The 60,948-nt window shown below is 35.6% G+C and overlaps 3 protein-coding genes across 5 annotated transcripts; 1 reads left to right on the top strand and 2 right to left on the bottom strand.

Moving 5' to 3' along the window:
* The first annotated feature begins 435 nt into the window (after positions 1-435).
* On the top strand, positions 436-5,509 carry LOC110381071 (alpha-tocopherol transfer protein-like). Of its 2 annotated transcripts, none has more exons than XM_064040481.1 (7): positions 436-557; positions 635-806; positions 2,076-2,232; positions 2,726-2,843; positions 3,943-4,077; positions 4,669-4,882; positions 5,326-5,509. In XM_064040481.1, the coding sequence occupies exons 2-7, from the start codon at positions 650-652 to the stop codon at positions 5,478-5,480; spliced, it is 936 nt and encodes a 311-aa protein (XP_063896551.1). In that variant the 5' UTR covers positions 436-557; positions 635-649; the 3' UTR covers positions 5,481-5,509. The 2 variants fall into 2 exon arrangements, with proteins under 2 accessions (XP_063896551.1, XP_063896552.1); XM_064040482.1 differs by having other exon boundaries at positions 473-557; positions 620-806.
* Positions 5,510-6,142: 633 nt separating this feature from the next.
* Positions 6,143-10,290, bottom strand: LOC110381072 (alpha-tocopherol transfer protein-like). The gene is made up of 6 exons (XM_021341268.3): positions 9,893-10,290; positions 8,861-9,017; positions 7,949-8,066; positions 7,369-7,503; positions 6,716-6,929; positions 6,143-6,314 (listed from the first exon to the last, which is right to left on the bottom strand). The coding sequence occupies exons 1-6, from the start codon at positions 10,047-10,049 to the stop codon at positions 6,160-6,162; spliced, it is 936 nt and encodes a 311-aa protein (XP_021196943.3). The 5' UTR covers positions 10,050-10,290; the 3' UTR covers positions 6,143-6,159.
* A 10,345-nt stretch (positions 10,291-20,635) lies between these two features.
* Positions 20,636-33,614, bottom strand: LOC110381073 (uncharacterized). 2 transcript variants are annotated; one of them, XM_064040437.1, is made up of 7 exons: positions 33,498-33,570; positions 24,919-25,096; positions 24,217-24,370; positions 23,452-23,572; positions 22,954-23,085; positions 21,673-21,886; positions 20,636-20,846 (listed from the first exon to the last, which is right to left on the bottom strand). In XM_064040437.1, exons 2-7 carry the CDS (start codon positions 25,085-25,087, stop codon positions 20,692-20,694), a joined length of 945 nt encoding a protein of 314 aa, XP_063896507.1. In that variant the 5' UTR covers positions 25,088-25,096; positions 33,498-33,570; the 3' UTR covers positions 20,636-20,691. The 2 variants fall into 2 exon arrangements, with proteins under 2 accessions (XP_063896507.1, XP_063896506.1); XM_064040436.1 differs by having other exon boundaries at positions 20,638-20,846; positions 33,504-33,614.
* Positions 33,615-60,948: the final 27,334 nt, after the last annotated feature.

The following is a 60,948-nucleotide window of genomic DNA, read 5'->3' as shown; positions in this document are numbered from 1 at the left end:
AGCTGGATCCGCCCTTGGTTGATACCCCAAAATTGTAGAGGGAGATTAAAATCGTACTATAACTATAAAGTACTAGCCAATCTCTCGCTATCTTACCCGCGTAACGTGGGAAAATCTTCCTGTTATGGGGTAAAATATATAGCTTCTATTGTTCTAGGAAAGAGTCTAGATTTCTAACAGTCGAAGAATTTTTCAATTCCGCTCAGTAGTTGCGGAGGCTTCACAAACATGGAGTACAAACAAACAAAAAAAAGTTTCCTCTTTATTATATTAGCATGGAAGTTTATACATATAAAAAACTTTTTTCTATGTTGTTAATTTTATCATAATTATAACGTAAAGGTAGTTTATATTGAACCTACACCAAGTTATTAACACAACACCTCTTGACAAGACTGGTTGCCATATCAAACCAGTTTCTACGATTCATATCTAAACCTTTGAATAACGTAACAAAAAGTCAGTAATAAAATCATAATTTATTTCAAAACAAGTATTGCCTTACATGATCTCTAAAAACTATTCTCAAACCAGTTTTTTTAGCTTGCTACTTGAAGGTTTTTATTGAATAAACATAATATTAGATTGTTACACTCGGCTGTGTAAAGACTGTTCATAGTTTTAAATATTCTAGATTTAATTTTCAAAAATGAAGTTAGAGGACACGCCCCTTTTGAAGTTCCGGTCAGATACAGTAGTGGAAGTGAGGAAAGAACTTAATTTGGATCAAGATGCTATTGATAAGATGCTGCAGACTTTTGAAGACTGGATTGCGAAGCAAAATCATTTTACTAGGAAGGAATTTGGTAAGTCTTTGTTATGCTTTATGTTTGTATATTAATATCAGTGCTTTACAATTGTATTACGTTGTCAATTCTGTATTTTGGACTACGATTCAGTGTCAGTTATTTAGAAATACTATATTTTTATATTTTACCTTTGTTTATTTGTTTGTACCTATATTTCCTATTTGGATATTCCATTCTTGGCAGTTGTTATGGTTAGTCAGAAGCCAGTAAGTCTGACACCAGTCTAACCAAGGGGTATTGGGTTGCCCGGGTAACTGGGTTGAGGAGGTCAAATAGGGCAGTCGCTCTTTGTAAAGCACTGGTATTCAGCTACATCAGGTTAGACTGGAAGCCGACCCCAAGATAGTTGGGAAAAAGGCTCGGAGGATGATGATGAGGATGATGATATTAACCTATATAACAAAGGCAGTTTACAATATAAATAATTAGACTCCTGTGTTGCGCATTTTATCAACTTCACGAGCAATGATTAAAAGTAATTATAAAGAAAAACATGTTATTAAGTTGTTCTGAGAGTAATTCTTGACAAGAATTGCTCCTATTTAGATGATTATTATCGGGCGAGATAAGTATAACCTAGACAGTTTTATGCAAATTTTTTGCCGGGTACGTAAAGTACTGTGTTGAAGGCATGCCACATAAAACCAGTATTTATTACTTCTTTTTCTTCTTCCTCCTGCCCTGTTCCCAATTTAATTTGGGGTTGGCGCAATATGTCATCCTCTTCCATTTTTCCCTGTCACTCGTCATACTGACACTCATTCCCTTCCTATTCATATCATCTTTCAGGCAATCCATCCATCTACATTCATACTTATCACACAATTTGTTCCTCATAACATGCCCATACCATGACAATCTTCTACTTCTCATCTTTTCTGTAACTGGCACTTTCAGACTTCCTCTAATGTAATCATTCCTCACTTTATCCATTCTTGTAACACCACACACACCACACGTACTGGTGATACGTATCAATATACATACATAGAGGAAAATTGAATGTTAAAAGGTGAATAACCAAAAAGTAAAGGTCAGAAACACACTAAATCAAAGGCGTTTGGGCGTAATTTAATACTACCATGTGCATTGGCTTTGCATGATCGGGAATCTCGACCCAAGCCTTCATGAGCATACAAAGACATACACATACAAGAATAGCAGAACCGCTTTCATATGACATGACTAATGCAAGAGGTATAGGTGTCTACAAAAAAATATGATTATTTACAAAATACTCTAAAAATCTATTATTTTGAATTTCAGACAGACATTTCTTGGAAACATCCATAGTGCACGCGAAAGGGTCTCTAGAGAAAGCGAAACGCACTCTAGACAAACTATGTACTCTGAAGACATTGCTGCCAACGTATTTCAGCAAATGTGACGTTAAAAATGAATTCACTGACATTTCTGTATGTTTGTAAGTATCACATGTATCTGTATGTATGTATGTACATATGTATCTACCACATTATGATCAATGTTGATATTATTATACCTACTGACATTCAAGATTTATTTATATTTCTGAAAATGCCAAATATCAACAAAATAAAATAAAAAGGATTTTTAATTTAAACAAATATCAAGTTTTTATGACATGAACATTAAATTGCCTCATCTAAAAGGTTGTCTTTTAAGTTTATTAAATACTACACAAATACTGTGAGTTTCCGCTCTTTTTAATAAAAATAAAAACAAAATATCCAAAGAGTCCCAGACTTTAAACATCAAAATCGGTCTGTCCGTTTCAGCGTGAAGAACTAATAGACATACATCATCATCATCATCAGCCTATCGCAGTCCACTGCTGGACATAGGCCTCTCCAATTGCACGCCACTGAGATCGATAGACATACATACACATTCACAAATGGTTTGATATGTATACTTATGGGAATTATTTTTTTCAGCGTACACGGTACAATGCCAGACCTGACGAAAAGTAACTACCGGGTGTATATTGCCAAAATAGTTTCAACCAACATTGATTCAGAATTATTACTAGACTATAGTAGATTTGTTGTACTGGTAAGTTTTAATTCATCATCTGTCTAGCCTTTTCCCAACTATGTTGGTGACGGCTTCCAGTCTAACCAAATGCACCAGTACCAGTGTTTTACAAGGAACTGACCATCTGACTTCTCAACCCAATTACCCGGGCAACCTAATACCCCCAGGTTAGACTGGTTCTGACTACCCGTAACGACTGCCAAGGATGTTCAATGACAGCCAGGACCTACAGTTTAGCGTGCCATCCGAAACACAGTCATTGGTGCCCAAGATATACTTAGAAAGTGGGTTATGCTGCACTAAATAGGAAACATGAGGGTCTCGTGGCTAAATAATAGCCACAAGACATAAATAATAGTCAATTGACCATAAGGTTAAGCAACGGTTGGCGCGGTTGGTCCGTGGATGGGTGACTATCTTGTCATGACTGTGTATTAGAAGGCACGTTAAATTGGTGCGCCTCGACTGTCATTTGAACATCTTTGGCAGTCTTTACGGGTAGTCTGAAGCCAGATAGTCTGACAACCAGTCTTACCAAGGGTATCGGTAGGTCAAGTAACTGCCACTTCTTCCTCCCACTAAAAACACATAGGAAGTAGTGAATGAGAATGGGCGTTTTGGAGTCTGTTTTTTGTTCGAAAACTGCTGTTTTGCAGCCAGGTTTAAATAAACGATCTTTTTTATTTTGATTTTGTGTGAAGAGCTCGTGGCTAAGTCAAAGCCGCGCGGATCGATCGATCATAAGGTTAAGCAACGCTTGGCGCGGTCGGTCCGTGGATGGGTGACCATCTTGTCATACTGAGTTCTTCCGTGTTTCGGATGGCACGATAAACTGTAGGTCCCGGCTGCCATTTAAACATCTTTGGTAGTCGTTACGGGTAGTCAGAAGCCAGAAAGTCTGCCAACCAGTCTTACCAAGGGGTATCGGGTGAGGAGGTCAGATAGGCAGTCGCTCCTTGTAAAACCCTGGTACACAGCTGCATCCGGTTAGACTGGAAGCCGACCCCAACATAGTTGGGAAAAGGCTAGGCAGATGATGGCAGATGATTTTATTTTGATTTTGTGAAGGTCAGATAAACTTATCTAAGGCTTACATTAATTATTTTTACATTTCCAGATGAGTGAATACGCGAAAATATATGACTATTCATTCGGCTACACGTGTGTTGTGGATTGTAGAGATGTGAACATACTAGGCTTTGTTACTAAAGTCAACGTTATTGACCTTCGCAATGCCTTATCTGTGATGATGGTAAGTTAGCTAAAAAACTCAAAAAAACAAAATGTTTTCAGGGTATAATAACGAGTTTCTAATTAACGTTAGACTAAAGTACAGCAACAGGGTGGACGCACGACCTTGTAAAGGTCGCCGGATGACGTTAGATGCAGGTCGCCTCCAACAGGTATCTGTGGAGATCTAAGGGAGAGGCCTATGTTCAGCAGTGGACGTCCTATGGCTGAGATGATGATGATGAAAGTATCGCTTGACGGCCGTTTTGAGGGTCATACATAGTATTCACTTATACTCTCTTTGAGTATTCACTACAAAAGGTAAACAATCTGGATATAACATTTTGTATAAAAAGTCACCATAAAAACAAAAAGCGACTAAAATTCAATGTCAAAACAATAATGGTTACCACTTCATTAATTGAATTCTTGTTTTGAGTAGTAGTTTATTTTTTAAACATGTATTTCTGAAAAAAAAAAGCTTTTTAAGTGCCTGCTCAAAGGGAGGATAGCTAGCTTAGGTAACTTAATTTAAAGTAGCTACGTAGTTTGTTGTAGTCTTTTATAATAACAATATTTTGTTTTTACAAAATAATGTAAAATACTTTTTCAGGAAGGTTACGGGTTAAGAATAAACGCGATCTACGTAGTTTCAACATCAAAAGCAATTGACGCGTTTGTGACTCTACTGAAACAAGTTGTCAGTCACAAAGTGTCAGACAGGATCTATGTGCTCAAAACTGTTGAAGCTATACATGAGCATGTGCCTAAAGAGGTGCTGCCGAAGGACTATGGTGGGGATCAGATGACGCTAAAGGAAACTAATGGTATGTTTTTAGTTTTAGTAACAATAGTTTTTATTCTTAATGCCTTGAGACTTTTCGTACTTAGGGTGCGTTCTGCGTGGACGAATCAACACAAACGCAAATGTGAAGCGATCTGAAGCGAATTCAAAAATATACAGTGCGCCACGAACCCACCTTGTCAGGTTACGTAAGTCACATTAAAGTCGACTGTTTATTGTTTTTGCGTCGCATCGCACCGCTTGGCGTTCGCATCCAGATCACTCACATAGGACGAATTTTAATTTATAAAAGCAAGGTTTTGCTATAGTGTACGTTTGTAATTTTTTTGTATTCGGTTATGAGTCAGAGTAATATTACTAAGAATAAAATAAAAGTTACTTTTTATCCGAGTACAGGAAGAAGTTCCCTTTGGAATATGATAAAACAGATTGTGGATGCTAATAACAAATAATTTTATTTTTCAGAAAACTGGAATAGAGTTCTAAGCGAGAAGGAGAACGTGTCGTACTTCAGGAGTATGTTCGCAGCGAGAACTAACGAGAACTATCGACTGACTGCCGCTTACAACGACGAAGTGCTGGGCATGCCGGGCTCTTTTAGGACTCTGAATGTAGATTAGAATTATTATTGTTTGTAGTTTAATTGGAAAAGTGAAAAGTATGTAATAAAAACTTGATTATTGGCAGTCTTTTGATTTTTAGCTTATCCCGATTTGATACTGTTATCTTCAGATGCTGGTCTGATGTTTAGTCCATAGACAGATCATCAGTCATATAGCATATGGCCTTGACCTTATTGAAAATGGATTTCGATGAATCGAGGAGGAAGAGGAACTCATCGTATTGTGTGGTTATCAATAGTGATAGGTATTGCATAATTACGGAAGACTAATCAACGATATGTAGGTTATTGCTTGTTCACGTTTCGGAAAGTGAGTTCGCTGAGCTTTTCATTTTCATTGTATTACATACATGTACTCTCGTAGAAGCCAAAAAAATCTTATCTGGTAACTGGTTTGTATGAAACTGGATGCCAGAAATGTCCAAAAAATTAAAGCTAATTATAAAAATCATCGTAGCCCTCACGAAATGTCCTTTATTGCACTTTGCGTGTAAAACATAAAGATTCCATTTTCAATATAAAAAATGATTATAATAAGTGTAAATCTTTATCTCCTTTAAAATTTTAAATGGTGTGTAAAGAAAAGAAAAAATATTTTATTTATGTTTAACCGTTTTTATTATATTTCTTTTTACACGTTTTTTTTTTAATTTAACAACTTACAAAGAATAATATATCTAGTCGACATTCAAAGTCCTAAAAGAGCCCGGCATGCCCAGCACTTCGTCGTTGTAAGCGGCAGTCAGGCGATAGTTCTCGTTAGTTCTCGCTGCGAACATACTCCTGAAGTACGACACGTTCTCCTTCTCGCTTAGAACTCTCTTCCAGTTTTCTGAAAAAGAAAATTATTTATTATTATTATTGGGGCTGATATTTATCGTCATACGCACTGATGTGTTAATCTGGTTGAAATTTTAAAGTTGAATGTAAAAGTTATTTAAAAGACCTCAGTCAGCCAGATAGTATCAACTTATAGCAAAGATTTTTGAGAAGAGTTGGAGTCATTTTTGTCACAGTATCCTTGCCAACCAATCATAAGAGTATAAAACGTTTTTAAGTAATTTTGGCTGCCATTATGTTTGTATGAAAGTTAAAATTTAAATGAAAAATATTTTTTTTTACTTTTTAGTTGTAAAATCTGGTGACACTTCTATGATTCTTATCCATTGTTTTAACTTTCATAACTTCGGATGTATTCTAAATATAACAGTTTGTTAAAAACGACAAACATACCATCGGCCTCTTTCAGCGTCATCTGATCCCCACCATAGTCTTTGGGCAGCGCTTCTCTAGGAATATGCTCATGTATAGCTTCAACAGTTTTGAGCACATAGATCCTGTCTGACACTTTGTGACTGACAACTTGTTTCAGTAGAGTCACAAACGCGTCAATTGCTTTCGATGTTGAAACTACGTAGATCGCTTTTATTCTTAAGGCGTAACCTTCCTGAAAAGTTATAGAAAAAAAATTCAATAAAAAATATAAATATATTTTCTAAGAAAGATTTTTAAATTATGAAACACTTTTTTTTTGTGGTGTAACTTTATATTTTTAAAGAAATTATTTGTCACATATATAAAGGTTTATTTATATTTATTAAAGTTATCTAAGTATGAATAAAGTAAAGAGATATTATTGCATTGTCAAAAACAATAATATTATGTACAGTAGACTGCACATCAGTGGTAACTGTCATGCACCTTAACCTAATAGTAATAAGTACGATTTTCCTATAAAACTGTTACCACTGACCTGAAGTTGACTGTACCTATACAGTAGGTTGATATGTACCTAATAAAGTCATTTATAACGACTTATATAGAAATCTCATACCATTGAATATCATTTATTTCTGAGAAATAATAAAGAATACAGAATAACTTACTATCAAAACAGCCAAAGCACTACGGAGGTCCATAACGTTGATTTTCGTAACAAGGTTCAATATGTTCACATCTCGACAATCCACAACGCAGATAGACCCGAACGCATAGTCGTATCTTTTGAAATACTCACTCTTCTGAAATATTTAAAACCACTTAATGTAGATAATGCTATTAAAAAAACAAATTAAACCAACTTCAAGAAACGAGGAGGACCGTGTTTTGGACGGCACGAGAAACCGTAGGTCCCGGCTGTCATTGAGCATCTTTGGCAGTCGTTACGGGTAGTCAGAAGCCAAGTAAGTCTGACAACCAGTCTTACCGAAGTGTATTGGGTTGTCCAGGTGACTGGGTTGACGAGGTCCGATAGGCAGTCGCTCCTTGTAGTACACTGGTACTAAGCTGCATTCAGTTTGACTGGAAGCCGACCCCACCAAAGTTGGGGAGAAGGCTCGATAAATGTAAATGATAGATAGCTATATGGCCTATGAAGGCTTTTTATCCATATGCGTGGAGTAGATACACTGCAAAAGCTAATATATCATCAAACAATTTTGATTAACTTCCTTTTGAATAACTTACCAGTATAATAAATCTACAGTAGTCTAGTACTATTTGAGAATCAACATGAGTCGAAGTTATTTTGGCCACATACACCCGGTAGTTGGTATTTGTAAGCACAGGCATAGTTGCGTGCAATCTGAAAAAGAATCAAAATATTTATAACGTGCGTCAAACTGGTGGTACTGTCCTGTTGGGACTGAAGGATTAATCGAAAGAGTTAGAGAGGCCCTGGTACATAAAAAGTTCTCAGGTTCGATTCCCAGGTCGGGCCGAAATCGCTTTGTGGGTTTTAGAAACTTTTACAAAGCAGCCCGGAGCCTGTAAGTTGGTGATTGATACACCCGTGCATCGGAGAGCACGTAAATGTCGGTCCTGCGCCTGATTTCTCTCCAGTCGGGTCGGGTTAAAGTCCCATCGGGCTATGAGAGTGAAGGAATAGTGAGCGCGTCTATAACTGCGCAAATGCTTGTCCACTATAATATGTCCAGCTCAGTTGGCTGATCTCCGTACATGAGAACAGCCGCCAAAGCCGATAATCGGCTACGCGGACATATAATCACATAAATGTCTTAAGAAGGAACATGGTGAGTTTTCAGTAAGAGTCAGTAAGAGTCTGACACTCCCTCACGCTGCACCCACAGAGGGAGTAATTTGATAATTTCTCATTAAAAAGGGGTTCCGTACTATTCGTGTCTACGATGTTATTTTTAGCTTCCAGTATTAGATGTTACATAATTTTATTATGTTTAACAACATCCGTATTGCAGTTTTTTTAGTCTAGAATAATAATTAGTCTTAATTTTTTTATAATAATCTGCCTTTTGTTTTAAGACCTAATTATACTTATACCTAGATCAACAGTTTTGGATCGTATCATTTCTCACGTTTTTTTTATATGAATAATGATCATAATTACGTAATAATACTTACATACATACAGAAATGTCAGTGAATTCATTTTTAACGTCACATTTGCTGAAAAACGTTGGCAGCAATGTCTTCAGAGTACATAGTTTGTCTAGAGTGCGTTTCGCTTTCTCTAGAGACCCTTTCGCGTGCACTATGGATGTTTCCAAGAAATGCCTGTCTGGAATGAACAATAATATTATGATTTCTAAAAGAATTTTGAAAATTTTGTTAAAAATGGTAAAGATGCTTGTTAGTGCTGGCTGTCCTATTTTCCTTCGCAATACATACCTATAGAGAGTTGCTACCTAATCGCTACCAGCTGCCATTAGTCGCTACCAATAGCTACCTTCGTGGTCCCTTCAGATATCAAGACCGCTGGCAGTTTTTCTAGAGTAGTTTTTTTAGCTTAGAGTGGAAGATAACTATCTCTAAGTTTTTATTTATCTCCCACCTACAAACTAATTGTCCTCTAAATTGGTTTAATTCTTGTCTAGTTATGCTCTCTGAACAACATAGTAATATGACAATATTTACACAGTTATACCTCTAATTACTTAGTCACACCATTGCATGTGAATTGAATCAAACATGCAACGCAGAAAACAATTAATTACAGAAATGTTCCAATTAGTAAACAATTGTTTTGTCAACCACTAGCTGTTTTCCCACGGTTACACTCATGTCCCCGGAAAAAGACTCCCCGTACCCGGATAAAATAATAGCCTGTGTTACTCAAGGATGGTTTCGCTTACCAACAGAGAAAGATTTTTTCTAATCTGTTCAGTAATTTCAAAGCAAACATTTGTTAGTTGTTAACAAAAATATTTGCGTATATAAAAAAAGTTCGGTGTGAGATTTATTAAAAAAAATATTTATGAGATGTTAGAGTAATATTTTACCGTGTTTTTGTACCCTAAAGATTTAAAAAGTTCTTTCACTGTTAGGAAGCTAGACTATCCCCGAGAAATATAGGTTCCGCAAACAGGCAGTAGGTCTTAACAGACGCGGATGAAACCGCGGGAAAGAGCTATATAAAATTAAACAAAAACTTACCAAATTCCTTTCTAGTAAAATGGTTTTGCTTCGCAATCCAGTCTTCAAAAGTCTGCAGCATCCTATCAATATCATCTTGATCCAAATTAAGTTCTTTCCTCACTTCCACTACTGTGTCTGGTCTGAACTTCAAAAGGGGCGTGTCCTCTAACTTCATTTTTGAAAATTAAATCTAGAATATTTTTAACTTTGACTTTCTTTTCAGAACTTTGTAATTGAACAATTTTATATTGAGATTGTTCAATTAGAAAAAAAAATAACAGATTTTAATATATTTTTGTTGACTTTTAGAGAGATACTTTAGGGTACAACTTATTTTATTATTTAGCTTTATTCAAAGTGATGCGCAGGAGTCTATAGAACCTATTCGATAGAAACAACTGATCTCGTCAAGAGATATTATGTTATTAACCTAATGCCGGAAAATACAATGGATCAGCTAATAAATATGAATTCAAAGCACAAAAAAACTAGCTACTTTATATGTGTATCAACTCACATAATAAAGCTTAAGAGTTTGTATGTTTGGTTGGTTGAACGCGCTTATGTCAGGAACTGCTGGATCGATTTGCAAATAAATATTAATAAAAATAGAAAGACTACTTAGTTTCTGGTGGATGAGTTTAAAACCTGTAAGTATGATACTTTTGTATACAATAATGATTTTACAAGAGTACCTGAGCATGCATTATTTTTGAGCCATTTCTTACTTCCTCCAACTGTGAAGAAACCTTTGTCATATGAAATCTGTAGAAAGCACTTTATTAAACATTATTATAGACCAGAAAATCTCTAGGAATCTTACTCAGAATGACATACAGTTCTTACTAATAATTTGAACGCGAAAGTTTGAAGGAAAGTTCCTCTTTCACTCAAAACTATCTTCTAGAAGCAGGTAAAACCACAGACAGAAACTAGTAGTACTTAGTTCAGGCTTTGAAATAATAAAAATAATATATAAATAATTTAAATACGTTTTTTTTTTCAATTTACGCACACCAGTGACGTAAATACTAGAACATTTGACTCGAATTAAAATAGATATGCCATAATTTAACATATTCCAAGAGTTAAATCTAGAATATCTTAAAAACTGAGTATTCTTTACTGACTGAACTTTGTCAGAACTTTGTCTTATAAATATTATGTTTTTGTATTGGATTAATTTTTTAGGGTTCCGTACCCAAATGATAAAACGGGACCCTATTGTTTTCGCTCCTCTGTCCGTCCGTCCGTCTGTCACCAGGCTGTATCTCATGAACTGTGATAGTTAGAGAGTTGAAATTTTCACGGATGATGTATTTCTGTTGCCGCTATAACAACAAATACTGAAAACTAGAATAAAATAAATATTTTCCCATACAACAAACGTGATGTTTTTGTTCTTTTTTGCTAGATATCGAAACGGCAACAGGTCATCATCCTCCAATCCTTTTACCCAACTACGTTGGGGTCGACTTCCAGTCTAACCGGGTTTAGCTGAGTACCAGTGCTTTACAAGGAGTGACTGCCCTATCTGACCTCCTCAACCCAGCTACCCGGGCAACCTAATACGCCTTGGTTAGACTGGTTGTCAGACTTCCTGGCTTCTGACTACCCATAACGACTGTCACGGACGTTCAATGACAGCCGGGACCTATAGCTTAACGTGCCATCCGAAACACAGTACCTAATTGGTGTCTAGGTTATTCTAAGAAAGTACATACAAACTTAGAAAAGTTGCATTGATACTTGCCTGACCTGGAATCGAACTCACGCCCTCATACTTGAGAGGTTGGTTCTTTGCCCACTAGGCCTCCACGACATTTTCTCAAAATCAAAAAATGTAATAATAATTTTAAATACGTTTTTTTTTTATAATTTACGCACAACTGTGACGTCAAGACTTTGTCTAGTCTTTATTTATCTTTATTAGATTCCAATTAAAATAGATATTCCATAAATTACACTATAAATAATTCATATAATGACCATAGGATAAAAATATGTCAGATTTTGTATTTTTTTTAACCAATGAAAAACCTAACTACTGCAATGGTTCACACAATTTGTATGTACATAATGTATGTTTGTTCCTCTATTAAACAAAAACTGCTGGGGCCCGATTCTCCTAATTTTAGTTAAGCGGCATACGATTCACATTCGACTGCGATCCAATCACGACTCGATTACGTTTGTGCACGTTTCGTTTGTGGGCCTTTGTATACGCATTTATAATAGAATCCCAGTTCATTTGCTAGAACTAACGGACAGTTCTTTTAAAATCAAAATTAAGGATATTCTGATTAAAAAGGCGTATTATAACCAGGGACCATTTTGGTTACCCATTGAAAGGGTTTTTGATAGGGTTTTGACAAAGTGTTGTTTTAGAACCAATTTCATATTTGTTACACTTTTTTACGAAAACCCTTATCAATAGAAAACCTCTTTCAAACCCTTTCGATTTGATACCTGTGTATTCAAAAACCCATTCTTAATGGGTTACACTTTTTTGTCGTAGGACGTTTTGAACGGGTTACCCCTTCAACGACTGTAACAGAGTTACCCATTGGGACTACAAATATTGTAATTTTATATCTCGTGCCTTTACTTTAAAGTTCTAAACTACAATTGGCCGTTGTATCTTGGTGAGTCTGAACATAGGCTCTGCGAACTTTAGCGCATCAGATCGTCGCTTGAGCTGCTGAGGAGTCCGTCTGTCACACATCACCTGGCACTCCAGATAAAGAGATGCGTCCGAGATACCAGAGAGGAGGGCAGAGACGTGAAATTCTTCTGGCTGAGGGCCCACGTGGAAACTCCAGGGAATGAGAGAGCGGACCAGTTGGCCAAGGAGACCGCTCTGACAGAAAATACAGCGGAGTACAACAAAGTTCTCGTATCGTACGTGAGAAGGAAAATACGGGGACCATCAGAAAGTGGCAAGCGCGATATGAATCCTGCAGCACAGGAGCGGTCACAAAAGTGTTCTCTTCAAATGTCCTTGCGGCAAAAAGAAGAAACTTAAAGAGGCTTTGGAACGCTCTGCCTCACAGTATACGTGACAGCACATCGTTAGATGTCTTCAAGAGACGAATTAGGGAACATTTCCTGTCAACATGACCTTATTTGTATGTATGTATTTATTTATTTATTATATTTTATATTTTATTTATAGGTATATATTTTATGTTATGTAGTTTTATCTTTCTTTTGTTTAATGTTGTGCACTTTTTAATTTTCTCTTCCCTATCGCATCTCTCTATCGCTCTAAGGTTTGCTGTTAGAGAACCCAGTTCTGGGTTAAGCTCGCCTTTGTACATGTCTTCTCTGTGTTGTGTGTATTTTTATATGTTTTTTTGTGTACAATAAAGAATAAGAATAAGAAAAGCTGTCCTTACACCGACACACATCCAGATCCTAACCGGGCATGGAGGATTCTCAGCGTATCTCCACAGATTCCAACTCAAAAACAGTCCCTGGTGCGTCTGTGACCCCAGCTGCGATGAAACAGTCTGGCACCTGCTTTTCGAGTGTCCAAGGTTCTGCCACGACAGAATGGAACTGGAACACACGATCGAAACCGAGTCAGTCCACACTAAACACGATCATGGGGAAACCGGCTACTAGGAAACCATTTCTTGCTTTCGCGATCAAAGTAGCCATAGTCGCAGCTGCGGCCATCAAAACGGACCGTATTCCGCGAAATCAGAACAGCATGTCGATTCTATAAAATATCACAACTCACTTCGACATCACTCTCACTTCGACTTCGATCTAAAGGTAGAATTCCGTGGACGCGACAATAGTCAACCTATGAAAATGTATGGCACCGTTGTCGAGGCCCGTGACAGTCGCGCGCGGCCGACGAATTTCGTAAGCTGCTCGCGGCATTGTCAAAAATTTAATTCTGGTTTTACTAAAATTCTATAGATGTTATTAAGCGCTAGACCATGTTGAGAAGCGTACGGCCGCGAGCGGCTCACGAAATTCGTCGTCCGCGCGCGACTGTCGCAGCCCTCGGCAGCGGTGCCATACATTTTCATAGGTTGACTTTTGTCGCGCGCGGCTGCGACAATCGCGACCCACGGAATTCTACCTTAAAGTTTCGTGATTGACATTGTCAAACTACACTAGCGCTTCACTATCGAGCGTGTTGACAAGTTGAACTAAATCAAAGTCGAGATTTTGACAGATCTGTCAAAATCTGTCTATCTATAGGGAGGTAGGGAGAGATGGGCAGTTGGGAGACATGATCAAATCAGAATAAAGGGGGTCCTTTTATTCTGATTTCTGATCATAGTTTTGTTTTTATTGGGTAGTTTACGTTACCGACTGGTAACGGTGTTCATCCATAGACTATCTGTCATTTCTGTGAGTTGTCAAGAACAAACACTCGTAAAAGTACTTAAATATTTTGTTGCGGTTTCGGATCGTTATAAAGAGAAAACTAATGAAAGGTATGTGTATTTTCTATTATTAATTATTGATTGTCAAAATCTCCAGTTACAATTATAGTAAGTCGATGCAATCCACACCTATTATACCTTTAGAAGAGAGTACTACAGCAATAGTTAATGGGCCCCACGTTTTATTTTAGTCTAATATGACCGGGACCACCTACGTAGGTTGACAGGTAAGTAACTATTTTTTATTTTCTAGTTTTCAGTGCACATAAGATAAAACCGTTTAACTTAAAAGTTTTTTTACCGATTTTTTTTTCATAAACTAAGTCAAAAGTGTCCAATGCTCCCTATGGTAGGGAGGCTTGGACATACCATGTAATGTATAATTTGTAAATTTTTGCTCTTCTTCGTCAGTGAAAATTTGTGAGGTTATAAATCTGCGCGAAAAATCCTTTATAGAATCTTGTTTCAGGTACCGTTGCCAACTTGATCTAGAGACTATTATATTTAAAATAGTGTTTAAATAAAGTTCTAAGTGTTTTAAAGTGATTAAGTGCCTACCTTTAACGATGGCTAGAATGTTTTTGCTTAAATCTTTATTAGAAGAAGCTCATGCTTTAGATAATTTAGAAAAGCGTCAACAATCTGCTAGAATTCGTAGTTTATCTTTATTAACTCGCGATGATGACTATGTGAGCATATATAGATTGTCAAAGGAGCTAATTGACCAACTGGAGTCTGATTTACTGCCCTGATAAAGCCCACAAAACGTCGAGGCAAAGGACTTACAACTCGTGTAAAAGTAAGTATTGACACAGTTTATAGTTGAAAAATTGTAATCAAGCACACAATAATAAGAAAAACACTTAGTTCTTAATAAGGAGTATTCCCTTTATGTGGTTTCCCCGCCAGCTGATATGTTTTCAAAAGACTCTGTACTTCAGTTATAATATTGGTATTCTCTTAAGCATGAAAATAACCAAATTGGTCTCAATTTTGTTTTCACTAAATCCAGATAAAGTAGGTATTACATTTTTTATTGATTTATTGTTTCACAGATACTATGTACTTTATCATTCTTGGCTAGTGGCGGTTACCAGAAGGTTATTAAAGAGGGCATCAGAACTTATTTATCGCAACCGTCTGCATCTCGTTGCATAAATGAAGTAGTGGAAGCTCTGAACAATCCGGCCGTAGTAAAAAATATATAAGGTTTCCTCAAAATCAGCAAGAAAGGCAAATTGGCGCTGTCAGTATTTTTTTTCGTAGGGTAAGCATAGATTATATTCACAGCACGAATTTAGAGATTTCTGTTTATTTTATACTTAAAAGCTGCCTCAAATTCCTTACAATAACAAATTATAACTAAAACATCATATTTAGCTAAAATTCTGTGTCAAAACTGATAAAATTAAAACTGATTAATCTCGGTTGACATTTTGTCGAGTGGGGAAGTCACTAGCACAGCATTGGTCGATGTCGAGCTCACTTCACTTCGCAAGTGATTAGGTGATGTTTACAGAATGCAAAATCAAGGTCGTTCTGAATCGAATGCGAAGTGAGAGTGAATAGCGAAGTGAAATGCGAGTTGTTGTTCGAATTTTATAGAATCGACGTGCAGGCAGGCCTTGGCCCTGTTGCGCCCGCTGGGGTTGCTGACAGTATTCTACTTGTGTAGCCCTTTCATTTGATACCCATATTGAGGGGGCTGTGCCATTTTGTGCCGGCGGCCATATTGGATTTAATTAAAGGTGTATACAAAATTTCAGACCAATCGGTTGACAGGAAGAGGGTGAAATTTGAATTACTAAATTTGATCCAAGAATAAATAATAAAACAAACGGGGTGAGCTAAATAAAACCGTTTAAATATCTCGTAATGTTGAAACTGATTGTAATTTTTAGGAAAGCTCTTTCATTATATCTAGCCGAATATAAGAAATGGCAATAAAAGTTGATAATGATCTGTAAAATCTGATTTTTTATGCAATAAATTGTGAAAAAGTGCCCATCCCTCCCCTACCTCCCCTAAAGTATGAAATGACATTACGAATCGAAGTGAAATGCGAGTTGTTGATCGAGTTTTATAGAATCCCAGTACAGATCGCCATCTGAAACCAGCGCAGTCACTACACTCGCCACGACCACCACACCTACAACCATACACACCACCACCATATAACCACATATAACGTCAACAACAACACAACCGACAACAACACTAACAACAACCACACAACCGATAACCACACAAACTACAACCATACTCGAAACATCTACAGAACAGACACCTGCAGAACTGACAACCAGACAAACGATTATCATACACTCAACACACACAGAATTAACAACCACACAAAGGACCTACTAACACCAACTCACAACCAGCGCAAACACAGAAATCACCCACCAGTCAACAGTCAGCACCAAGTACCAAGCCCATCGCACAACTTCTGGCATTCGGAAGAGACGGAGTGCCAGGTATAAGACTGCGTGGAGTCGCCTTGTTTATGAACAGGGAAGCGGAAAAAATAGGCTTCTGCATAGGCTCGAGTCGAGCTGGAGCTCGAATAACCATTGCACCAGGCCTCGCCGCCCTGTTCAATGATTGCACCACCAAGACAACCAATAAAGGCAGCAAGTACCATGCACTTCCTCAATTGGAAGTAGCCTCTTACCGATGCCGATTATTGCGATTCAAATGCAAGACGATCGCAATACTCGAGCTCACTTCTGCAAAAGATCGCAGAGACAGAAGGAGAAGCGCCAGCCACGGCTCGCACCATAAGCGTAGACGCGATGGCAGTTGGATGGAAAAGGGGTGACGTCGCAGACCGCTTCGGCTGTTTAAAAGCCTCGGAACACCATGAGGTGGTAGTATACGAGGACAGAGGGGAAACCTTGAATTTCCATAAAGTCCGCGGAAAGTCCCACGAACGGCGGCGCGACGAGTCCCACGAAAAGTCCAACTGCGCAAAGCAGGTCTGAGAGAGCCCAGCAAAAACGCTCCCATCGGTCAGTCGCAAATCACCAACAGCGAAACAGGAATCAGCAGTGGAGCGGTTTTTCCGAAAAAAAAGCCCAAAGAGCCCGAGCCGCTGAAGCCTAAGCCTACAAGAGCGGACAAGGGGCAGGTCGCCCACCGACCCTCGCGATGAGTTTGGCAACACGGACCATGTCAAAAGAGCCTTCCTGGAGTACGTTGCGGTTGTAAGGGTCACAAAGGAGGTAAATCTTAGAACTTGCATCAAGATCATGCTGACCTTCCGTCGAGAAAATGAGGGTCTGCTCCGGGTATTGCTCAAGGACGCAGAGGCGGCGGTGGGCGACAATGCCAACTCCCAAGTCATTGCAGGGGAAATGACGGGGTCGTACATGGCCGCCTACAGCGCAAAGAGCGGTTTCGTGGCCCTGGACGAAGAGGCAAAGGAGCGAACCGGCAAAATAAAATTCCAGACGCCACACGATGACCCAATAGTGGTTACCGCCAAATGTACCAAAATCATGCTGGAGGTTAGTATCCTTGAAATAGAACAGACCGTTTCTGGGACCTCAGACACCTCAGCATCGATGGAAGCTTGGGCGGTACCCAATATCAGATGGGTAAATGGGGTGCCGGGGTGCGGCAAAACTACCTGGGTAGTGAAAGACTTCGACGAGGGGAGGGATGTCGTAGCCACCACGACAACTGAAGCGGCCAAAGATCTAAGAAGAAAGCTTGCGCACCAATTGGGCGATAGAGCGAAAACAAAGGTGCGCACTATGGCCTCAATTTTAGCCACCGGGTTCAAGCCAAATGAGAAGTGTCACCGCTTGACGGTAGACGAAGCTCATGAACCACTTTGGGGCCATAGTTATGGCAGTAAAGTTGTCTGGTGCAAGCGAGGTGGTCCTCATCGGAGACGTGAATCAGCTACCATATTTGGACAGGGATAATCTTTTCCCATTTAAGTATACCCGTCCATATCTGGTGGCTGGCATCACACAGGAGCTGCTCTGCGCCCACCGTAACCCAATGGATGTGGCCCTCGCACTCAGCGTCGTCCACTCCAAAACGTCGCTGTCTCATGTTCATTCCCTGAGCTTGAAGGGTTTTACAGGAGCGCAAATATCGATCACCGCCCAAAACACCCTATTCCTGGCTCATACGCAAGAAGAGAAATCTTCTCTTTTTAGCCAGGGATACGGGTCCAGTGAAGGGTCGCGTACCTTAACCATTCACGAGGCTCAGGGACTGACATACGACAGCGTCGTCATCATAAACACTAAGTCCAGGAGGCTCCAAATTCATGACAGCGTCTCCCACGCGGTAGTGGCAGTGTCGAGACATACGGCTAGCTGCGTCTACTACACAGATGACGCCGACAATACCACCGGCCGCTTCATTAAGCGAGCCATGGATGCACCAATAAAAACGGTCGTCGAATACAACCTCAAGACGGTCATGCAACATCGAGACTCCACTGTCATGTTAGCCCTACTAGCACTCGCAAAGTCCCTAGTCGCTAGCGGGACCAATCCCCAATCCGTTCCTGTCCCATAATCTTGTCAAACTAAGTCCATGTGTATAGAGTATTGTATAATAAAATTATTAATATATATATATATATATATATATATATATATATATATATATATATATTTATATACATAAATACGCGGTGGACTCGCATAGTCATAAGACTAGAAGTCAGTAGACATAAGTTTTGTGAGACCAAGACGGCGAAAATTATAATTAAGTACAAAATCTTAATAAAAGCGCGGACCCCCAAGTCTGCGGTAAGGTTTTATTAATAAAAAAAATAAAAAACTTTAGCGCATGTACAATCGTGAAAAAAACGGTTATTTTCAATTAACCCATGTATTTACCTATACACAAAACAATCAAACACTAATTATAAAATTAGGAACACTAATAAAACTCAACAACAGTAACAACGAAAACTTTTGTAACCGACTGCGCTCAAGACAATATTATAGACGAGTAAGAAACACTAATGAAAAATTGAAAATGATTCCATTTCAAGGTCAAAATCTATTCCCCTTCTCCAACGTAATTTAAAATAATTTGATTTAAAACCCTTTGAAAACCCTGAAAAACCCTTTCAAAGGGTTATCTACTTCAATTGGATACCATACATGAGCCGGTAACATCTTGTACTAGTTAACTTATTGAAAGGGTTACCCGAACGTTAGGGTTTTGAAAAGGCTATCACTACCAAGAGATAACACTTTTATTGACTGCAGCCATTTAACCTGTAACACTTTCGAAAGAATTAACTTATATTCGGGGTTGTACGGTCCCTGATTATAACATTAATGATTATTTCACAGATACACGCAGATGGCAGCTCTGAAGTGGACAACAAGTGTTTTTCATATATATATATATATTTTGTGACTAATATTGAATTGTATAATTGTAATTTTATTATAATTAAATTGTAATAGACAGCTGTGTTGCTGGGAAGTTTGTTCTTCACCACTTCTTCTTCCCAGCCATAACACTAGGAAGTGGTGAAAGGGGGGCGTTTTGGGGGTGCTGTCATTCTGTATATTTTTGACGTGAAAAAGTGCTAGAATCTAGCCTATTTTCAATAAACGATTTTGACTTTGACTTTGACTTTGACTTTGATTCGGTCTTATATTAGTAGCAGAATGCCCGATATGGTTAAAACTGCTACTGCGATCATATTGCGATTCGATTTTAATTCAATTTTGACATTATTAACTTAGGAGAACCGGGCCCCTGGACGTACTATCCATTGCCACAACACTTTGAACACCGTGTTAGTTCTATACGGTGATTATGCAATACTAGCTTTGACCGCGGTTTCACCCGCGTCCTGAGGGACCTCTTTCCCGTACCAAGTTTCATGGTTAGTTGCTACCAAATACTTACTACTTTCGTAGTTTAGAAAATATTTTTTTAAGTGAATGACTTTCTTACATAATCTAAAAAGGATGAAAAAAAATCCATTTATTTTTAGTATTTTCATATATTTTTTAATCATCTTATTCTATACACCTTTTTACAAAGCAAAATCTTACAACTACCTTTACCTACATAATTCATTAAGTTTACTTTATAAAAAAAATTACTTATCTACAAAATCATTCCCAGATCATATGACTATTTTCAGGTATGTTCAGACCAGACAAATAAATAAATAGAGCATTATTTTGAAGCATAATGAGCATTAACCCAGTTACCTTTGGATTACTCTAGAACTCTAAAAAGATTTGACTGTCTTCCACAAAAGTGTCCCATAAAAAATATGCGAAAAACATACTTTTTATTAAAAAAAATATATATACAAAAAAAGAAAGTTTTGCTAATGGTTTTGCAAATTTCAGGGCATTATTAATCTTGAAACTATTAGGTACAACAGGCTGAAAAACACTTAAAATTAACTTAATCTACAGTTAATTTTCTAAAAGACCCAGGCATCCCCATGTATTCTTCGTTGAACTTAGAAGTTTGTCGCTTAGATTCGTCACTGACCATTTTTTCTAAACTTTTTATCTTCTTCTTAGCTTCCTCTGTTCTTAATTGTTCCTTCCATTGATCTGAAAACAAAAATAAACATTAACATCATAACTCTTATTAACTGTTGCTTTTAAGATTGTTCTACATTTATAGGTTACAATAATATCATAAAATAATAAAGAAAACAAATTTAAAATCTTCTCCTTTTAGGAAGTCGGTTAAATAAAAGACAGTCGATACACTGCATCCATTTATATTTAGACCAGTTTTTTTTCACGATTGTACATGCGCTCAAGTTCGCAGAGCCTATGTTTAGACTCGCCAAGATACAACGGCCGTATAGTAGTTTAGAACATTAAAGTAAAGGCACGAGATATAAAATTACAATATTTGTAGTCCCAATGGGTAACTCTGTTACAGTCGTTGAAGGGGTAACCCGTTCAAAACGTCTTACGACAAAAAAGTATAACCCATTGAGAATGGGTTTTTGAATATACAGGTATCAAATCGAAAGGGTTTTAAAGAGGTTATCCATTGATAAGGGTTTTCGTAAAAAAGTGTAACAAATATGAAATTGGTTTTAAAACAACACTTTGTCAAAACCCTATCAAAAACCCTTTCAATGGGTAACCAAAATGGTCCCTGGTTAAAAGACAGTCGATACACTGCATCCATTTATATTTAGACCTTTTACAGGACAGTTTTTCAGCTTTCTTACGATTATTAATTAAATAGATCAATGATGATAAGCTATCTAATACAATAAAAAAACTGATCTGATCAGCTGTTCGTGAGATTGCTCTGTGCAAACCAACAAACTTTTCAACTTTATAAATAAACTAAAATAAACTTTATAAATAAAGCCTATAGAAAGATAAGTCATCAGGAATCACTATGAAAACTTACCACATAATTTAGAAACAGACTGCTCATCACCACCATAGTCCTTAGGCAGCATATCCCTAGGTATATGCTTATGTAGATCCTCATAGCTATTATGAACATGGACCCTGTTGGCCACCTTCTCCCGAAGAGCTTGCTTGAGGAGGAAGACCAGCTTGTCAATGAATGGGGGAGCGTTCAAAATGTGGATGCCTTTGATTTTTGTGCCGATGCCTTCCTGTGAGTAGAAAATAATTATTAATGGGAAATACAAAATTATTTATTGGACACATGATTAAACTTCTAATTTTATAACTAAGCAACGGAAAAATAACATAGCCTCTAATAAACTAATTCGTCTTTTTTACAACGCCACCTACTAGAAAGCTTCAATAAAAGATCATTAATTATTCTAATGCGTACTTTGTGCTTTGAAGTTAGGTGCAAGTCGTCATTAAGTTTGATAACAACTTTCTTTATGGGCATGTATTCTTCTGCCTAGCTTTTCCTAAGTAAGTGAATCGTCATCTAGTGTAACCTTGTACATCTGAATAGGTACAAGTGTTTTACAAAGAGCGACTGTCTATCTGACCTCCTCAACCTAGTAAGCCGGGCAACAAAATATCTCTTGGTAAGATTGGTTGTCAGACTTTCTGGCTTCTGATTACCCGTAACGATAGCCAAAGATGTTCTCAGTGGCAGACGGGAACCACCAATACATCGTGCCTTCCGAAAAACAGAAGAACTAATGTAACTATTTGTATGTATTTAGTTAGTTAATTTTGGGTGTGTATCTTGAATTTTCCATTAAACTTTTTAATGGCTGCTTAGAAGCATAATAATTATCTAGTTATTGCCCTAGCAATTAATGTCAAGAAGCTTGCCTCTAATAACTTAAAATACCTCTTGTAACTAATTATTAATGATAGGTATAAAATTGGTATACCGTGTTTTTGCTGTTACAAAATTCTGATATAAAATTCAGAGCAACGTACTTTAAGTCACATTGCTATGCTGAAGTTGCTAGGCATACAAATATATTGTTAAGACTCATGTCATTTGATTTTATAAGAATAGGTTCAAGTTATTTTAGGCATTTCACCAACATTCTAGGAAAACTACTTCCCGCAGCTGGGTAAAATGTTATCTAGGTCATTTCGCAAAATCTGAATACCGTATGTAACTCATACAAATCGGTTCAATAGTTTTGTCGTGAAAGCGCGACAGACGGAAAAAGCTGCTTTCACAAATAATTATAATATTCTACTAATAAAATATTATAAGCAGGGATTGTTAAATACTTACGGTGCATAATACTTCGGCTTTCTTTATAACAATAGGATTGAGTTTACTAAGCAGACCCAGGTGAATGTTGGTGAGATCGATAACAAATCGCTCTGAAGTAGTGTAGTCGTAGTTTATCCTGTATTCTCCGATCTGAAAAAAAATATTATGAAGTTAATTAGTATCGTATAGCAATTACACAAAAAGAGGAATCCTTTCCTTATTTTCACAAATAAAAAACTAATTTTCTTAAATGCAAAAAGTTGTGCTGAAACTGTTTGCTGTTTGCATGGAAGGCTTTACTTCTAACCTAAAGATAATATTAAAAGAGTTATCAGTTGTTCTATTATGGCTACCTTTATGTTTTACCAAAATAAATCAAACTGCATTTTTGTCAAATAATCCATATGCTATAACAAATTTTACAGCTTTTGGTCTCATAACTTTGGCTCTGACTTGAACTCTTTCGTAGTCAATGTAGCTATATCTACTTACAAAAAAAAATCACAAGTCTCTTACCAAGAAGCAATATCTAAAGTAAGTCAATATGCTGAAGGGATCCAGTTTCTCAGTGAGGAACTGTGTCACCATCACCCTGGACTGGTCTACTGGATGCAGCTTCGGTAGAGGAACATAATTGCTGAAATATAAGAAAAATATTTCAACCACAGTTCTTTTGCAGCCTGTTTCTTTAATTGCTGAAAAAAATACAAAACTATCTCTTTTGTATTTTTAACTATACCTACATTGTTTTTTCTTTGAACAGACTAGTACTTTACTAGACAGATCATTGAACCTTAAAAATTGAAAACAAGCAAAAACGGTAGGTACTCTTAATTCGTACTTAAGTACTTCCTATCATCGATTTGTTATGATAAAATTAATAAATAAACTATTTGAATATAAGCTTACGAGCGTTGTTTAATCTTGACATGTCAAGTTGCGGTTATGAAACTTTTAAGAGACGTTTTTTATTAAGATCTATTATTTGAGTATCGAATTGTATAGAAAAAAAAAAAACAGTTTAGACGTCTGATGCTGACTTAATAAACTTATTATCATACTTAACTCCTTATTACGCGTATGATTACACTGTGTTTTTTATTATTTATAAAATTCGATTTCAATATTACCATGATATAATATTAGGCTTATTAGGTATTGAACATATTCGAGCTGCGAGTGTCACTAGGGAAAAAAACAAATTGCATCCACATCGATCAGACTTTCAGACTGCAACTCTTTAATTCCACAATTCTGTTATCGAAAACCATCTCTACTCACACAACTTCCCACTGAGCTTCAAACTCCTCCACAGTTCTGTTCATCACCAGTTCTGGCATCATCCCTCGTGATGTCAGCAGCCTTTCCACCCTTCTCTTCGTCTCTTCAACTGAACCCTTTGAGAGGAGGTATACTCGCTCTAAGAGAGATCTGCCTGAAAATGGAGAGCATATTTAATTTAGATTTTTCTAACTTAATATGATAATTATGAGATGTGGTTTCGGGTCTGTCTTTGGTATAATAGGTATTTTTAATTATCTAATACCCGTGGCGTAGAGCTCGTTTCGCAGGAGCTGGTAAGCATACCCTAATAAAAATCCTATAAACTTCCTGATTACATGAGATTCTTAAAAACAAATTATTGCATTAGTATACTAAGTATATCAATATAGATTCACATAAGTTATTAGTGAGTTAAACCGTTAAAGTCAAATAATTTCACCTTGGGAAAAAACTAGGCTTCAATAATATACCAAAATCCTTCTCCTAAGTCTGACAAATACTATACTGAAAACAATGGCTGAAAATCGAATCAAAATATGTATGTAGGTTCAACCAAACGTCAGATAATCGCGCACGAAAAACAGGTCAAACTAAAAACCTCTTTTGGGTTAAAAGTCAGTTTAAAATCTCTTTTATACTAACAAAAGACTATAAAGACTATATCATAGCCAGCTTTAACCTACAAAATAATAAACTTACAAAGGTAACTGCCCCCCTCAGCCAAATGGTCTTGCTTCTTAATCCATTCCTCCACTATATCCAGTGACTCATTGATCCTCTTCACGTCATCGATGTCACATAGCTGCCTCACCTTCTTGACTGTTTCTGGCGTGATTTGAAGTAGGGGATGGCATTCTATTTCTTCCATTGTGATGATCTGAAAAAATATAACGTAGATTTAATTAATTTTCTTGGATTAAATAAAGCACATTTAAGTTGGCACATCTGAATAGTCAAATTATGTGTAAATTGCTTAGGTATTTCAACCAGTAAACATAAATTTAATTTTGATTTGGACCAACTAAAAATGAGAAAAATGGAGAGTATCTAGCAAAACACATACAAAGGTAAATAAATGTATATTCCTCAGAGCTTTAAAACTAGTCTGGCTAACGCTTGTTCTATGCCCACCTATCAAAATAATTCTTTATTAAAATTGACGAAATCAATCTCTGCGTTTGTTGACATTTAAATACTTTGAATACTTTGACAAAGAAAGATCACGAAAAAATACCATAATTCTTAATTCCTTATAAAAATATAAAAATACCTTTAATTCCTTATTTGGATCTAAACGCACCATGATAATTAATTGAGTCAGTTAACTACAACTGCACTTCGAGAAATAATACTTCATTTAAAAAATGAAGACTTTTATAAATGCTTTCAGAAACGCACCTTCGATTTCAAAAACCAGGAACCAGGAACTTAATTATTACTAGCTTCCGCCCGCGGCTTCGCCCGCGTAGAGTTCGGTTATATCGCGTTTCCAAGAGAATTCTTCAAAAGTCCGGGATAAAAACTATCCTTTGTTCTTTCTCAAGGTCAACTCTATCTCTGTACCAAAATTAAAATCAGTTCGAATCGTAAGTGGTTTAGATGTGATAGCCAAGCATGACAGATAGACAGACAGACAGAGTTACTTTCGCATTTATAATATTTGTAGAAACTATGTATAATATGTATATTGTGAATAAAATCACATTAACGTTCTATACTTATTCAAAAGCTTTAATTCCAACATAATCTGTTTTGCAATGAGTTTCATGAAATCTAGTTTAAATTGCATTCAAATTTTAATTACGTTAGGAACTAGTTTAGAAGTTTTAGAGTTCGAAATGCTTTGTTTAACAAGCTTGCATTTAAGCCCTTTTGGAGTTGAATATGTGGTTGAAATTGTGGTCAATTTGGATGGGTAACAAATAAAGGAAATTGGTGCAAATTGGTCCTTAAAATTCTTCACCTATTCAGTGAAAGGACTTTGAGGTCAGTAATAGTTTAGTGGTCCATAGGTGTGCTGTGGTTTCGAATACCTGTCTCCTTAATTTGGCTTGAATATGGGTTAAAATTTAGAGGATCATTGATCAACATTGTTTTTGATCAAGATGCGGTAATGTCTAGTTCCTATAAACAACATATGGATCGTTTTGCTTACGAAGTAAAATAGAGCAAGTTTATAAGAACTGGGTTAGAAGGAATGCGAGTGGAATGATTATTAAATACATTGTAACTAATAGTTTCTATGTGATCGAGAAACGCAAGTATATCAGATGATAATATAAAAATAGATCTGTAGGTATATTAACACAAAATGTTTCCCGCATACTTCCTGGATGAGGTAAATGTAGCCTATGATACCTGATAATATTGTGGTTTTCTAATACTGTATTTTTTTTGTTACATCTATTCGTGAATTCCAGAGTTCTTAAGTAACAAACAAACAACAAAAATGCTCTTAGAAGTAGTTGAAATTATAAAACACTGATATACCGTCTGTGATTTTAATAAGTACCTAAAGAAGTTTTATTTACTATGTGAAGAGGAAGCTACAATTTTACGTAATACACAGCGTTACAATTACCGTCCTCGCTTAAGGACAGCATCAATACCCTTACATATAAATAACCTTTTAAGGTAAAACCCGTACTTCCTACAATAAATCGTTCGTTTCTCCTTGATTGGACTACGGAAAGACCCCTTCACCCTTATCATTAGGATATTTCAAGGAAACCGAGCTCTTATCAAAGTTTTGGCACCTCTATCTTGGGAGACAAAGTTTTTGCTACAATTTGGTAACAAATGACCTAGTATTTTGAAGTGAGGTTATTTAAGGAGGTCAGGGATAATATTGTTTGGTGCAGGCTTTATATGTATCCTAAAGGTATTGTCAATAATTTGGGGGTCTTAAAAATAATTTTTATACATAATAGATGGAGATATAATTATCTCTACTAATATTTATAAGGTGAGGAATTTAATTTGTTTCATTCAATGCGCTAATCTTACGAAGTCAGTTCAGCCTAGTAGTCGAGCAAGAATAAGGGAACTTTTATCCGTATGCATGCAGTAGTTCCAATGAAACACTGGTGAAACCGCTAGCAGAAGATAGCCCTTTCTGATATAACAAATTGCGAATGTCAATTTTTTTGTTACCCTTTCATGTTAAAACGGTTGAACCAAAACCGATACGAACTTTGGCAAGTGCTGGCCTGGGAAAAGGATTTTATATAATTTTTGACTAAATAAAACTTAAGGTTAAGCCTAGTAGGTATATATTTTAACCCAGTCATGCACAATGCTTTATTATCTTGCAAACATAACACATAATGATACAAGTTAGCCTCGTTATAAATGTTATTGTTTTAAAACGTAAAAATAATGATAAAGTTTAATGGTTTGTTGCATATTACTTTGTCACATAAAATAAGGGATTTTTGTGCTACAAAAAAAATTAAAGGTTGGTGATTTGAGGTAATATTTCATCCTTTTTGAAATGAATAAGAATAATTATCCAATTTTATGTAATAAGGTGATTAGTTTTTTTTTTATATCGTAAATCTAGAACTAAACCACAGAGAAAAAATTGGTACAACTACACATACATATTATATTTAAAGACTAGCTAGTTTAAAGCCCATTATAATCTTCTATCATGGGCTAAGCACTAAAATAAATTTTCAATTCGAACCAGCGCATTCGAACAAACAAACAAACACTTAATTCTTATAACATTAGTATAGATAAACAATAGCGCATTGCACTTAACCTATGACTACTCGTTCACCTTGCTTTACTTGCAAGTGCTCATAAAACAAGGTAAGTATTATAATTTAGTTACGTAGAAGGCGATAAGGAAAAGTCGCAAAGTTTTCGCAACTATTGTTTTTTATAAAACACCCATTTTCGTGTGTAGAATTCAAATTGTATGATTAAAACTATGAATCAACATGTTATTTGGCAAAAGACATACTAAGAAGCATAAATCTTTGATAATAATGTTCCAGTGGTTTCTCGCGGTTTCACCACAGATTATATCAGTATCTAAAAGTAATTACGACTCTATATGCAGACATTCTGACAAATAGACGAACAACAAAGTTCATAGGTCCTTTGAGAGATATTATTATGTGAAAGATTAAAGATGATATCCTACTAAAATAAACGCGAAAGTTTATATGGATGGACGTTAGTTCCTTTCACGCGAAAACTACTGGATGGATTTTAATATAACTTGGAAATAATATAGCTTATAAATATATCAATATTAAATATAGACAACTTTTTATTCATATGCAGGAAATAGGAAGAAGCTAGTAGAAATAACGTCTTTATAAAATACTTTTCTATAGAAAAACCTCAAGACTCATCGAGTAGGTACATATGGGTACCAATTAGGTACAAATGATGACCATGATGGTCTATTATGTGTTCACAAACTTGACCCACAAGTCGAACAGTCGGACAACATGATCCGATATGTTGATGTCATTCACGTAATGCTTGTTATACACCTTAGTTGTAAGGGGGAGATCATACTGGTGTGACAAACTTATGCGTTGCATAAAAAGTGCAATTTATATACCTACATAATAACAATCATTCAATGATCCAGTGAGTGTAAGTATCAAATTAATTACAAAATACAACAATTCCTACTAAAACGTCTTGATATTCCTTATTCAAGGCAGAAGTATTTCGTCCCGGGAAAACTATTTTCCGTATTTGGACAGGAATAAAATGTCCGTGTCCTTTCCCTAGGTCTAAACTACTTCCCCACCAATTTTCAGCTAAATCGGTTCAGTCATTCTTAATTTTCCAAACACTTCTTAAAGAATTCCGAATTTAAAGGTCGTTAAAAATAACTTAGGGACAATAATTTCGTAAGGTTTAATTTCGTAAGGTTTAATTTCGTAAGGTTTAATTTCATAAGGTTATAAAGATAATCACAAACTTTATCCTTAACATAGACACAGCTCAAATATAAACCCAGCCTAACATGAATTGTTTGGCATGTATCGCAAACATTTGCGAGCTCACGTTAGTTAGAAAACAAACAAACCGTTTAGCTTGACCGTGGCATACGTACAAACTATACCTATAGCTACGTATATAGTAGGTAGGTAACTAAAGGTATAGTCGGCAACAAAAGTCAATGAATACTTTGTCATCTGCTTAGCGTCGTCTTTTATTTTAACCAAGTGTCTGAATAAGATTTATGCATCGAGCAACTGTTTAATTTGTTAAAATTGGTTTTCAGGTTTTCCGGCTCCTGACTATCCGTAACCACTGCCAAAGATATTCAAAGTTTTTTCTTCTGAATTTTACGCAGAGTAAGCACAGAGGAATTTATCATGATGATGAACTATGGGCTGGGGTATCCATGGGCTGACCGCGCCAAGCTTAACCAGTGTGGCTGATATTTCGCCACAAGCTTGTCAGTAACCATTAAATTATACCATAAGTCTCGACTACACAATAAAATAACCTAGACAGAGAATTACAAAATAAAATATATTTTGGTGTGTAGATCTTTTTTGCTGACTGTACTGTCCACGAGGTGATGCAGGACTTTGAGTCGTCATTATGACGTTTAAAGTCTACGCTAACCATCATAATTTAATCTAGAACATTTTTTTTTTATTTATTTACTAGATATATCCCGCGTTTGGTTTATTGCATGACATTTTGACGTTGACACTCACATATTTGGCATGGAATGAACCAAATCTGCGCGAGAGGCTTCCCGAGTCGATTTTAGTCTGTATTTATTTTCTTCTATTATGATATCTGTTTAGTTTATTTTTTACACCTTATTTAATTCTTGCCCCAGCAGACGTCATCGCGTTAGCTTCGGCTCTTGCTGAAAATCAGCGCTGAGGCTATTGTCCTGTACAGGGTCTCAGCATTATGCTGAGCAAGGGCCGTTTCACGTGGGGTGTGACACATATTTTCCACTAGTTTTTTAATTGTAATTCGTCTTTTCTTGTGTTATTTATAACGACTGCTATTCTCTTTTTAATATTATTTTTGTTTACTGATTGTAAGGCTGTGTCACACGCGTGCGTGAATAAACGTATTTTCTTTCTTTCTTTCTTTCTTTCTTTTCAGCTGTAACTTTGTGTTATTGAGATAACAGTATTGTAAAAAACAATACCTACAATAATTTGAAATCAAATTGCGATCGATTTATGCTATGCTATTTAGTAAGTCGTGAAGTAGTGAAGTTAGCCATTGGACTCTCTGTGAAGAAGACAGAAAGTCCGACAACTAGTGTTTTTAAGGTTTATCACGTTTCTCAGGTAACTGAGTTCCAAGAGGCAGTTGCTTTATGTTGAATGCTGGTGCTCAGCTGCATCAGTTAGACCGGAAGCCAAGGGAAGCTAGGCAGATGATGTCAAGTGTGAGAACTTTTTAACAACTTACACGAAAGGTGTTTTATTTGCGTACACAAAAGGTAGCGTTTTAAAAGATTTGTATGGTTATATTTGTTTCAAGTCATATGAACTATTACTTCATACGGATGTTTGTAAAACAAACACATTTGAAGTGTTAACAGTATCATGACGATATTACATTGTAAAGTTTACTCATATCATTAGATGTTGTATCAAAAAATTGTAAATTCATTACGTGTTACATCTCTGTCGTCATATACGTATGTTGGATACCAATAACCTCGGAAAATTTTGTACTTGTATACAACTTTTATTTATACCTACGTTTATACTACATATTTTATTAAGTTTACTGTTGGTATTTCAATAGTGATTATTTATCTAGGAATCTGCAATTATATTAAATACAGAGAAACACTTATTTTGGGGTGAAAGGAGTAAATTAGTGAAATTAATCACGTTAAAATAAACTAAACCCATTACCATATTGTAAACGATAATAAATAAGTACTGCATACATTAACTGAAGTTAGTTTATTAAGTACAGTAGCCATAATTATCGTATTTAAATACTGTAATGAAGATCTATTTAGACCTAACTTATCACTATAATTTTTGCAATCTTTTACAACGGGAAGTGCTAAGTTAATAACACATTCTTATAATTACTGTTAGTTAAGTAGGTTACATCTTTTTGTTAGAGGTATATTTGCATTTCTAGAGCTGCATCCCGCAACCAGATAAAAAATAACTTATGTCCTTCTGTCAGACTTTTGACCATCAGTGTACCTTCCATTAAAATCGGTTCTGTAGCTTTGATGTGAAAGTCCTACATACAGAAATAATTTGGGAATCTGTAAAATCTAAATGTAATTATGTAATGCCCAAAAGAATATTCCATAAAAGTAGGCAGTTTCATGTATTATTGGTTTAATTAAAAGCGACATTAGATTAATTGTTTATCAATATAAATTAAAGATAAAACTTGGTGTAGGTATAATAAAACTTTTAAGTTGTTATATCTATACATTACTTAATATATAATGACATTCTTCTGGTATCATATAAAGCCATTTTCCTTATATACGTATGAACGTGCCCGAATGTTTAAACTGTTAAATGATACATAGGTATTAATGAAGTCAATATTTTTGAAAATTCTCACCATCACGTGTTAAACGTGACTTTGGATAGGTACCAGTTTATCAGAAACTTGATTTTGATTTAGTTTTGATTTTGAAAATCAAGTTTATGGATAAGGAAAGTAGCTTATAATGGTGTCTGTATACCTACCTACGTACTAACTTTTAATGTGAGGTATCATAATGCCGATGTTTTTGTTTGTTTTCTCTGTGGTAATCGTGCAATCTTCTTCTGTGCCAATTACGAAAGCAATTTAAAAATTCGACCAGTTATTCCCCTAGATTCAACGTTGAACCAAACAAACAAACTGTTTAGCTTTATATTTTGTCCTATAGAGGTAGATGTTTAGTCTAAACTAGCTTCCGCCAGCTGTTCCACCCGCGCATTTCGATACAACGTAACCCATCGGTAACTATGTATTTTGAAGTAGGTAATAGTTGAATTTAAAAAGTAGTTCCAGAGTTTATCGCGCTCAACCTTACTCTTCAACATTATAATTATTAATTACATAGTTTAGATTCACATACACCCGCCTCTCATGGGAACTGTTTTGCGCACGCGGCTGTACCTAATCTTTAGCATAAGCCTTAAATAATAACTAGGCTATTCTATCTATACAACATGTAACGTAATTAACGCACACCCTCAAACACCCCAATTAGAATATTATGTTATAATCATAATACATACACTGAATTTTTAATTTAACATGTATATGCATTGTTATTTACTAAATTAGTTATACCAATTCTTGGAGAACTTTTTGGTCATACTACTATGCACGCAAATATCGCCCCGCGCGCCGCTCGACTCGACACAACATAACGAAACTACGGAAAAAGCCGACAATACACGAATTCTTATTACTTTGAGTTACGGTCTATTTGAATTTGTTTTTAATGTACAGGGTTAGTATGACAATAATTTCCGTAGTTTTAATTATTTTTGGGATAAAAAAATACCTATATTAAAAATGATAAAAATCGATTCAGTAAACGATTCTGAACAAACTAATTTCAGGATGTGCGTTAATTAAGTTACATGTTGTATATACCTACTGACATGATAAATATCCAAACTCTTCAGCTTTATATTTTTTTTTGTATAGATGATTTCATTACGAAGTATACGTATACGAGTTCCATCACAATACAGATAAAAAACTGCAATCTATATATTCCGCATAGGTACAAGTATGGTATAAGTACCTAACGAAGGTTAGTTAAGTTAGTTGTATGTCCCAGTACTATATGTAGATCAAACACGTGTCGGATCGCCTTAATGATAGCAATTACTATAAAAAAGACGTAAAGTATAATATAATAAAGTATATAGTTATATAAATAAATAGAAACTAGGTTGCTGCTAGTTTGCCATTGAGATGTGCTTTAATCGGTTAATATCATTTAAGGTATTAAAGATCAGGGTTGTTAGACTATAAAATTGTCCATCGGTAATGAAATAGAAACTAATAAATGCTTTACATTCTTCAGCGGTAAACGATTTTTAATTAAAAATAAATATTTCTAAAACAAGGGGAAAAATATGTTCTCCCTACACACTTATGTTAATCGGAAAATTTTGATAAACAATTTAAAGAAAGTTAATATTAAGGACAGAAACAAAAAAAAATAACATTAAGTAGGTATGCACTTATAACCAAGAGCCAAAAAATCCCGCTACTACTTAAAATACTTTAAAGAATTTTCCACAAAAAAATACAATAAAAAAAAATCATACACTTACCCGGATTACGTGCTTATTCCTATACGACTGATGTCCACTAAGATTGTCAATGTAATGTTGACCGAACTACTTCACACTCATTTGAAAGATTTAAAGAGTATCCGCAGAAGCGACAGAGCGGGTAAAATGCCTATTGTGTCTTTGAGGTGAAAAAAACATGAAAACATGAAATTGCGTAATTATTTATGCTTGTAAAATTTTAATGAACAATGGAAACTGAATGATGTGAAAATAAAATTAAGGAGGAATTCAAAACTCTACAATAATATCACAAAGTCAAATGAATGACTATTCATTTCTAACTTCAGAAAGAAAATAGATGTATTACAAAATTGTAAAGCACTTATTTCGATTGGTATTCTATGGTTTTATATAAAAGAAATTATATAGTTGCGACAGATTTTTGTCTCAGAATATTAGTAAAGCCTTCAGAAAATTGATGGAAAAATTCTTGTGTCTCTCTTAATCCTTTAAAAATTTGATTTAACATTATTCGTATTTGCCCGGGTAACTGGGTTGAGGGGGTCAGATAGGGCAGTCGCTCCTTGCAAAGCACTGGTACTCAGCTAAATCCGGTTAGACTGGAAGCCGACCCCAACATAGTTGGGAAAAAGGCTCGGAGGATGATGATTATTTGTAACCACAGATTTCCAACGGAAATTTTTCCCACAATTTTCTGAAGGCTATTCTAATATTATAAGACCAAAGTACTGCCACATCTACAACATAATCTATGCCTAGCATCTAGCTGTGAACATTATCGTAGAAGTACACTTGGGAAGCAAATATTTGTTTGGTTTTCCGCCTTCAATGACCACGGCACTCGCTATTAAATGGATACTTCTTATTACCTGTTTACACAGATTAGATAAACCTTTAAATAAATTGAAATCCTTGGAAAAAAATATTACATTTTCTTCCCAGTAAAGTTTTAAGGACACAAAATAATGTTTGTAAGTATGTACATATCTAATTAATCTAGATTTTTATTTGCAGGTATTTAGTTATTTTAGTTTGGTTTACCTATGTTATTTTACTTCGTGTGACTAATTAATCTAGAAATTTTTGTAGGTACATGTATTTTCGTTTGTTTAACGTAATTTGGACACTTCTTTAGCCCCATCCATTAAAGATTAATTTGTAACTATTTGGATTGAGTTGTATCTAGATCAAGATTTTCTTTCATAAAAAAAAACCTCGAAGGTACTATGCGATGTCTAAGTAATAAAATCTTATTCGCTTCGCTCCGCTTTGGTGCTCCGCTCTGATATACCATATGTATATCAGAGTCCATTCATTTTAACCGTGTACAGAATTTACAAAATATATCAAATTATTGTCTATTTGTGTTTACAGTTTAATACTTCCTGGTATAGTATATAACTGGACCAGTTTCCTAGCATACTAAAAGACTTTGTACTGACTATAATCATAAGTTGAATGGTAGGTCAGTACTTAATTGTCATTTGGTCACTAATACAACCTAGACTGTTGTTCTTAGTATATTATTAACTATACAAAGGTGTAATTATCATTATGCACTAACATTAAAATTATTATTGCACTGTGTTTGCACAAAAGCTTTTTGAACTTAAACCAACTTGAAACATCATATATTCCACCACTACTTCTTCCCAGCAAAATCATATAAGAAAGGGTGAAGGGCATTTTGGTGACTGTCTCTTGTTCGACGTTCAAAAAGTGCTGATTTTCAGCCTACTTTGAATAAATGACTTTGTTTATTTTGATCTGGCCAGCTTCGTTTCGAGTAAGTTGGGTATCAAAAATTCTGAACTGATTTTGATGAAACATGTCTAAGAAAAACTGTTCGCAAATAAACTTTTAATCATAACAAACTGCACTCAAATAAGTTCATTTGTTTTAGAGTTACGTGGCTTTTACGTCGAAGATTCAAAGTACCTACAAAACCACCTGAAATCACAGTTTTATTTTACATGATGCCTTAGCCATCACCTGTCTGCATCAGGAGCTCTGAAAAAATAATTTAATAATACACTTCTAAGTAGATTTAATTATGAAAAAAAACCCTGTACTGTGAAGGTCCGTTTAATAGGTACTTATTATGGAGGGCAGAGGTGGTTGCTAATTATATTTACCATGTAATTATTTATTCTTATCAGTGTGATTGTCTTGTTACAAAGGTTAACAGTGAAATTATATTTTTTTATACTTATTCTCAAGGCTGGGTTTGCCTTTTCAAACCATATATCTAAAGCGATATCCAAACCATTTGAATTAGTTGACGGTTGGGTGGCAAGTACACGCCTAGATATGGTTTGGTTATTGTTATACTTAAATGATAGAATTCACCCTTAGGTGTTAAATAAAGTGCATTCACATAACATTTTACATGTTTTGGCCTTTAATGAAGAAAAAGAGAATGCACCTAATTCTATATAAATTCTCATGTATTAATATGTAATGCGCATCTGGCTGATCTCCTTAAGGTACGTTCTAGCTGCCGCTGCTTCGGCTCTCGCTGAAAATCAGCGCTGAGGCTTTTGTCCCGTAGGGTCTCAGCATTATGCTGAGCGAGGGCCGTTTCACGCGGGTGTGACACATATTTCCCGTTATGTACGTTCTTTCTTTCTTTCACATGCCACGACTGTATCAAACCGGTCATTTTGGAGCATGTGCAGTCGCCCTCAGATATCGAGCGATTATGTGCAATCGCTGAACGAGCACCTTTAAAGAGAAGAACTGCCGCAGCCGAAGGTCGGTCTGGACGCCATTAATCATGAGTCTTAAACAAGGACGCTTTTGAGGAAATGTGAACATTTTTGAACCGGTCTACCTAGGAGTTCCTAAACTACCTGTTCAGAAACCTGATATCTTTTAGTAAATAAAAGATTCATATGCAATACTTCAAAATTGAAGGTTACATAGTATTCTACTTCTTTGTTTTCCTCAAACATTTTTAAAATTTATTAAAATCTAGGTAGGCAAATAAATTACTGCGTAAGCTACAGATTTGTCTCCTTAGACCTTTCTAAAAAATATAAGGCTTTAATTCTAATCTGACTTAATGCGGCAGATAGGGATATTTAGAAAAAAAATGTACTGAAATAATTTTTCTGACACTCTTTTTTATAACCATATTTTTACGTAAATCGGCCAGCGTGGCTGTTTCATAACAAAAAAAAATGTTTTACAAAAGTAATGCCAAAAATGAGCGCAGAATTTCAAACTTCATCCATCTACCCTTGTTTATTACCCTATAAGCATAATAAAACTAATGTCTTCAGCCCCATTTATCATCGTAAAAAACAGCTGTAAATTTTCGTTTTATGCCCAAAAATGCTTAACAAACCTATTTAGAACATTCAAAACTTCGCGAATCTTAACAAGTCAAATAAAACGAGGCGCGTTCAACAGTCACAATTTGAGTCACCTTTATACTTGGAGCATGTAACTAACTGGAGACGCCATGATTATTAATCTCCATGTAAAAGATTGAGAAATTACACGCGGAAGCATCGCAATAATGCATGACTGTGCATTCTCGATCACATCTTTACGCTCACGTATTATGACAAAATTGTTAAAAAGCATTAATTTGACGCAAACATATATTTCATAAAAGTGCGTCCTAAGTAACCGATCTGGTTGTGAATGAAAAGAGACACTGCGCAATTTTCTCCTTCCATTCCTTTCAAGGGTCCAATGTGACTTTGCGCGTTATGGCACTGCAAAGCGTAGATCCGTCAATTCGCGTGATTCGCATTTTTGCCCACGCAGGCCGCACCCTAAGACGCTCTAAGAACGATGGCGATAGTCCTAAAACCTTTTTAGAGGCGAAAGATCGATAAAGTCGTGTCCAGTTGGTTACACACTCTAAGCCTTTACAAGCACAAATGAAGAGGTCCCAATTTAACGAGTTGTCAACTGGACGTTCCGTAGTTAATCAAAAAAGTAATCTCAGTTTGTATATGAGTTAACTTTCATTTTCATTTTGTTTACTGGCTGAGGGCTGTGTTATCGTCAAGTTTACCATGAATTATGTAATGATGATTTACTCAGAGAGTATTTGAGCAATGATTTTCTGGAAAACCAGGCTTTATAGAAAAAATACAGGCTATACATGAAATCTTGCAATAATAATAAATAGATGCCGCTTCTACATCCTTCGGGTAGCCTGAGTAACTGGGTTGAGGAGGTCAGATAGGCAGTCGCTTCTTGTAAAGCACTGGTACTCAGCTGCATTTGGTTAGACTGGAAGAAGACCCCAAAATAGGTGGGAAAAGGTTCGGCAGATGATGAGCTACCCATTAATACATTTCGCATAACAATGTGGTGATATCACATAAAAGTTGAATGAATTTATAATATCCTCACTTTCATGCGATTCTGACAGATTGATGCAGTTTTAAGCTTTTATTTGCATTTAATTTGTTTGTATGTCGTGTTACCGCAATGTTAATTTTGGATAGCTAAGGGATTATGAAGTCATGTCATGAATTAGTAGGTTTGCTAGTTTTGTATGTTTTGACCCGACTGCCAAGAAGGGGTTATAATTTTTTTTCTATAAGTTTTGGTCAAAATATTGCCTATGCTTAGTGTGCCCATCAAATCATATATTTATAGATAATGTTTTGATATTATTAGTCCAGAATATAACAGTTGAAGGGTATAATTGCTATGAAAAACTGCTTTGAATCGTTGGAATCGTTCATTTAAAGCTCCACAAAAACTCAAAGATCCATAACATATTTGTGGGAATAAAGTTGTAAAATATTACCTTAAAATAATTTTCTACAATATACTATTTTCATCATCACATCTGCCTACATTGAAAACGCCCAATACACTTGAGGCCAAACAAACTGAGTACACAATACGAGTTGATACTAGTTCATGTAAAAAGGAATGACCCAGTGCATTAGTGAAACGGATGCCTTCCCGCCTGTGTAGCAGATGAGACCTGCATAGTGATGTACGGTCTGTGGGTGTATCGATAAAGATACATTTGTGTGAAATTGAAACTGTTTATTTTGAAAAAAAAAAAGATGGGTATAAAAAGTAGATGGTAAGTTTGAAATATGGCGTAACTAATACAGAAAGCTCTAAAGCAAGTGACGATTTATTGAACATAGATCCGATTTTACTATCAGACTGCTAGACCGTACTTATACTTTTTAAAGAAATCTGCAAAGTAAAAAGTATTGAAAAAAAAACGATAAAATCTTACTTAATATTATTCCTTTAGATCGATTAAAGTTTTGTGGCATCGCTGGTATTAATAGCATGGATTTTAGACTAACAAAAACTTACAGTTACTTCGAGTATCTATGCAATAATAATAATAACGATTATAATAACGTAAACATCCGGACAGTCAAGTAATAAATAACCAAAAACATCGACACCACTCTATCGACACTCACCCCCTCACTATCAAATGTCGTGCCAGAAGATTATTATCCCAGAGATTACCATTCCACGAGACACAGCCAAAATACTAAAAAGAGTTGCAAATCTGCATCGCTGACTTCGGAATTAGGTGACTGTTTTATCTGTGTTCCCCTTTTTTTTGCACTGAATCACATGGATTTAAAAAGGCTGGTAGTTTTTAGGGGGGAAATTCATTGGATACAGAAAAATTGTTGATAGTGTAGAATTGGGTAAATAAATAATGAAATAGGATGGATATGCTGTTCACGGAATTGTGCAAAAAGTAATCTGTGTTCTTTGCTTTGTTTATGTTTTATCTGAGTATCACTTTTCATTTAAATCGGTTCAGTAGTTTTGACGTGTAAGACGGATAGAGTTACTACAGTGTTTATGATTATAACGAAGATAATAGAAAGGCCACTATTAATTAGCCAGTTTATTGGTATTAAAATAGGAAGAACATTTGGCTACGAACAAAAAATGACATACAATAATTTGTAAGGATTAAGAACAATTAACTTTTAACCCAATATTTACGAAAATTCCCGTAAAATAAAGAAGCTAAATATACTAAAACTCCTTCTACTGATAACTTTCATGTTTTCCCCTACACCTCTCTGAAGATTAAGCGCATTTTACGTCAAAGAAAATGTCTTTTTAAAATTCATGAGGGGCAATTGTCGACTCGGCTGCGGTGGTGAGTGATATTATATTTATTTTTAGACTTTCTGCAGGGACTACAGTTTTTTGGCGTCGAGTGTATTAAGCTAGCTAGGTTTCACGTGGTGAAAATATTTGGTGTGGAAGAAGTTGGGTGTATTGATAAATTTATTATTGGACTGATTTACAGTAATGCTGGCTAAAAATTAATTATAAGAAGAGCGTTAGTTATTTTTGATAGGTATTATTTTGATTAACATGAAGACATTTTACACTTTCTTTCTCAATGGTTGTTTTAGCTCGCGGTTTCATCTGCATGTTATCTCTGCATCTCCTTAATATTGACTGGAGAGAATACCCATGGCATTAAGTCCGCCTTTGTAATTATTTGATTGCATAAAGTTAAATAAATAAATCTTGAGTGAACTAATTCCCGCACCTGGACAAAAAGTAGCCTAAGTATGTTCTTTTCAGTTTCTTGACTAATTGTGTATAAGTAGAAAAATATAGAATTTGTTGATAAAGTTATGTTTAGAGTATATTTTAACGTAAATTATTACGTTCAGTAGAATATGAGCAAAAGTACAGGAAACTCCATGTTTTCAAAATCGAATCAGTTTTCCCTTCAGCGCCTTTTGGAAAAACTAAAGCAAAAACATGACGGTGAGCGAAAAAATAATAAAAAAACTTATATTGTTTCTCGCACTCCTAGGATTACTGGCAACTACAGTGGCGCTCCCTAGCGGGTTTACGTATGCATATAAAAACGAGGAACGTTTGTACAAATTGAATTCATAACTTGTATAAATAAATCGTGTTTACACTACTCAAATAATTTTGCTGATGTGAAGTTAGCTAGCTAACAGCGTGAGGAAGTGTCAGGTTCTTACTGACTAAAACCCATCATGTTCCTTCTTAAGCCCTTTATGTACCAGGGCCGCGGTAACTCTTTCGGATAATCCCGCAGGTCATGTTAGCTAGCATGCCTCGAGCATGCGTTTTTGTTTTGTTTTTTGTAACAATGCAGGGCACAGGCCTCTTCTCATACAGAGAAGGAATGAGCGTTAATCACCACGCTTGCTTAAGACGGATTGGCTTGCACTTTAAAGTCTCATTTCTTCTTTGTATGAGAAAAGGTCAAATACCTCACACCTCAAATAGTAGAACTAGTGGGAAAAAAAGTTCCCATTAGTTCTACGGTAGAACTAAGCAGTAGAACTAGTGGGAACAAACCCTGTGATCTGCGACAATGGGGTGACAATAAAATAGCTGTAGATGATAAAGTAAAAATGTATTTGATCAAATCTCACTGTCGAATGATCAATTGTTGGGACCAAGAAATATGATGAATGTGTAACATCATCCTAAAGGCACATGTGATGATAAACACTACACAAGGTAATAGAAAATTAAACAGCAATTTAAACTTGGTAATAGAATCGTCTTGGCATGTCGACAAGGAGGTAGCAACTCCTCAGGGAGAAGGGGGTAATCATGACGCTTAATCACCTAAGGTGACGCTTAGGACTTCAAATATTACATAGATCCTGCACTATCATTCTATGACTGTCTACCTTAAACCGCCGCTTATTTATTAATAAATAAATGCCGCGATAGGCCATCCATCCTCCATCCTCCGAGCCTTTTCCCAAACTATGTTGGGGTCGGCTTCCAGTCTAACCGGATTCAGCTGAGTACCAGTGCTGTACAAGAAGCGACTGCCTATCTGACCGCGATGGCCTAATAGGTGAAAATCTGGACATTAAAGTCTGAAATCGCCAATTCGTCATGAGAGAGCAAGGTGATTAACGCTCATTCCTTCTTTGTTTGAGAAAAGGTCTCTACTCTTCAGTGAGACAAAAAAAACATTACAAACGTTGTTAAACGTTTGATAATAAAATTAATAGCATTAAAACTTATCGACGACAGACATCTTTAAAACTTATGACACATTATCAAGTTTAAAATGGCACCTCTTAACAAATTTACATTCGGGCTCCCTCGCTATGCATTTTATGTCAGCGCTCCCAAAGGAATCGTTCGGCAGTCTAATGTTGGGTCTTATCTAGAATCGCTTGACACGACTATGTATTGTTAACTTTAGTCTGTATTTGTGGTGTTTTGAAGCTAGATTCGTGTACTCTGAGGACCTGGTGTGTAGTATTTTGTCTTTATTGGCGTCTGGTGAAGGAAGGTTGTAAAAGTGCAGCATTCAGAGGTAAAATAATGATAACTTAACTCTGAATCTACCCAAATTTAGGTTTTTTCATGCCTGTTTAAATTAAAACTTGTCGTATAAACCATGTCGAACAGTTATGATAACTGCATAGCATCATTTTCATCATCATCCACATCCACGTTTATACCCAAAACGGTTCTCATAACATGTGCCCTTCTTATATGTGAGTTTTATATTGCTCAAGCAAGAACATCTCCAGCCGATGACTTGAATTGTTTTTAATCACAATGTCTTCTTATTTTATGTTACCTTATACCACTTTTCTCCCAATACCAATTCAAAACTCAAACACTCGTATCTCCCAAACAAAACTATTTACAAGTAAATCCTATCCTTTACAAAAAAACATGGCGTTTCACACAAGAATTCTGCCCATAAATAAAACCTCATGCAATGCAAAAACTTGGTGAAGCTAGTGGACATAAAATCTTGCTGATGTAGAGGACTTTTTACTGTTCCCTGACCGTGTGAAGTGGGCATGGACCCTACTATGGTATCTAGTGAGATTACGATTATAGAAGTTGACATTTTCTTTAAATATATCGGGACACCTTTCCTATTTTCCTCACATAGTGGGTTAGCCTCATGGTAAGTAATTAATTTATTTGTGCTATGTGTGCTAACTCAACTGATGTACTACACATAGCCATATGTACCTATAATACATACATGTTAGTAAAACCCAGACCACGGACAACAAGCATGCTCATCACAAAAATTAATGTCGACCGTACCGGGAATCGAACCTGGGTTCGGCAGTCCGGCATGATGATCATTGCGCCATCGGCATCTAAAGTAATAGATAAGGTTTATTCAAAGTTACGCCTATTACGAGTATTGAGAGACTAGCTGCTTATCCACGGTTTCCAGTGAGCTCCAAAACACCTACTTCACTTCGAATGTCCAAAAGAAAAGTTTGACTGGAATTACCGTGTTCATTTAAAACCATGCCTTGCCTACGACTCACCGGCTTTCGTGAGATAAAACATTTATCCAAAGCGAATTATAACCGAGATCACATAGTAGTGGTAAACTAAATATGAACCTCGTTGACAGGTACCAACGGATTCAATTTGCGAATAATATTCAATTTGGTTCGTCAAGAGCCTGTCCGACTACCGAACGAGTTGGTGCTATATTTTTATTAATAGATTTTCGAATAAGTGCGTCTGACAGTATCGTAAGTGGATTGGTACATGTCATTATTTCCAATCTACATGTTTTGTTAAGGTCTGTGATTTTTTCCCAACTGCGAGTGAAGAGAGATATGTTTAGGTTTAGTTTAGACAGTGTAACTCGGTAATCTTACTAATATTATAAATGCGCTAGTTAATACCTCTACGTACTATTATATTTTTCTCTTTCATGTAAAAAATACTGTATAAGTTTGGCAGTAATACAGCTTACGTTTTCAGAATAAAATATAGGCAACTATCTGTCCGTGTGTGCAAGGTAGTTCAAACGAGAAGCGGGTGAAACCACTCAATAGACGCTAGTATTATGATAAAAGATTTGCTAGTCAGCATTTTGCTATGGGAAGTGACTGCTCAGAGTGATAGACTGTCATTTTATAAAGTCCCTCTAGGCGGCCGTTTTATGCACCCTACTGCTAAGACTACATTATACTTTGGTAGCTTATGTTTTGTATTTTTAAATAAAGTTACTAAGAACATTACCATAAAACATCTACAGGTTTTGTTATACTATTTTGTTGCATAAAATAATGGGGATAAATGAATTCAGAAAGACAAACAAAATCACGTGATATGTGTTTAACTACCAAAGCTAATTACCAAAACTCTTAACATTAATACTTTATGGCATGTTATACAATAAATAAAAACCATTACAACAGCGCTCATAAAAATGTGCTCGACACAAGTTTCCTTCATTCTCTTCAGCAAATTATCTTAAGCACATCTTTCCAGTTGTTTTGCTTGTAAAAATAAATATTTTATTTCGGTAAGTTCAATTAAAAGTTACGGAGATGAGACTTTGAGAGGTAATTGAGTTTTTGTGTGTATTTCAACGATGAAATGAGGAATTGTGTTCTTGAAATTATGTTTATTTATACTGTTTGTGTTCTTGGAAAAAAGATCCTGAGAAAATACATGCTACTTATATTCTACTTTCCTGCCAATATTATAAATGTGAAACTTTGTGAGAATGTATGGATGTATGTTTGTAATTCTTTCACGCAAAAACGGATGACTGATTTGGTTGGAATTCGGTATATAAATAGGTAATTATCATTATAATAGGCTATTTTATATCAACACACCATGCGGGCGAAGCCGTAATAATATATAACTGTTGACAAAACATAATATGTATAAATACAATCAACCTTGATTTTTTTCTTGGACTTCGATAAAATTGTAAAGTAAAATAAATATAAAACAAGATTTTTTAGGAATTCTTACGTAACTCATTAAAACTAGCGGAAAAAGAGCTCTAATTCCTAACAATAAAATTCAGTTAATCTTAGATAATTTCTATAGTATTATCATTAATTTTGCATACATTCCATTGTACCAAATTAATGCATTCCTCGGTACCAACAATGCATCGGTATCAGGGTTAAGCGGAGCCTATAATTGCTCTCAGGCATTTTCTCGTTAAATCTCAGCTCAAAGGGATTTCTAGACTACGAGGGTATATTAATAATGCATATGAGAACGTATTTAATGCATCTGTACTGTTTTAAAGTTTAGTGTTATTAGATTTGGAATTTGGGAAAAGATTATTTTATTTATTTAAAAACACTACACTATCTTTGCAGGAGTTATCCTAATACGACAGCTAAGAATGAAATACTATTTAAAAACTACACTATTTACAATAATGGTATTACGTCGTATGTTCGTCGTACGTAGTTAAATAAAGTAAAATTTTATATTATTCTGCTCCTTACATACAATAAACAGTAATTACCTTGCGTATTCACATCAATGTTATTATGACAGTTACTGGGAAATTTGTTCTTCACCGCTTCTTCTTTCTTGCTATATCACTAAGAAGTGGTGAAAAGGAGGCGTTTTGGGGGTGCTGTCCTTTTGTAATTTTGACGTGAAAAAGTGCAAATCTAATTAGCCTAGTTTCAATAAACGTTTATAACTTCGACTTTAACATAAAAACATTTAAACAATGTTTGCTTGTCTTTCAGAAGTAATGATGAAAGATACATTAAAGAAATTGCATCTTAGATTTGCGCTTGTTTGATATGGAATCCAATCCGCAAACTCATGCTTAACAGGTAAGATCTATAGCCCACCATGACATCATTTTAGGTGCATAAGTACGTTATTTCAGTAAAGTAACTGGTTCTTTTTAGCAGTTTGTTTTAAAGAATTTTATAATTTAAAAGATTAGCTCAATTTCACAACAACTAACATTCCTTTCACACCAAAATTTAGCATTTTCAACCCAGCAAAGACCTAAATCGTTATGCACTTGCACCCATGCAACTGCAAAAATATGCATAACTTTTCTGTTCAGTGCTTTGCAAGGCAAATTCTTCTAAATGCCTTTTTGTAACGCTTGGAATGAAATCCTTTGGTTGATAGTAGTAGTAGTTGTTATGGGCATTATTATTGTTAGAAAGCTCATCATTTGCTTAGCCTTTTCCCGGTTTCTATGATGGTGTGGATTTCAGGTCTATCTGAATGCACTAGTGTTTTACATGGAGCGACTGCTTATGTGACCGCTCAATACAGTTCATACAGTGATTAGAACACTCGAATCTTGTTAAGACTGTTTATTGAAATTTAATCGTTTTTTTTAATTACTTACCTACTTCAACTTATTTAGACTTTTCTTAAACAGCAGTTTCAATCTTTATTACTTAAATATAAAATAATAGATTTATTTATTTGTGAACATAAGTAGGTTATTTACAGGCATGCACTCAATCAATCAATACTAATTTAGAAGTTTTTCAAATCTCGTCTTAATTAGGAGTAAGTACGTGTAGGTCAATTTTCAAAGTAGCAAAAACTAAACGTCTTTAAAAGAAGAAGGCTCAAGGTTTAAGTGTAGAAGACTTTTTAAACGTTCCTCTAATTAGAACCTTATATACGTATGAAAGTATTTTGCATCGCAAATTCCGTAATATTCTCTGAGTACTCGCTGGGAAACTTCAACTTGAAAATATATTTAAGTTACTTTAAACCTTAGTTTTCGAGTAAAGCTCTGCTTGAAACTGAGACTGCATTTTGGGTGCTGGCGTTGCAATTGAGCTGATGAGCTTGGTTGGCACATTTTTTTCCCCTTTTTCAAAGTCACGAGTAACTTTTTTGATGTGATATGTGGTCAGCAAAATGTTTGTAATATGGGGAGTTCGGCTCATAATTACGCTTATTTTATTCTATTTTGTTCAGTCTGATTAGCAGCACAGAGCTTATAGAATGTACATTTGATGTAAAATCCACATCGATATTCAAATACATTTTCATAAAAGCCAAGTTTATCAACCTCCTACCTTCGTTGTCACGAAAATCCATTGTTTCTATCTTCATCGGAGCAAAATCCTATTTGTCTTGAAGAAAATCAAACGCTATTATATTTGCTTTGGTAAATAAGCAGCTAGCTGATCACACTGTAATATTATCGACAGCTATATCCACAATTTCGTCTCATGAATTTTAAAAAGGAAATTTCCCTTCGTCTCACCTGTTGCATTGCAGGTGAATTGCAGAAGTTCAACTAGGGGGCAAATAATATCTTCAACAGAAGACATACATGTTCTGCTGCTGCAGCAATCAATCCATGATTGATTCAAATTCCTTCAATAAAGTGGTCTTTCTCTATCAACATATATTTGCTTAATGCCTAGTAACTCATTAAATGTCTCATTCAGATAGATTAGAAAAGACCAGATAAATGCTTTGAGAATTATGTTTCAAGACAAGACGACTGTTTATGTCAACTGCTGTTTATCTCTTGGATAATACCGACAGCTCAATTGTGCAGGATAAAGAAATATGGAAGACATTTTCACTCCTTCATTCTCACTTCATGATGGGACAGGACCGTAAGAGATAAGTCACAGGACCAAAAGCACAACATATTTCTCCGAAACACATAGGTATCAATAAGATAAAATATGAACATAAATACGTTGCTTGCCTCTGGAACCATTCCCAGATTCCAAAGATATTCGCCCCTTAACCCAACCGAGACTTCTACAATTCCTCTATGACCTGTCTTCAGCCTGGTAGGTCAAGAGAGCTCGCCGTTGCAGGTATTGTGATTCTATTTATGTTCAATGCTGCCTCGGTGAGTATTGAATTTTCTGGAGCACTTCTTTGAACATAGATTAGTAGCGCGAAGAAGAGAGGTTTTTAACGAATTCTCTTTTCTTGGTGACATTATGATGTAAGAAAGGAACCACACGCTTGGAATATTATTGATGGTGAAGATGAAAATTTTAAAAATGGTATTTCGGGTGAACTACTTGAATTAAAATTTGGTTGGAACTAAATGTTTTTGTTGTCCATAGAAAGGCAGAGTACATTTTTGCCAAGTTACGTCTCTTTTTAGTGAATTTTAATTTTACAAACATTTATAAAATGGAAAACCTCCTCTCATGAAAACTAAACCTCAATAAATTAGTTTATAAGGTATGCTAGAAAGTCACTTAATTCAATTATTTAATTGTTCATAACCAATGTTGCCGAAAAAAGTTCATCAGCACAAAATATTCTCTAAAACAACCACAATTGCATTAACAAATAAAGTGGCCGCTAACTAAATCCACAACTTCCTTTTGAAACGAAAGTGGCTCCACCTAATAGCATTTACTATAAAAAAAGATAAAATAAACGAAAAAAAAATGAAAGAAAAAAAATTAAATGTACTACTTTTTCTCCGTGTATCACAAAGGGGGAAGAGTGCACCACTTTGCGTCCCGCCCTTAGCCGGGAACTTAGTGTTGGGCTTAACTCACTGAATCCCGGGAAGGGGGAGTTAAACCGGGATTTGGAGTTAAACTTTGACATTATCTAGTTTCATTAGGCAGACTGTTTTATTACTTAGTACAGTTTTTGAGGATTTGTTACTTTGAAATGTACATTGTTTATTCATGTAAGTAAATCACTGCTGTTAAGCCACATATTTTTACAGTATATATATATTTATTGAAAGACCATAGGGTAATAACTAATTTAATTTGAGTAGGGTAATTAACTCGTCCTAGTCGATGAAATTAGGCTAATTTTGTTGACTAATTACTACTATCAGTTAGTAATTGAGAACAACCTTGCCTATCAATTACTTAAAATAATTAGAATTTGATATATAACCTTCTTACACCTTTTAATCTGCCAAGAGAAGCATCAAGCGTAAATGGGAACAAGATTATTTTATTAACACACGCTGTTTCCCACGGGTTTACCTGTATGATGAGGAAAACACTACTCCTATGTTATAATGCATAGTAAAATTCCTAAGAAAATAGTTGGCTGATGTTCCAGTAGTAAGACAACCATGTTCAACAAAGCAAGTTCATCTAATACACCACATAGCCAGGCTACATATCAGACATCAGTAGATTATACCTATATTTTTCTTTCATAATTCCTATATTTACAAATTAAAAAAAAATGATATTTGCAAAAATAAAGGTCTTTGTCTATGTACTTCTTTATGTGAACACCCCGGGATTACCACAAATCATCAAAAATCCCGCAGTTATTCCCAACACTATTCTACCGCTGCAGGACTGTAGAGCCCTCGACGTGTCAACGTTTTTCTCGAGCTCAGTACCTTCTCACTTTCCTTTCACAGAAGTAAATGATGCTTAATGCTGTTTTGGGTGGGTTTCGCTTTGTTTGAAATAGTCGTATTTGTGAGACGTATGAAAATATAAAGGACTGGGTTTTACTTAGATGTTTTGAATTGCACCTTTGACGTACAAATAATAAATGACTTTGACTTTGACTTTGACGGTGTAATTTACATTTTTCTAACACGATAGAGCTGAAGTTTGTTTGTTTGTTTGCTTGCACTAATCTCAGAAGCTACTGGAAAATACATATCAGTGTTAGATATATAACCCACTAGCCTTTTTCCCGCGGTTTCACCCGCGTCCCGTGGGAGCTACTGCCCGCACCGGGATAAAATATAGCCTATGTTACTTGCAGATAATATGTCTTTCTAATGGTGAAAGAATATTTAAAATCGGTCCAGTGGTTTTTAAGTTTATCCATTACAACCAAACAAACAAAATTTTCCTCTTTATAATATTAGTAGAGATTAAACATAGGTACTTTTTGTTTTGACACACCGGGAAATCTGTTCAAAAGTGAATGTGAAGTGTTATTTGTATTTCAATATACTTAAGTAACAATAACATTTAAAATACGGACATTATTATCTAAAACTTCGTACATAGGTACATTGCATCGGCTATATGGGTACATACCTTTTTTACCCTATTATTTAAGGACTAAGCAATCTAACTCCTGGACAGAACTTACTACATAAACATAACTGCATTCCCACAAAGTTCCTGACAAAATAAATTCCCTAACTTAAAAACCTAATGCCCAGACAACCGTCAACTTGAGTCGTTAGTAACTTATTTACATAATACATAATACAACAGGTGAGCTTAACTTAAAGAGTGCAGGATCAAAACTAGCTTTGTGTGTATTTGTTTAAGTATAAAGTGTAAGAAGAGACATTTGTTGTAGTTTGTCTTTTGTTTTTGGGGAAGATGCAGTAAAACTACTTTATTTATTTATACACTAGCCGCTGCTCGCGACTTCCTCTGGGTAGGCGATATAGATTTGCCAAAATACTTACTATAAGTACTTGCATGGACTATGGACTCGTGGTAGCCTATACATATAGTGAGTAAAGAATCAGCCTCAAAGTATGAGTGTGGTTTTGCACGATTTCAGGTTATGCAAGTACCAATGTCACTCATGTAAGTTTGTATGTACTTTCTTAGTAGGTATACCTTGGTCATCAATGAGTGTTTTGGAGGGCACGAACATCTTTGGCAGTCGTTACGGGTAGTCAGATGTCAGAAAGTCTGTCAACTACTCTTGTCATAGGATATCGGGTTGCCCAGGTAACTGGGTTGAAGAGATCAGATAGGCAGTCGCTTCATGTAAAACACTTGTACTCTTTGGCACGAGTTTTCGCCTGTAATATATTCACCATGGTCACCCATCCAAACTGTGACCTCAACTTAACTTTTATACAAATTCAGCTGTTTTACTCTCATTTATCTATTTTAGTTTAGCGCAGCTGTCACTAAGGACCAATAAAAATAATGAAACTACTAATTACCCGTGTAATCGCTCTAGTTTAATCTAGAAAATTTGTGTTTTGAACATAAACGGTAACTTCAAATGACGTTGCGATCTATTTGGAATTCGTTAAGTAACGTAACTTAACGTTTGGTGGCACAAGATAAACTTATTTGCCTGCTGAAATCATTATTTAGTTTAGTTATTTGAAATGGATCATGTTTTCTGTTAGATCTATAATTTAAGTAGGTAGGAACTATATTCAGTTGCCTCATGAGATTTATTTATTTTATTGTGTATTTTTTAAGTTAAAACCTTGTTAATATTATAATGCGAATAAGTATCTGTCTATCTGTCGCGCTTTTACAATGAAACTCCTTCACCGATTTAAATATAAGTTATTTCGTGCATAATTGTCTACTTAACATACATAACAGTCTAATTGTAACTTAGTAGGTATTAAAACGAAAACATCCTGCAATATAAGACAGAGCAATCATCTCTATACAAATTAGTGCACGTTGCTATGACTGCTTGACTAGGCGCTTAATACCCATCAAAAGGATTGCTTTTAATTATTAATCAGGTTTTTCCTTTATTTATTTTTTTCTGCAACTTGTCAATTAAAAGAAATAAAGTAGGTATATTTTCCCTGTAATTTACTTCCCTTTATTAACTTTCTTTACAAAGAATTTTTAAATTAAATTAGCAGGTTTTAAAATTATTAGCAAATAACTTTTTAATTGCTCATACCAAAGTAAAAGGTCGCCTGCCAAAAATAAAATAAAAGCCCTTATTTCGTCAAAATTAATCAATATCATAGATAATGGGCGTCATTATTTATTATATCGATAAACTTTTGACGATATTTATAAATATAGCTAATATACAAATACATTTGAGTAGGCAGCTTCCCACTCATTGACGAAAATAAGTCGACCGATATAAATAAAACAAGACCTTTTCAGGCTTAATAATTGTAAATTGAATCACAAAAAGTTTTTTTTTTTGTACAAAACTAGCTGTTCCCTGTCATTTCACCTTCGTGCAGGAGGAACTACTTTATAAATGGGAATAAAATTTAGCATAATTTACTCTGGAAGAGTGCAGTTTTCCAACAGTGAAAGATTTTTTTAAAAACGGTCCAGTAATTTCAGAGCCTAACGTACAAACAATATAGAATATGTCAAGGTTGTACTACTGAACAGGGCCAGCATATTTTTTCCATGGATATTCATCCTGAATTTAATCATCATGTTGATATTAAACATGCTTACAAAATGTTCCTTTTAATACCTTTTCTCGTGCAATGCACACTAGAATTTCAGCAATTTTCAGCTCACAGTTCTGCAGCCACGATCGTTCTTGTCACTTTGTGAAATCAGTAGCTTCCTGTAAAATCCTTCGGCTGTCGAAGCCCCCACTTTACACGGCAGTCTACGTGATATAAATTGTGAACACTTTCATATTTTATCAGCAGCTTTGTGGCTTTTTAGACTTGAAGTTTTTCTGCTGTAAGAAGTTGCGTGGCTAGAAGTGATTTTTACTAATGTAAGAAATTAGAAAGTGAATTGTTTATTTGTTTCCAATGCTTTCACGCTTATATGGCTGAGCCGATTGAATTATTTTTGGCAAGAAGATAGGTGATACTCTGAAAACGCAAATAGGATTTTATCCAGGGCCTCGTAATGTCCCTTTTATTTAAACTGACATAGAAGTACTAGCTTTTCCCAGTATCTTTAAGTATGTACCTACTAAGCAAATCTATGCTACTACTAGACACATTTTTTAGGCGGCTTGAAAAAAAAAGAATATTGGTCTTATTTTCAGCATAATTTGTTGCATGAACCATTATCCACCCAATGCTACTGGTTAAACTGTGGTAACAGTATGTTAATATAAAGGAAATGTCATTTATTACGTTCAAGAATATCCTCATATACTGAACCAAAATGATGAGTACAGAAAATACCATCAGAGCGATTACTCCCAAAAATTGGCAATTTCAGTACCCCTAATGAAAATAATGTGAAACCTTTGTTATGTAGATCTTTTTTTTATCTTTTACCCGTCAAAGGAATAAGTAGTAACACAATGTTTAAGGGATATTATGTAGTGGTAAGTATAGAAAGATGAATAAGAAGAATAGCCCTTACAAGTCCGTGAGCGTGAAAACGCTGTAACGAGTCAGGATATAGTGATTTTTCAAACTGTCCAAAGGTTCAACTATTTCTCAAATCTAATAAGGAGTGGTAAAAGATTTCTGGTTTAATTCATATAAAATCATCCCTTACACCATACTAGTTCATCACTACTAGTAATGGAAAACCATTTTTTAGGAAGTCGGTTAAAACTGCTCTCCAATTCAATTCAGATAGGTACCTCGTCAAACTTGCAATTCCCAAACCTAACACTACCAATTTTAAATTGCACCTTACCTTCTTTAGGGTGCTATTACACTAAAGTAGGTATTATATCATCATCATCATCCTCCTGCCCTTATCCCAATTTTATTTGGGGTCGGCGCAGCATGTTTTCTTCTTCCATACTCCTCTATCTGCCGTCATCTCACAAGTAACATTCTAAAGTAGGTATTATATCTTTTTACCTTTAAAATAACTATTTTTTTCAAATTTACATTGGAATTATGATCGTGGCTAAGTAACAATAAGGTTAAGTTATGCTTAGCACAGTCGGTTCATGGTTTTGTGACCATCTGATCATCTTGTCATGACGAGTTAGGTACCACTTCTTTACTTTAGCTCTCCACTTTTGAACCAAGACGCTTACTAATTTATTTAAAATCCAATATAATATTAAATTAAATAGGTTATCACATAATCTAGAGCCTGACAAATACACAACATAGCATTTTTTTTATCCTGACGGGAGAAGCAGTTTTCCAGTGAAGCGGGTGAAACCGCAGGCAACAACTAGTATTAGAAAAGTGTAATACAACCTTTAAAGTCGATGTCAAAGTGACACGTATCAGGGTGATCATAAATCGTACGTGTTGCAGATCAAATGGAAATTCTTATACTTTGACATGATATCGTGGGAGCTTTATTGCTGCGTATAGAGAGGTGAATATTAGACTTTTTGATGTTGAAGTATTAATATCCTTACGGATATTGCAAATACGAAATTGACTCTGTTTATAATTCCATTACTACTGATCATCATCATCATCTCAGCCATCTACTGCTGAACATAGGCCTCCCCCTTAGATCTCCACAGATACCTGTTGGAGGCGACCTGCATCCAGCGTCGACGGCGACCTTTATAAGGTCGTCTGTCCGCCTTGTTGGTGGACGTCCTACGCTGCGCTTGCTAGTCCTTGGTCTTACTACTGACACGGTATACAGATCATCTAGAGGCTGAGAAAGGCCATAGATATATTTAAACAGTGGCCATTGGCTGCACAGTTTGTTGGTTTGGTCGTGCAAATCTCAAGCATCTATGTAGCCCGACTTATCAATTTTCAGTTATCGTAAGCCCATTTATCGAGGAAGAAAGTTAGATTCTATTTATTCGGGTACGTAAAAGAATTCCCACGGGCCGTGAGCGGAAGGTAATACTTCATTAAAGTCATTAAATCGTCAACAAAACCCACGCCCACTTATCTAAAACAATACTAAAATACCTTTTCAGCCCACATAAAATAATTTCCCCTCACTTAACCAGAAATATTTAAAAAGAAAGGGCTCTTAAAACACTTATAAAGTTAAAAAGTCACAAACCGTTTACGCGTTTCCCGAGAATATTCACGCCTCTTACTTTACTGCCGCAAACTGGAAACTTTTAGTCGGCCGATAGTCTGATCTCCTAAGAAGGTAGCGCTCCAAAATGCGTGTGGGGGACAAAGAACGTTATTGACTTCGCCCTTATACGCTTCTTTGACCCCACCATTTTTTGTAAAACCTAAAATTGTTGACAGCTATTTCAAAGAAACCGAATGAAAAACCTCAAAAAAACAAAAAAACCTCGTTGGATCACTCATAACTGATCGTTTTTGGTTATGCCATCATACCTATTTGCCCTAAAGAAGGTGTTTGATTCACCTGCATTATGCTATCTTCACTCTCCTTCCCTTACTCCGTAGTTTGGACTCATAAATCAGTATGAATGTAAATGGTAGTACCTACGCACATTACAAAGATCAGGTATTTAACCGGTACCACACCGACTGAAAACTTTGATTGCTAGATTTTCTTAAAGAAATATTTTGCCAACTGTCGGCCGACTTTTTTTCTACAATGTGCGGATATTCTAAAGGGGGTGAAGTAATTTTTATTCATGAATTTGAATTGTTAAGGGACGAAAATGCTAGCCCAGCGGTCTCCGCCGACCAATTATGAGAAATATAATTGATAAAATCTCGCATCTTAGGGACAAAATGATGAGTGGTTTTTTTTGGGTTCTATTAAAACAATCTTTTAGTAAGACTATGATTGCTATGATATCGGAGTAATTTGTAGATATACCTATTTAATGAACCAGTACTTTTCTCAGGTTTAAGATCTATTTAGTCATCTGGTAAAAGATAGAGTAACTTAATTATTGCCGCAAGCATTTGCAAAGGCAGTTGTTAAACTTAAACTTTAATTTTGCATTTAACCAGACTGGAAGACTATAGCTATCTAAATACAAGAAAGAGATATTAAATTTATAGCACGTTAAAGAGCTGCTGATAGAATATTAGTTTTTCTGATAATAAAGTATTTTTCTATAATGGCTTTTTTATCGACAACGTTGTTAAATAAATTATTCTTTGTGCCATTATTATTGCCTCGCCTAGTGCCACAAATTATTGAGAAAACATAGGAAACAGCGCTTTCACACGAGCATATTACACGCTTTTTATTAGCTTCACCTGTATGTTTGTATGTTTGTATGTTTGTAGGTTTGTAACCGACTTCTTTGGGCGCGATTTTGACCCACTTTAAACGGCCAGATTTCGTTCAAACTTTGTAGATTTATTGAGGACCGATGACAATACACTAATTTGATAAAATTATTCCATTTTTAACCGACTTCCCAAAAAGGAGGAGGTTACACATACACATCGATTACTCCGAGGTTTATAGACCGATTTACGTGATTCTTTTTTTGTTCGACTCGGAATAGCTGCCAGTTGGTCCCATAGTCATCAGGTCAGGATTTGATGATGGAAACCCTGAAAAATCGAGGGCAACCTTCAAAAGTTGTAGGCATACATAGGGTAAAAACTTGACACTCAGGTGTACGCTTAAAAGCACTATTCAACTCTGAAGATTTGGAGCTGACCTGATGATGGAGACCAGAGAGGGTCGAGGGAACTCGACAACTGAATATGTAAACTACCTCGTGTTTGGGCTTAAATTATTTGTATTGACAAGACCTTTGCAACAGTGAAGGTTTGGAGCTGACCTGATGATGGAGACCAGAGAAAGTCGAGGGAACTCGACAACTGAATATGTAAACTACCTCGTGTTTGGGCTTAAATTATTCGTATTGACAAGACCTATGCAACAGTGAAGGTTTGGAGCTGACCTGATGATGGAGACCAGAGAAAGTCGAGGGAACTCGACAACTGAATATGTAAAATACCTCGTTTGGACTTATATTCTTTGTATTGATGAGAACTTCCCACTTGTATGGATAGTGACAACTATTCGTATCACTGAAAAGCTTTGAATAAATAACCTTTTTACAAAAAAATTAAACCGACTTCCCAAAACACCAAAAAGCAAAAAAAAAACTAATTTTAGGTGCATCGGCCTAGAAGTCGGTGGCAAAATTAACTTAGTAACATGCATTAGATACCGACTTCTAGGCTTTTCAATTTGCAAAATATGATTTTTGTTAATTTATATAATTTTCATCAATAAGGTAAGAAAATTAATTAAAATTTGCTAGAATTTTTCTCTACAGTCGATAAGGCAGGATTCGATGTTAATTTTTATTTCCAATAATTATCTTTAGCCGTTTTCTCTAATATTGACAAATTTTTGTATACTAAAGAGAATTTTAATTCTACAAAACAAATAATAGTTTTAAAACAAACTAAAAAGTAGAAAATAAATAATAGTTTAAAAAAACTAAAAAACACGCTTTTTATAGAAAAACGAACTAAAAACTCAAAAATAAATTTTAATGAATTTAAATTAAGAAAACAGTGTTAAAAATTTCAATGAATATAAATTAATAATAGTGTGAATACAAAAAAAAATATTTAAAAAAAGCGTGGGGTGCATGGTGTCAATAGTTATTCTCTGTACTTAAGTCTGTAGCTCACAAAAATTGTGCAGTGTATAAAAGCATGGAAATTGGTAAAAAAGTGCAAAAAAATTTACAATGAACATTGTGAAATTTTGGGAATTTCATGGGATGTTTCACGAGAAGTATTCTCTTTGGACTATGTTAACAATGTTTTTGATGCAGTGCATATAATATATGTATATGTAAAGTTGTTTATACTGCCTCGTTGGTCTAGTGGTCGCAAGCGCGGCTGCTGTGCTCGAGGTCTCGGGTTCGATTCCCGGGTCGGGCCGAAATCGCTTTGTGAGTTTTCTTAAAAACTTTCACAAAGCAGCCCGTAGTCTGGAAGTTGGTGATTGATTCACCAGTGCATCGGAGAGCACGTAAATGTCGGTCCTGCGCCTGATCTCTTTCCGGTCGTGTCGGATTGCCGTCCCATCGGGTTATGAGAGTGAAAGAATAGGTAATAGTGCACCTGTGTCTGCGCAAATGCTTGTGCACTATAATAAGTCCGCGCAGCTGGCTGATCTCCTTAAATGAGAACTGCCGCCGTGGCCGAAATCGGCCGTGGACGCCATTATAAATATAAAGTTGACCTACATAAAAATATATTACAAGCTTTATTCGTGAACCCGCTCTATGTACAAACTTAAGAATGAGTTAGGAAGATGAAATTGTAAGACCAACACAATTTTGGAAAGTAGGAAAACGTGTTCCAGGAATGATATACCGTAGGTATCATACTTTCAATTCATAGCACCATGCAAATAAGGTCTCAAATAGCCTAGCAAAGTTTTTCTTGTATAAAGTACATCAAAAGTAATTATGTCTACTTATTACAAAGTAGCTCCTAAACGGTTGACACTGTTTCACTGGTTACCGATAAAGTGTCAGTTAGTTAAATGCTATCTGCCAAATAACGTGTGCCTGTGATATCTGCCAGATATTGCTGTGAAACCAAAATGTACAGTTTATTTGGCAGATAAGTTCGTTAAGCATAGGTAACCTTATTATATCATCATATTCACTTCTGGAGTACCTAATTTCTGAGATAAACACCCAAAGTCCGAAATCAGTTACTTGCTCTCATGAATTAAACAGAATAAGAATTATAATAAAACAATTCACATTTTAACAAAACGTTTTACAACATTACTGATCCTCATCCGAGCTTACAATAAGTATCAGTCTGTAAAATCCCGGGATTCCATTCCCGGGACTGTCAGGGACCTAATGAAAATTGTTTTTAAAGTCAATCTGTTATCCCGGACTGCGAGAAGATCTGTTCGGTTCGTAGCTCGTAGAAGATATATCATGGGTTATGTTGCCCGTTGGTTTTGCTTGAGTTTGGTAAGAATAAACGAGTATTTTTAGTGCTTTTAGGGTGCTTATAAAATATTAATTTGTTTTTTGAGTTTTGATATCTAGGTTTATGGTCCCGAACTTCATAAGTAAAGACGCAAATTTCTTTACAATACATGTGACTATTGAAATAAATAAGTATTTCTAAATAATTACCCATGCAAAAGTTTTGCTTTTACACTGAAACCCAAAAATCTAATTGATTATTGATGAAAAGCCTATGTAGAGATATATTCTACTTTCTATCATGTGGAATCGAGTGTATGATATTAAGCAAACAGTTTTTTATGTGTTGTCAAATATGTGCGCCAATATTTTATCTCCCAAAACCAAAACAAACAAACAAACTCAATTACAGTAGAAAACGACTAAGTTATACTAATACTAGTTATGAGCTAAATCGCTGGATTCCACTGTGAATCAAACTGAAGCTGCTCAAGTTCCAAGCTTTGGAGTATGAATGAGACCAGCTAGTCTTATGTGGAGCTGTACTTGTGTTGCTACTAAAGGTATAGTCAAGTCTTCTGTCGCGAGCCAATGCGTGACTTGTATGAGAATATGTATGAGCTGATGTCTGTCATCGGTTATGCGCGTCTGTCGCGAGGCGCGTGGCTGTCATTTGTTTCATACATACGTTGAGTATTGTTGCAGTGATCGCAAAATGCCTTTTTCAAAATTATACCGAAAGGGATGAATTTATGACAAACGTACAATGAACTAGAGCTAAAAGAAGTTCTTTCGTAGCAACTTAGCTTCCTTCACTATCAGATTATTTATATAAATGTAAACCGACGCCTACTTTTGCTAATCCCTCAAAGAATTTGATAGCACTCATCCTATGTTGCCTGAGTATTTATTAGAAAATCAGGATGACACACTTAGACACCTCTCAAGTATAATGAAAAAATACGCACATTGTTTGGTGCTCGCCACCCAAAAGTTTATTTTAGCCAAAACCCGAACCTAGGTACGTGAATTAATTTCCATCTTCAGCTATAAAATAACTTCGTCTTATAAATACTCTAACTCCCACGTAGCGAGCTTATGTCTAATGGAAACACCTATTATTAGTTCGGAACAAACTTCTTCCTGCAGTATTATTTTATCATAATTTTACATGATTTGCTCTTACCGTAGTAAATCATCTTTTTGAGTGCACAGTTTGTTCATTAAGGATAGAAGTCTTATATAATAGCAATTTCTGCACTTTAGTTTTTGAATCTAGTATAACTCATACTCATTCTTACCTAGGGGTATCGGGTCGTTACGCATAGTCAGAAGCCAGAAAGTCTGACAACTAGTCTTACCAAGGGGTATTTGTTTGCCCGGATAACTGGGTTGAGGAGGTTAGGTAGGCAGTTGTGCATTGTACATGTAAGACACTGGTACTCGGCTGCATTGGATTAGATTGGAAACCAACCCAATAGTTGGAAAAAGGCTGTTCTGGTATTCTACTGGTAACAATCACAAAATAATTCTTCTTCTTCTTCTTCTTAGCGTTTATCCCATCTTGTGACGGGGCGTCCGCTTTCCGTGACTTCTTTTTCCACTTCGCTTTATCCAGGACATCTTCCTCTTCGAGTTATCACAATATTTACATATTTTGTGTAGCAAGTTCGACTAATGTGTACAATACAGCGTCCCGTATTCGATTCTTAAGCCAGTTGTAAACATTACTTTGTTAATTTTACAGAAATTACTCAATATTAATGCTTAACTTACAACGCAACGCTTAAGATTAACGCTCAATCCTTCTCCGTGTCAGAGGAGGCCTGTGCCCAGCAGTGGGACGATAAAAAGGCTGTAACAGTAACAGTACCCAATATCATACGTCAGCACTTTATTCCAGTTTAACAAACACTCAGATACAATAGAATCAACACCCTATCCCAGTACAAAGTTCACGGTTCAAGAAATAGGTAACAAACGGACCTCGTTGCTCCCTTTACGCACTACAGTTGCAGGTTATAACTCCCCTACGCCTAGCTCTGTGTTGGGAGCATGGAGAACAAAATGACTAGCGGAGATACCATAAGGAAGGTAGGTCAGGCACCTTGTTGTAGGTCAAGTATGTACGGAAGGCGTGATCAGTTATTAGAATTAACTAGGCGTTCGGGTTCCTCGTAAAATCAAAACTATTCTGTTAAAGACTTGTGTTGATTGATTGGTGATTTTATTTTGGAACTAATTGGCGGAGCTAGTAACGTCCCTTGTCTCCCTAACACCCGCATTTTGGAGAGCTACTTTCTAAACAGATTTTGCGTTATGACACTTCCTCCTGTTCCTAGCTCTGTGTTGGGCACCATTTATTCCCGACAATACTATTAAATGGGTCGTTTATGTTGTTACATATTTTGTTGGGCTTTTGTAACCTATATACATAAGTATGTAAGTATATTCATTAAAGCTTTCCTTCCTCCGTAGTTAGGCCTAAAGAATATCAGCATAGTTTGCAAAGAGGACTCTATAATGAGCACACTAATATTATAATTGCAAAATTCTGTGTGTATGTTATTCCTTCTTCACGCTCAAACGGCTAAACAGATTCTGATGTCCAAAAATACTGCTTATGCATCAAAATAGTATATAAATGGTTATTTTGGGGATACTTTCTATGATGCCACAAGTAATTCTCTCGGGATGTGAGAGAAACCGCGGTTCAAAGCTCGTTGATACTACACAAAAAAAGTTTGTTTACGAAAACAATATTGACCTTCGTCTCCAAGGACGCAGTTGTTTGCCCAGCATCAAGGTCACGGTTGGGAAACCAACCAGAACGTACGAAGTAAGAATTAACAGTGCAAACCAATACCCTGTTCTGTCTTTTGTTAATTGAGAGAAATTGCGTAGCTATTGTTTTAGATAAAGATTTTTTGGTAGGAGATTTTATAGTTCTGTTTTTGTGTAATTTTAGAAAAAAAAGAGAATTTAAGAAGAGAGAAGAGTTCTGTGACAAGAAGCGTGTAGTCTAATGGTCGCAAGCGCTACTGCCGTGTTCAATACAGCGTTCCTGGTTCGATTCGTGAGTAGGTATGTAGTTCCTCATTCTAGACTAGGTGTTTTCTTCCACATACGCGTACCCGGATGAAAGAACTTTTCAAATTCGTTTAGTAGTTTCGTAGTATTTAGGCTACAAACAAAGAAATAAATAAAAAATGTTTCCTCTTTATTATTAGTATAGATAGGTAAGCATTTAACAAAGGCAAATATGCGCTGACCTAGAGTTAGTTTTTGAAAAAAAAAAATACAATTTATATGAAGAAAAAAACCGGCC

This window comes from Helicoverpa armigera, chromosome 22, assembly GCF_030705265.1.
Source record: "Helicoverpa armigera isolate CAAS_96S chromosome 22, ASM3070526v1, whole genome shotgun sequence".
Classification (NCBI taxonomy): Eukaryota; Metazoa; Arthropoda; class Insecta; order Lepidoptera; family Noctuidae; genus Helicoverpa; species Helicoverpa armigera.
This window is presented reverse-complemented; position numbering and strand designations above follow the sequence as displayed.

Excerpts from the sequence above, each read along its gene's own strand:
- LOC110381073 (XM_064040436.1), bottom strand. The coding sequence starts at position 25,087 with ATGGAAGAAATAGAATGCCATCCCCTACTTCAAATCACGCCAGAAACA. Across the intron at positions 24,371-24,918 it reads TGAGGGGGGCAGTTACCTTT|GCAGATCTCTCTTAGAGCGA; the intron begins GTAAGTTTATTA and ends CTCCATTTTCAG. Across the intron at positions 23,086-23,451 it reads ACTTTAGATATTGCTTCTTG|ATCGGAGAATACAGGATAAA; the intron begins GTAAGAGACTTG and ends ATTTTTTTTCAG.
- LOC110381071 (XM_064040481.1), top strand. The coding sequence starts at position 650 with ATGAAGTTAGAGGACACGCCCCTTTTGAAGTTCCGGTCAGATACAGTA. Across the intron at positions 2,233-2,725 it reads ACTGACATTTCTGTATGTTT|CGTACACGGTACAATGCCAG; the intron begins GTAAGTATCACA and ends TATTTTTTTCAG. Across the intron at positions 4,078-4,668 it reads ATGCCTTATCTGTGATGATG|GAAGGTTACGGGTTAAGAAT; the intron begins GTAAGTTAGCTA and ends ATACTTTTTCAG.
- LOC110381072 (XM_021341268.3), bottom strand. The coding sequence starts at position 10,049 with ATGAAGTTAGAGGACACGCCCCTTTTGAAGTTCAGACCAGACACAGTA. Across the intron at positions 9,018-9,892 it reads TTTTACTAGAAAGGAATTTG|ACAGGCATTTCTTGGAAACA; the intron begins GTAAGTTTTTGT and ends TGTTCATTCCAG. Across the intron at positions 6,930-7,368 it reads GTGCTTTGGCTGTTTTGATA|GAAGGTTACGCCTTAAGAAT; the intron begins GTAAGTTATTCT and ends ATAACTTTTCAG.